This window comes from Hordeum vulgare, chromosome 6H (genome assembly GCF_904849725.1).
Source record: "Hordeum vulgare subsp. vulgare chromosome 6H, MorexV3_pseudomolecules_assembly, whole genome shotgun sequence".
Taxonomy (NCBI): Eukaryota; Viridiplantae; Streptophyta; class Magnoliopsida; order Poales; family Poaceae; genus Hordeum; species Hordeum vulgare.
In genome coordinates, this window is record NC_058523.1 from 444943856 (window position 1) to 445015944 (window position 72089).

Here is a 72089-nt window from a genome sequence, read left to right on the forward strand (position 1 = left end):
TTTAGGGTTTTGCGGAGCCCAAAATCCAACATTTGGCGCGCCAAGTAGGGGGCGTGTGACAAGGTATCTCCTAGGGCTCGACCCGCTGAAGCTCGTCAAAGTCATGTTAGGAAGGCGCCTAATCTGCATGGAGAGGCGAGCCGCTCGCGTGGCGCGGACGGTCTAGGCAGGCCGAGACACCGTGCGACGTTCCGCCACCCCGTCGGCACGCCTCCACATCGGACAGGCTTCCGACGAGCGCTGGGTGCTGCCACCTTCACCAACCACATGGAATCCCCCCGTCGCCCCACCCCTTCCACGCGTCCAAACTGTTCCCCCCATCGAGTATGTCAGCACCCGATGCACCGACATGTCGGGCTCCTCTTGGGCGCGACGTCGCCGGTGAGACCCAAGCGCGCCCCCGAGGGAGCCGCACTCATTGGCCCGCCTCGCCGGGGGCTACAATGGGGGAAGCACGCGGGCACGCCCCGGACACCCACTCAGGCCTGCCCTTACTGGGATTCTGTGGGAGCTGTAGGAGGCACGAGATGTGGCCGCACTGGGAAGGCTTCATCCAGCATCCCTCGGTGTGCTTCACGGAACAAGGAGGTCGTGCCGGAGGCCCGACTACATCAACCCCTGGAGTCGCGCACAGTCGGGCGACAACCACGTCGGCACACATCCAGGCTACAGAGGAAGCATCGCAGACTATCACTGTGATAGGAGGCAAGCATGTGACCCCGCGAGTAGCCCTCACACAAAGAGGTATGAACAACACCGTGGGGACGGACCGCGGGGGTGGCTTCGCAGGGACGCCCAGTGCGGGTGTCCTCGCGGTGCACACCTGCTGGTTGGGAGCTGCTTCGGGTAGACGCCTCGGTCTGGGGACGGGGACCTCTCGTCTTGGACAGGGTGGACACACCCTTGTGTCCAGGCCGAGAGGCCCCAACATGGGGACTGAGGGTGGAACAAACGCCCATGTTTGCGGGCCAGACGATCCCAACTTGGAGGCCGGGGGTGGTATATCCACCACTACTTCGAGGGCGCGCGACGCCCGCTCGGGGACTGAGGGTGGAACACACGTTCCATGTCGCCAGTGCGGGCTTTGTTCGATCGCCAGCAGGTGTTCGGGTACCCGCCGTTGCCCTTAGGTTGGGCTAGCCCGTCCTAGGGGCATGGCCCAGGGTACCAACAAGGGGACCTGGGGGGCCCCGGCGAGGAGCTTTGGGGCAGCGCCCCAAGGACTCAGGACTTACCGTTTGGTCGAGCTCTCCAGCCAACAAGCATTGGGGGCCCCTCCCACGCTCGAGGGCTCACTCAAGACGGACCACGCCATGTAGCCCGGGGACTACGAGCGGGGCCTGATACGTCTCCGTCGTATCTACTTTTCCGAACACTTTTGCCCTTGTTTTGGACTCTAATTTGCATGATTTGAATGGAACTAACCAGGACTGACGCTGTTTTCAGCAGAATTGCCATGGTGTTGTTTTTGTACAAAAATAAAAGTTCTCGGAATGTCCTGAAAATTTAAGGAGGTTTTTAATGGAATAAAAGAAAAATACCTGCGCAAAGTTCCACGTGAGGGGGCGTGCCAGTGGGCCACAAGCCCCTGGGCCGCGGCCTCCCCCTATGGCCGGGCCATGAGGGATCGTGGGGCCCACGTGGCACCACCGCCCCAAATCTCAGTTCTCTATCTTCCGTTTCACCTAGAAAAAAATCACAGAGAAGGTTTCATCGCGTTTTGCGATACGGAGGCGCCGCCACATCCCGTTCTTCATCTCGAGGGCAGATCTGGAGTCCGTTTCGGGCTCCGGAGAGGGGAAATCGTCGCCATCGTCATCATCAACCTTTCTGCATCGAAAATTCCATGATGCTCTTCATCGTACGTGAGATCTATCATGTAATCGTGTTAGTTCTTGACGGGGATTGATCCCTAGTATCCACTATGTTCTAGATTGACGTTGCTACTACTTGGCTATGCTTAATGCTTGTCACTAGGGCCCGAGTGCCATGATTTCAGATCTGAACCTATTATGTTGTCGCCAATATATGTGTGTTTTAGATCCTATCTTGCATGTTGTAGTCACCTACTATGTGTTATGACCCGGCAACCCCGGAGTGACAATAGCCGGAACCACTCCCGGAGATGACCATAGTATGAGGAGTTCATGTATTCACCGCGTGTTAGTGCGTTGGTCTGGTACTTTATTAAAAGGAGAACCTTACTATCCCGTAGTTTCCATTAGGACCCCGCTGCCACGGGAGGGATGGACAATAGATGTCATGCAAGTTCTTTTTCCTAAGCATGTATGACTACATACGGAATACATGCCTACATTAGATTGATGAACGGGAGCTAGCCACATATCTCTCTGTGTTATAGCTGTTACATGATGAATCACATCCGTCACATTCATCCATCACCGATCCACTGCCTACGAGTCCTTTACTACTGGTTCTCGCTACGTTACTTTGCCTAGGCTTGTCCCTTGCTACAAGAGGGATTGGGTCACTTTGCTGCTACTTTGCTGCTGCTGTCGCTTTGTTGCTGTCACTACTGTTGTTACTTGTTACTTTGCTGCTGCCGCTACTACTGTTCCTTGCTACTCTGCTGTTACTTGTTGCAAGACTTTGTTGGCGCTAACATCCCGTCAACACGGCCTTTTCTAGCACCGTCGCTGGGAATTGTCAAAGCTTTTTCTGGTATCGTTGCTATCATACTACCTTGCTACTGATACTTTACTTGCACACACTAATCTTTTAGGTGTGGTTGAATTGACAACACAGCTGCTAATACTTGAGAATATTCTTTAGCTTCCCCTTGTGAGCGAATCAATAAATTTGGGTTGAATACTCTACCCTCGAAAACTGTTGCGATCCCATACGCTTGTGGGACATCAAGGCTTTTTCTGGCGCCGCTCCGGGGAGGCACAGCTATATTCTATGAGTCACTTGTGATTGACGTCTGCTGATCACTATGAGGAATCCGAAATATCCAAGAACTAAAATCCTACCTTCCACTACGAGAAGAGGTAAGGAACTGCCATCTAGCTCAGCACTTGATCCACCTTTAGTTCTGAGTAAGTTTGTGACTTCGCCTCCTGCTAGAAATCTTGATATGTCACCTGTGCTTGATGATGCTACTTCCGCTTCCCATGATGCTTATGATGCTATGCTTGATACTATGCCTGACGATTCTATGCTTGATACTATTCCTGCTATGCCTGATACTGCTTTGCCACTAGGTGCCCTTGATGCACAAATTGCTAGAGTAGGTGCTAGATGTGATTATACTTCTGAAACTGCTGATACTATTGAAGTAAAAATTGCCACTATACCAGTTATGCCTGATACGCACTATGTTATGGAGGGAGAGATAGTTGAGGACTTTCTTGAGTGTACGGATAGCTATGATGTTGAGAAACTTCTGCGCAAGTGGAAAGAAAAATTCTGAACGCTAGGATGAAATACGACCCAAAGTTTGTCACTTCACCTATCTTTGTGACCGATAAGGATTATGAATTCTCTATCGACCCTGAGTTAATCACTCTTGTTGAATCTGACCCCTTTCACGGTTACGACTCTAAAACGGTTGTAGCCCATCTTACCAAACTGCACGATATAGCTACCCTATTCACTAGTGAGGAAAAGATCCGCCACTACGATATGCTCAAGCTGTTTCCTTTCTCCCTAAAGGATGATGCTAAGACCTGGTTCACTTCTCTTGCTCCTGGTTGTGTGCGTAGCCCCCAGGATATGGTCTACTACTTCTCTGAAAAATATTTCCCTGCCCATAAGAAGCAAGCTGCCTTGCAGGAAATATACAACTTTGCTCAAGCTGAAGAAGAGAGTCTCCCACAAGCTTGGGGGAGGCTCATCCAGCTACTGAATGCTTTGCCTGATCACCATCTTGAGAAGAATGAGATACTTGATATCTTCTATAATGGACTTACCGATGCTTCTAAAGACCACCTAAATAGTTGTTCCGGTAGTGTTTTTAGGGAACGAACTGTAGAACAAGTTGAGATTCTATTGAACAACATCTTGTGCAATGAGAATGCTTGGACTATTCCCGAACCACCTCCTAAGCCAACTCCAAAGAAAAGAGGTATTCTATTCCTCAGTCCTGAAGATATGAACGAAGCCAAGAAATCTATGCGAGAGAAAGGCATTAAATCTGAAGATGTAAAAAATCTACCACCTATGAAAGAGATCCATGGTCTCGATAACCCGATACACGTAGTAGAAGTAAATTCTCTTCGTATGTTTAATGAGAGTGATATTCCTTTTGATAAACATTCTAGCTTATGCATGGATGAATTTGATAACTTTGTTCCCAAACAACAGAGTTTCAATGATTATGTTAGCACACAACTGGAAAATAATGCTCGTATGCTTAAGTGCTTGTGTGGAAAAAAATGTCAATGATCTTAAGCTTCTGAGTAAACATGCCTCTATGGTTACTACTTAGGTAGAACAAGTACTTAAAGCTCAAAATGACTTGCTCAACGAGTCGAATGACAATGCCGTCAGAGTCGTTCCTAGAGGCGGTAGAATGACCCAAGAACCTCTGTATCCTGAGGGTCATCCGAAGAGAGTTGAACAAGAGTCTCAAGGAGTTAGCACTGATGCACCTAGTCATCCTCGAAAGAAGAAGAAACATGATAGGAACCTGCACGCTAGCAACCCTGTTGCTGCTACACCTGAGAGTCCAAACGATGCCTCTGTGTCTGATGCTGAAACACAATCTGGTGATGAACATGAGCCTAATGATAATATCAATAGAGATGTTCATGATGATGCTCAACCTAGCAATGAAAAGGATGTGGAGATTGAACCTGATCTTGATAACCCACAACCTAAGACTAAGAGATACGATAAGAACGACTTCACTACTAGGAAGAATGGTAAAGAAAGGGAACCATGGGTTCAAAAACCTATGCCCTTTCCTCCCAAACCATCCAAGAAAAAGGATGATGAGGATTTTGAGCGGTTCGTTGAGATGATCAGACCTGTCTTTCTCCAGATGCGTCTGACAGATATGCTCAAGATGTCTCTGTATGCCAAGTACATGAAAGATATTGTGACTAATAAGAGGAGGATACCTGATCTTGAGATCTCCACCATGCTCGCTAATTATACCTTCAAGGGTGGAACTCCTAAGAAACTAGGTGATCCCGGTGTGCCCACTATACCTTGCTCCATTAAAGGCAACTACGTTAGAACTACGTTTTGCGACCTGGGAGCCGGTGTTAGTGTTATGCCTCTCTCTCTTTATCGTAGACTTGAGTTGGATAAGTTGACACCCACTGAAATCTCTCTGCAAATGGCCGACAAATAAATTGCATTCCCTATCGGCATTTGTGAGGATGTGCCTGTTGTGATTGCTAACACCACTATCTTAATAGACTTTGTTATCTTGGATATTCCCGAGGACGATGCCATGGCTGTCATCCTCGGAAGACCCTTTTTGAACACTGCAGGCAATCTCACTTTCCATGTCACCGGTAATGAGCATACGGTGCACTTTCCGTAGAAACAATATCCAGTACATTGCATCAATGATATCGAAAAAACTTCATCGATTCTTATTGCGAGCTTTGAATGACCTATTCCTCGTGTCAGGATGAAGTATGATTGGCTTGTTGGGGAGATACACATCCCCATTGAGGTGACTTAGTGCCTATTCGAAAAATTCTTCATTCTCTTTTGTGATTCGAGAAAGTTTTGTCGAGGGGATTTGATCAACCCCATTGACGGATTTCTTTCGATGACCATGAGATGGATGAATCAGGGAGTCACAAACCTCTGTTCCAAGCTTTCACTTTAGGTTGCTAAGAAGATAAATGATAGATTTAGTTTAGTTTTCCCTTTTTTCTGTTTTAGCGTGCGGTAGAAAAATACCCTGAAAATAAAAGTTCTCCGAACGCTGTGAAAATCTAGTATGATTTTTTCTGGAATATTTGAAAAATACTGGGACAAAGAGTCTGTCTGGGGGCCACACCAGTGGGCCACAAGCCCTAGGGGCACGAGCACCCCCCTGGCCGCACCACCCAGGCTTGTGGGGACCATAGGCACCCCATCCACTCATTCTTGCTTCCATCCAGTTCTCCTACCTCCAGAAAAAATCGTTTCGCAGCTCAAACCCGTGTTCTTGCTCCTCTTGTTGGGATTTTCGATCTCTTTGCTCAAATCACCGTTCTCCGAACTGTTTTGGGGAAATTACTCCATGGTAAGTGACTCCTCCATTGGTCCAATTAGTTTTTTCTCTTGTGCCTTATACTCCGCGTATTTTTGCTGCCTTGGTGACCATGTTCTTGGGCTTTGCATGCTGATTCTAGCTGCTCCCAAGTAGTTTTGATGCGGAATATGGTCTCTAGGCACTTGTGGGAGTAGTTGCTACAAGTTTAGTTGAACCTTGTTCACCTTTCCTTTGGGCCACTGAAAATTTCAGAAAAAGAAGATGTTTAAGAGAAACTTTCATGGTGGTTCCTCAAGCAAGAGAGGTCCCCGTCTTGCGATTCGGGATCCTGATCCTTACCAACCTAGGGACGCTCAGGTACAACCATGTGAATGGCCTTCTGATGAATTTATGATTGAGGCAGGTTTCAAAGATGAGTTTGATGCATTTGTTACAAAGGTCGGACTTGAAGAATTCATCTCCGATAAATGTGAACAGTATGTTGCTCTCACTGCCTCTTTTGTCCGTAGATTCAAATTTTCAGCTGGCCGTGAGCCATCGGTACTGTTTGATCTCTATGATAAATCGTATGATATGGATTTAGAGGATTTCAGTAGAATTTGCAAAATACCTATTTGGGCTAACCTCAATGATCATCCTAAATCTTCGGTTAGAGATTTTTACGTTGGTATTACGGTTGGAGAAACTAGAGATAATACACAAGCTACCATGGGGAGTATTCATTTTCCTGCCTTGCATTACTTTGCCCTATTCATAGATAGATGCATTAATGGCAAGATTGAGCATTGTCACCTCTGCGCACCCGACCTTATTATCCTTAAGAGCGCAGTGACGGGTGAAAAAAGCTTCAACACGGGAGCTATTATAGCAAGGAGGCTGAATAAGAATGCAATTGATGGGGATTTCTTTGGCGGCATCTATGCCACTTGCATAGCAAATTTTCTTGGAGTACCCATCCGCGCAGGAGATCCCCCGCTCCACATAGCTTTCCTTGACCGCGTCGCTATGACACGCTACCAGTCCCTTGAGAGGGATGATGAATCCCTCCTATATCGATGGATATTTAACCGACAGCATGTTTTCCATATTACCCTTCCTGCTCCTTCTTTCTTTGACTTTCAGGTAAAACAACTATATTACATAACTAGAGGAGAGGCAGAGGAGTATGAGAGGGAGTCGACGGGTGCTCGTCTCCGTGAGGCAGCTATTCAGGTAGTGGTTGCAGCGCTCCCGTATAACCCCGATTATGATTTTCGGTTTCGCCAGGACTGTCCTTGGGAGTAGACCAAGCTAGGCCAAAAGCCTAAGCTTGGGGGAGTACGTGTTCTCACCGACTTTACATTCTTACTTATGCTTTCACTTTGTTAGCCGGTGTTCACACTTTGCCACTGTATCATCCATGCTAGTTTATTTTCTTTTTCTCGTTTTCTTTTCGTGTGTCTGTCTAGTTTGAGAAAACCCAAAAAGATTTTCTTTTTCTTCTTTTGTTTGTTGGGAGCTTTCTCGTGTAGATAGTTTTCTTTTTCTTTGGGTCAAGGTAGAAGATATTGGTTACAATGTTTAGTGGCTCTTGCATGCATACCTGTTTAGCTTTCAAAGAGCCATATTACTTTGTCTTCTCCTTTGTGTTTGCCTGCAGATTCCAGCTTATTATTGTTCACATCATTCGGTCGTGCAAGTGAAAGGCAAGAATGACGTTATATGATGAAGTGACTGAGACTGGAAAAGCTGCTATGAACTCGATCTATTTTGTTTTTGTAAATATGACTAGCTCATCATGCCTGATTCAGCTTTATTGTGAGAGAAACATGTTTGTAATGACAACTTAGAGATCATAGTTGCTTATGCCATGCTTACTTAGCTAGGAGCTTATAATGGTTTGTATTGATTGCCCACATGAATGTTGAGATGACTATGATGTAGTATGATAGGATGGTATCCTCCTTTGAATGTTTCAAGTGGCTTGACTTGGCGCATGTTCACGCATGTAGTTGAAACAATATCAACATAGCCTCTATGATGTTCATGTTCATGGTGATTTATGTCCTACTCATGCTTGCACTCAATGTTAGTTAATATCGATGCATTTTTATGACTGTTGTCGCTCTCTAGTTGGTCGCTTCCCAGTCTTTTGCTAGCCTTCACTTGTACTAAGCTGGAATACTGCTTGTGCATCCACTTCCATAAACCCAAAGTTGTGCCATATGAGTCCACCATACCTACCTATGTGCGGTATCTACCTGCCGTTCCAAGTAAATTTGCTTGTGCCACACTCTCTAAACCTTCAAGAAATAATCTGTTTGGCATGCCCAAACCACTCATGTGGTGACAGGGGGCTATTGGTATCTTCCATGCTAGGTGTGTTATCCTCGATATGTGTTTATTCACTATCATTCACGAGAAAGGGGCCGGTAATTGGAATTCCGAGTTCCATGCTCGAATCGAAAAGATAATTGCAAACGAAACTCCCCCAGGATTGATGTTGGTTTGGACGGTACCCGAGGATTCGGGTAGCCGTGGAGTGTGATTGATTGGTGGTGGGGGAGTCAAAACTTTACTTTTCTGTTTGGGAACCGCCTATAGCATGTGTTGTGGGGAAGATATTGAGAACTCTTAGTCATTGCGTTAACAATGAAAGCATGCCACCCAAAATTATCGTCTCTGTTTTCAATGCTTGAGCTCTAGCACCTCTGCAAATCAATGCTTCCCTCTACGAAGGGACTGTCTATTTATGTTCTTCTTGAGTCATCCTCCTCTTACAAAATCACCAATTAGAGAGAACCTCTGTCATTTTTATGCTTTGCTTTTAAATGTGTTGAGAGTGACTATGAGTGGATCTTCATTGCCTTGAATTACAACGTTTAGTCAGCCCTTGGTCTTTTAAGGTGCTCTGCATTTATGTTTTGCGGTCTCAGAAAGATCTAGCGAGATACCATCTATTCGTATTGCTTCATGTTGTTTTGATTGAAGTGTTTACATTTGAGGCTTCCTATTATTTGCTCGCTACTTGTTTATGCCATTGATATGAGTTTACCGTGAGACCAAGATGTCATTTGCTTATGTGGTTTGCTTGTGATGTTGGTGAAATTCTGGTTGTGAGATAGACATAGTTGCAACAACAATATCAAACAGAGTTCGTCAAAGTTTTTCTTTTGTCTCTCTCAGTTTGTCAACTGAGTTGCTTGAGGACAAGCAAGGCTTTAAGCTTGGGGGAGTAGATACATCTCCATCGTATCTACTTTTCTGAACTCTTTTGCCCTTGTTTTGGACTCTAATTTGCATGATTTGAATGGAACTAACCTCAACTGACGCTGTTTTCAGCAAAATTGCCATGGTGTTTTTTTTGCAGAAATGAAAGTTCTCAGAATGTCCTAAAAATTGACGGAGTTTTTTTTCCGGAATAAAAGAAAAATACGTGCGCAAAGATCCACCGGAGGGGGTGTGCCAGTGGGCCACAAGCCCACATGGCGCGGCCACCCCCTAGGGCGCGCCATGCAGGCTTGTGGGACCCACGTGGCACCACGGCCCCCAATCTCAGTCCTATATCTTCCATTTCGCCTAAAAAAAAGAGAAAGAAGGTTTCATCGCGTTTTGCTATACGGAGGCGCCGCCACATCCTTTTCTTCATCTAGAGGGGAGATCTGGAGTCCGTTTCGCGCTCCGGAGAGGGCAAATCATCGCCATCGTCATCATCAACCTTTCTCCATCGACAATTCCATGATGCTCTTCATCGTTTGTGAGTAATCTCATCGTAGGCTTGTTGGAAGGTGATGAGTTGGATGAGATCTATCATGTAATCGAGTTATTTTTTGACGGGGATTGATCCCTAGTATCCACTATGATCTAGATTGATGTTGCTACTACTTGGCTTTGCTTAATGCTTGTCACTAGGGCCCGAGTGCCATGATTTCAGATCTGAACCTATTATGTTGTCGCCAATATATGTGTGTTTTAGATCCTATCTTGCAAGTTATAGTGACCTACTATGTGTTATGACCCGGCAACCCCGGAGTGACAATAGCCGGAACCACTCCCGTAGATGACGATAGTATGAGGAGTTCATGTATTCACCACGTGTTAATGCATTGGTCCAGTTCTTTATTAAAAGGAGAACCTTAATATGCCATGTTCCATTAGGACCCCACTGCCACCGGAGGGATGGACAATAGATGTCATGCAAGTTCTTTTCCCTAAGCACGTATGACTACATACGGAATACATGCCTACATTAATTAGATCAATGAACGGGAGCTAGTCACATATCTCTCCATGTTATAGCTGTTACATGATGAATCACATCCGTCACACTCATCCATCACCGATCCACTGCCTACGAATCTTTTACTACTGGTCCCCGCAACGTTACTTTGCCTAGGCTTGTCCCTTTCTACAAGCGGGATTGGGCCACTTTGCTGCTGCCACTACTGCTGTTACTTTGCTGCTGCTGCTACTGCTGTTACTTGTCACTCTGCTGCTGCTACTACTATTGTTCTTTGCTACTCCGTTGTTACTTGTTGCAAGACTTTGTTGGCGCTAACATCCCGTCAACAAGGTTTTTTCTAGCACCGTTGCCGTGGATTGCCAACGCTTTTTATGGTGTCGTTGCTATCGTACTACCTTGCTACTCATACTTTGCTTGCAGACACTAATCTTTCAGGTGTGGTTGAATTGACAACTCAGCTGCTAATACTTGAGAATATCCTTTAGCTTCCCCTTGTGAGCGAATCAATAAATTTGGGTTGAATAATCTACCCTAGAAAACTGCTGCGATCCCATACGCTTGTGGGACATCAGGCCCACGTGGCACCACGGCCCCCAATCTCAGTACTATATCTTCTGTTTCACCTGGAAAAAAATCAGAGAGAAGGTTTCATCGCGTTTTGCGATACGGAGGCGCCGCCACATCCTTTTCTTCATCTGGAGGGGAGATCTGGAGTCCGTTTTTGGCTCCGGAGAGGGGAAATCGTCGCCATCGTCATCATCAACATTTCTCCATCGAAAATTCCATGACGCTCTTCATCGTTCGTGAGTAATTTCATCGTAGGCTTGGTGGACGGTGATGAGTGGGATGAGATCTATCATGTAATCGAGTTAGTTCTTGACGGGGATTGATCCCTCGTATCCACTATGTTCTAGATTGATGTTGCTACTACTTGGCTATGCTTAATGCTTGTCACTAGGGCCCGAGTGCCATGATTTCAGATCTGAACCTATTATGTTGTCGCCAATATATGTTTGTTTTAGATCCTATCTTGCAAGTAGTAGTCACCTACTATGTGTTATGACCCAGCAACCCCGGAGTGACAATAGCCGGAACCACTCCCGGAGATGACCATAGTATGAGGAGTTCATGTATTCACCGCGTGTTAATGCGTTGGTCCGGTTCTTTATTAAATGGAGAACCTTAATATCCCGTATTTTCCATTAGGACCCAGCTGCGACGGGAGGGATGGACAATAGATGTCATGCAAGTTCTTTTCCCTAAGCACGTACGACTACATACGGAATACATGCCTACATTAGATTGATGAACAGGAGCTAGCCACATATCTCTCCGTGTTATAGCTGTTATATGATGAATCACATACGTCACACTCATCCATCACCGATCCACTGCGTACGAGTCTTTTACTACTGGTTCTCGCTACGATACTTTGCCTAGGCTTGTCCCTTGCTACAAGAGGGATTGTGCCACTTTGCTGCTACTTTGCTGCTGCTGTCACTTTGCTGTTGTCACTATTGCTGTTACTTGTTACTTTTCGGCTGCCGCTACTACTGTTCCTTGCTACTCCACTGTTCCTTGTTGCAAGACTTTGTTGGCGCTAACATCCCGTCAACAGGGCCTTTTCTAGCGCCGTTGTTGGGAATTGTCAAAGCTTTTTCTGGTGTCGTTGCTATCATACTACCTTGCTACTCATACTTTTCTTGCAGACACTAATCTTTCAGGTGTGGTTGAATTTACAACTCAGCTGCTAATACTTGAGAATATTCTTTAGCTTCCCCTTATGAGCGAATCAATAAATTTGGGTTGAATACTCTACCCTCCAAAACTGTTGCAATCCCACATGCTTGTGGGACATCACGGCACGCGCCTATGAGGCATGGGGCTCCCGAAGCGTCCCCAGGACCTACATCAACCCGTAAGACCTCTGCACTGCCCCCGTGCCACTTCAGTGCCGCCTCCGCATCGACCCTGCATCGTCCTTCAATCCTTCTGGGACCTACTTCATCCCGTGACACTCTCACGTAATAACGAGTCAAGGCTGTATACGCCCAGGGCCCCCCGAGGATGCGGAAGTGGTCCATCCTATTCCTAGTAGAAGCCATACACTCCCTGCTGGGGAGAAGACGGAGGCAATCGGCACAGTCCACCAATGACTTCTGGAATCAGGCGCCTAATGCCTCGGGGGTAGGGACACTCGCAAGGGCAAAGCTTCCTTGCGACCTCCCAGATACACCCCTGATGGTTAATGTAGAATAAATTCAAAATTTTCCTACGCCATATTCAGATCTTCCTATGGAGAGACCAGCAAAGAGAGAGGGGTGAGTGCATCTTCATACCTTTGAAGATCGCTAAGCAGAAGCCTTTCTAGAACGCGGTTGATGGAGTCGTACTCGCGGCGATTCAGATCGCGGTGTGATTTCGATCTAGTGCCGAACCACGGCACCTCCGTATTCAACACACGTGCAGCCCGGTGACGTCTCCTGCACCTTGATCCAGCAAGGAGGAGGGAGAGCTTGAAGAAGATCTCCGGCAGCACGACGGTGTGGTGTCTATGGAGAGACGAGGTCTCCCGGCAGGGCTTTGCCAAGCACCGTGAGAGAGGAAGAAGGAGGAAAGCAGGGCTGCGTCGAGAGAGATGGAAAACCGTGTGTCAAACAGCCCCAAAACCCTCTGTGTATATAGGAGGAGGGGAGGGGGGTGCGCCACCCCTAGGGTTCCCACCCTAGGTGGTGCGGCAGCCCTCCTAGATGGGAGGTGCGGCGGCCAGGGTAGGGGAGAGGGGGGCCGACGCCCTAGGTGGGCCTTGGGCCTCTCCTGCGCCTAGGGTTTGGCCCCTCTCCTCTTAGGATGCGCCTTGGGCTGGGTGTGGAGGTGCACCAGCCCACCTAGGGGCTGGTTCCCTCCCACACTTGGCCCATGTAACCTCCCAGGGCTTGTGGCCCCTCCCGGTGGGCCTCCGGAACCCTTTCGGTGGTCCCGGCACTTTGCCGGTGGTGCTCGAAACATTTTCGGCGTCCAAACCCATCCATCCTATATATCGATCTTTACCTCCGGACCATTCTGGAGCTCCTCGTGACATCCAGGATCTTATCCAGGACTCCACACAACCTTCGGTAACCTCGTATAACAATTCCCTATAACCCTAGCATCATCGAACCTTAAGTGTGTAGACCCTACGGGTTCGGGAATCATGCAGACATGACCGAGACACTCTCCGGCCAATAACCATCAGCGCGATCTGGATACCCATGGTGGCTCCCACATGTCCCACGATGATCTCATCGGATGAACAATGATGTCAAGGATTCAATCAACCCCGTATACAATTCCCTTTGTCTGTCGGTATAGAACTTGCCCAAGATTCGATCGTCGGTATGCCTATACCTTGTTCAATCTTGTTACCGGTAAGTCTCTTTACTCGTTCCGTAGCACATCATTCTATGACGAACTCCTTAGTCAAATTGAGCTCATGATGATGTTCTATCGAGTGGGCCCAGAGATACCTCCCCGTCACATGGAGTGACAAATCCCGATGTCGATTCGGACCAACCCAACAGACACTTTCGAGGTACCCGTAGTGCACCTTTATAGTCACCCAGTTACGTTGTGACGTTTGATACACCCAAAGCACTCCTACGGTATCCGCGAGTTTCACAATCTCACGGTCGAAGGAAAAGACACTTGACATTAGAAAAGCTTTAGCATACGAACAATACGATCTGGTGTTATGCTTAGGATTGGGTCTTGTCCATCACATCATTCTCCCAATGATTTGATCCCGTTATCAATGACATCTAATGTCCATGATCAGGAAACCATGATCAACTATTGATTAACGAGCTAGCCAACTAGAGGCTTGCTAGGGACACATTGTGATCTATTTATTCACACATGTATTACTATTTCCTGTTAATACAATTATAGCATGAACAATAGACGATTATCATGAACAAGGAAATATGATAATAACCATTTTATTATTGCCTCTAGGGCATATTTCCAATAACCCCCACCATGACACTCTCACATAATAATGAGTGAGGCTGTATACGCCCAGGGACTCCCGAGGACGCGGAAGGGGTCCACGCCACGCCTAGTGGAAGCCCTATGCTCAACGCTGGGGGAGACGGAGGCGGTGAATAGCTAGGGTGCCGGACGCAGCCGTTTTCTCGTTCCTTGCTTGCGTTTCAAGTTGCGGCCCACCAGGGCCTCCCCTTTTTGTATTTTGAGCTACCGAAGGCTCGAAGGCTTCTTTGCTTAATGTTTTTAAAAGAAAAGAAGGGCCGGAATTTCTTCTCTATGTTCTCTCATTTTATCAAACTCGAATTCTCTTTCTCCCTTTGCTTTTACTGGTGTTTTGCGGGAACCTCGGGGGACCCCCGAGCCTCCCGAGGCAACCGCAAAAAGGGGCGGAGTGGGGACTCGCTTGAGCGTGAAAGGGCCCCCCTGAGTATCAAGCCTCAGGAGTCTTACCGGTCATAAGGCCACTTGCCACCCCTGGTGTCGTCCTGGGGGCTCAGGTCGGTGCCAGGAGCGGCGGAGCCCCGCCCCGTGAAGTGCGTCGAACCTAACGACGGTGGGGAAATGTGCGGGAGTGGGACCTATTGATGTAGAGCGGTTTGAGTGTCAAGGGGGACTCTTGAGCTACATGCCTCGGGAGCCTTACCGGTCGCAAGGCCACTCGGGCACCCAGGTGCTACCCATGTCGGCACCCACGGCGTCGGGGCCTTGCCCGTGGGGGACAACCTTGGTAACGGGTTGCAGCTCACAACGGCACGGGAATGTGTCGGATTTCAGGCTGCGCAAAACCCTAAGGATTCGAACACAGGGGCGTGTACGGCGATCTCTCTCAGCTCGACCTTACCTAGCCCGCTACTCGATGGAAACGGCGAAGAGCTCACTCGATGGGGAGGGGAACACAGAACACAATAGTTTACCCAGGTTCGGGCCGCTGCGAAGCGTAAAACCCTAATCCTGATTTTGGTGGATTGCCTCTTACGCAGGTTGGTGGATGAACTGGTATAGTGCTCTTGAGCCTCCGGAGGCCAAGTGGCTAGGCATGTTGCTCTAGGGTTTCAATGATCCGACCCCCTTGCCAAGTATCCTACCCCCTCTATTTATAGTGGAGGCCCGGATCCTCTTCCCTTATCGTAGGCGGGAAGGGATCCCACAACTGCCAGTTTTGGTGGGGAACAAGGGAACATGCTTCCCGTGTCTAAAGTGGTCTTCGGCTGCAAAGCATCTGCCAGCGCCACAGAGGTGAGCGCAGGGATGACGCCCATCCTGCTGGCGGCCGGCCGTGGTCTTGTTGTACCGGAAGGGAAACATTTAGAAGATGCCTTTGGAGCCCTGGTATGCTCCTGCCTTCTTTGCACCAAACGGGAAACTGCCCTATCCTGCCATCTGTTGCTCGTCTGCCCTTCCATGGCGTCATCCTTGACTCCTAAGGACCAACCTTGCCTTGAAATATCCGCCGCTCCGGAGGGGTCCGAGAATGTCGACACTAGCCCTCGGGCCGAAACGTCGCGGGCCCCATTTGCATGAGGGTCACGCGAACCACGTGTCTCGAAGATGCACGGGGACGCTCTCGTTCCTCGAGGGACCCGGGTGGTGCCACGCCATGATGATGCAATTCCCAAGAGTCGCGCACGCCATCATGTTGTTCAATGAGTGTGACAACACCCAACGGCCCTTGCGGATGTGACCGATCGGTCGACAGGTGAGGCGACATGGGCGGCAGCGCTTCCGTCGGCCCACCTCGCGACCCTTGTGGGTCGTGCAACGCCCACACTCCTGCGACGGTTGGTGGCAAGCGCTCGCCTATAAATTCGCCCATCCCCTTGCGGGGGGAGGACCGCAACCTCGAGCTCCTTCTCTCCATCATCCATCTGTCACGAGGAAACTTCTTCCCTTCCTTCGCTCGTCGTATTCATGGCGTCCCCCAAAGATGGCTCTGGCCGTGGAAAGCATGTGGCGCCTCCTGCGCCTTCGTCCGCCGCCGGAGGTATTGGCGGAGGGCCTTCAGGGCCTACGCATGTTCGCCACCGCTTGGTAATGGCTGACGAGTAAATACTTCGTTGCGTTTACTTTGCTTGTTGCTCCATCTATTGTCCTTGGGTTGATTTTCCATGTTCTTCAGCGCGCCTTCCTCTAAGAGGCCGAAGTTGGAAGGGCTTCAGGAGGAGGCGTAGGGGCTGCGAGCCCAGCTTGCGGATACCGAAGTCGCCCTCCGGACTGCCCGTGGGGACGAGGCAGAGGCAGTAGCGGAGTTGGCGTCGCTACGGAAGCCGGTCCAGGAGGCCACCGACGCCATCCTGGCTGCCATGGGCGAGGCATCGAACACCCGAACGATGGCACACCAGCACGCCAAGCGGTTCGCCGACATTGCTAACCGGGCAGTTGTAGTGACGCGCTGATTTGTGGGGGAGGCCCTAACGCTGCCCAATGTGACGAGCGACGGGGGCTACCTCACCTTCTTTGAGATGGTGGTGGAGGCACTGCCGACCGGCATCTCCCGCGTGGAGGAGAACAACGTGGCTGACGCACGCGAGCTTCTCGGCCTTGCCTTGACGATTGTCTTCTTCAACCTGTGTCGCCTTGCTCCGGAGCTCGACCTTCAGCGCGGCGTCGAGCCGGCGCCTGTAGAGTCCCATCATCTCCCGTGGGGCGAAGTCCGCCCTCACGTGGCCGCTCTGGTGGAGCGGTGCGCCCGGGTGCCCATCACCAACAAGAAGGAAGACTCCGACACCGAGCATGTGGTCCTCAAGGGCCCCGCCGATGGTTCCTCCTCCTAGGTGTCCCCCATCTTCTGCTTACCTATTCGTGTGATGCCACAAAAGACCCTGCCCAATCGGGCGTTAAGATTTTTCCGTTATTACCTTTGCTGCTCTCCTCTTTTATTTTGCTCCTGAGGTGTTGGCTTGCGTGTTGGTGGTCGTTGTAGCCGGGCTGCAGAGCTTACGGCCCACTGCTGCAGTTGTCGTGGCTTGGGATGACGAGGGAAGCACGATCTTCTGGAAGTTCTGCCCTCCCGAGGCACCTCTCGTGCCGCCGCGTGCTTGGGTGTTGGACTCACTCCTTGGTGCCGTCGAATCCTTAGGCCCTGCATCCTTCGTTAGTGCACATGTTTTAATTTACCATTATCTTGTGGTAAAGTGAGAGGGTCCATGTCAGGGCCTGTGAGGCACTTAGCTTGTGGATTTGTGTCGGTCCCTCGCGTAGCTCCTCCGGTGCAGCTCCTGTTTCGTAAGCGGGACAATGTGAAGACCTTTCGGCACTCTATGTTTGCAGGTCCCGGTCGTGCACATTTCCCTTCCGTCGTGAGGTTCAACCCGTTACCAAGGTTGTCCCTTACGGGGCAAAGCCCCGGCACCCTGGGGGTCGAGTGGCTTTGCGACCAGTAAGGCTCCTGAGGCGCGCTGCTCAGGAGCCCCCCTTGACATTCAAGATGCTCTGCATCATCAGACCCCGGCCTTAACGGACGGTAAGGCTCCTCAGGCGCGCCCAGGAACCCCCTTTCTGGAGCCCGAGCAATTCCGCACTTCGTCCTTTTGGTGATTGCCCGGGGGACCACTCAGGCGTCCCAAGACTCTTTGTGGTGGTATCAAGTTTTGTTCCGGACCCCCGAGCGGGGGTTGACTACTGAAAAACATTGCCCTCGAGGTGGCTAGTCCTTGCATTCATGCTCCTTGACTCCTTGGGGTGGCGCGGAGCGGTTGTCTCCAAAACGTCCTCCGGACGGGAGGTTTCAAAGCTAGTGAAATAAGAAACGACAGAGAAGGTTTCCCCCCTTTTTATTTTTCAAACTTCGGGCATTAATACTGGAAAAAACCAACTTAAGAAATCAACCAGTTCAAACTCAGTGGAAGATAGTTCGAATCCAAGAAAAAGCAAGGAAGTGTTGCGTCCGGCATTTAAAGCTCGCTTAGTCATTGGCACACTACATGAGTTTCCTTGCCAGCTGTGAGCATGTTCATTGGCAAGCCATGCTGATTGCCTTCGTCTTTGTGCCCAGCGCGAAGCTCAGGTCTTCCACTATTTGTGGGGTGGACCCCTTCCGCGTCCTTTGGGGGGCCCTGGGCGTATACAGCCTCGGCTCGTTATTACATGAGAGTGTCACGGCGGGAGTGTATATGGGAGGTCGCAAGGACGCTTTGGCCTCGCGAGTGTCCCTACCCCCGAGGCATTGGGACCTAAGCTTCTAGAGTCATTGGTAGACTCTGTTGTACCCTGCGCGGAGCATAGGTCTTCCACTAGGCGTGGGGTGGACCCCTTCCGCATCCTTGAGGGGCCCTGGGCGTATACAGCCTCGGCTTGTTATTACATGAGAGTGTCACGGGATGAAGTACGTTCCAGAAGGATTGAAGGACGATGCAGAGGTGCGACGGGTTGATGCAGGTCTTGCGTGCTCCTTACCGGGAGGCCTATTAAGGGCTTTTTATGACTCTATGTTGACAGATCCTAGTCCTGTACATTTCCCGACCACCATTGCGTGGGACCGAGTGAATGGATGTAGCTACGGGGTCGGGCCGTGCCGCCCCTGACACTGACCGGATCACCAAGGACGCTGTCAAGGGCGGCAGGTGGCCCTATGACCGGTAATGCTCTTAAGGCACGATGCTCAGGAGCCTCCTTCTAATGTTCGAGCGGCTCGACGTCTCTCGGATCCAGTCCCGCACATTTCCCGACCACCGTTGCGTGTGACCGAGTGAACGGATGTAGCCACGGGGTCAGGCCCTGCGTCCCTTGACAACGGCTTGATCAAGGATGCTGTCAAGGGTGGTAGGTGGCCTTGCGATCGGTAAGGCCCCTGAAGTACCATGCTCTAGAGCCCCCTTTTTGACGTTCAAGCGGATCTGCTTCGCTTGGACCCGGTCCCGCCCGTTTCCCGACCGCCGTTGCTTGCGACCGAATGAATGATCTCATCCACGGGGTCAGGCCCTGCCACCCCTGATAACGATCGGATCACCAAGGATGATATCAAGGGCGTCAAGTGGCCTTGTGACCTGTAAGGTGATACGTCTCCGTCGTATCTACTTTTCCGAACTCTTTTGCCCTTGTTTTGCACTCTAATTTGCATGATTTGAATGGAACTAACCCGGACTGACGCTGTTTTCAGCAGAATTGCCATGGTGTTGTTTTTGTGGAGAAATAAAAGTTCTCGGAATGTCATGAAAATTTACGAAGATTTTTTTCTGGAATAAAAGAAAAATACCTGCGCAAAGATCCACCGGAGGGGGCGTGCGAGTGGGCCACAAGCCCACAGGCCGCGACCACCCCCTAGGTCGCGCCGTGAGGGCTTGTGGGGCCCACGTGGCACCACCGCCCCAAACTCAGCTCTATATCTTCTGTCTTGCCCGGAAAGAAATCAGAGGGAAGGTTTCATCGCGTTTTAAGATACGGAGGCGCCGCCACCTCCTGTTCTTCATCTGGAGGGCAGATCTGGAGTCCGTTCGGGGCTCCGGAGAGGGGAAATCGTCACCATCGTCATCATCAACCTTCCTCCATCAACAATAACATGATGCTCTTCATCGTTCGTGAGTAATATCATCGTAGGCTTGCTGGACGGTGATGAGTTGGATGAGATCTATCATGTAATCGAGTTAGTTTTGACGGGGATTGATCCCTAGTATCCACTATGTTCAAGATTAATGTTGCTACTACTTGGCTCTGCTTAATGCTTGTCACTAGGGCCCGAGTGCCATGATTTCAGATCTGAACCTATTATGTTGTCGCCAATATATGTGTGTTTTAGAACCTATCTTGCAGGTTGTAGTCACCTACTATGTGTTATGACCCGGCAACCCCGGAGTGACAATAGCCGGAACCACTCCCGGACATGACCATAGTATGAGGAGTTCATATATTCACCAAGTGTTAATGAGTTGGTCCGGTTCTTTATTAAAAGGAGAACCTTAATATCCCGTAGTTTCCATTAGGACCCCGCTGCCAGGGGAGGCATGGACAATAGATGTCATGCAAGTTCTTTTCCCTAAGCACGTATGACTACATACGAAATACATGCCTACATTAGATTGACGAACGGGAGCTAGTTACTTATCTCTTCGTGTTATAGCTGTTACATGATAAATCACATCCGTAGTACTCATCCATCACCAATCCACTTCCTATGAGTCTTTTACTACTGGTCCTTGCTACGTTACTTTGTATAGGCTTGTCCCTTGCTACAAAAGGGATTGGGGCACTTTGCTACTACTGTTGCTACTGCTGTTACTTTGCTGCTGCTGCTACTGCTGTTACTTTGCTGCTGCTGCTACTGCTGTTCCTTGCTTCTTCACTGTTACTTGTTACAAGATCCTTTTCCGACACTATTGTCGGGGAACAATAGTTACTCGCCCACGTGCAACTTACTAGCGCCATTGATACAACAGTTAGGAATAGTCTGCCGCCAACAGATCGGTTCTGGCACCGTTGTTATCATACTACTTTGCTACTGATACTTTGCTTGCAGACACTAATCTTTCAGGTGTGATTGAATCTGACAAACTCAGCTGCTAATACTTGAGAATATTCTTTCGCTTCCCCTTTGGCGAACCAACAAATTTGGGTTGAGTACTCTACCCTCGAAAATTGTTGCGATCCCCTACACTTGTGGGTTATCTTAAGGCTCCTGGAGTGCCATGCTCTGGAGCCACCTTGGACGCTTAAGCGACTCTGATTTTATCCCATCGACCGTGGTCCTGAGGGGCCATGGGGCTCCCCAATTCCCGCGTTGGGGCGATGCATTGCGGCCGGTGGCCCATAGCGAGGAAGGTGGATCTCCGAAGGACGCAAGCAAGGTAGCGGGTCAGGTCGCCAAGTGGATGCAATGGAAATTGTAAAAGATATGACTTGCAGGAGTATCTCCTGAGGATTTGAAGTCCTTGCAGTCAGCAAACACTCCTTAAGGCAGTAAATCCAAAAAATTACCTTGCCGAATGGTTGAAGCCCCCTTGCGCCTGAGGAGCGCCTCGCGAGGACAGGCCCCCGGCGCCCACGCCCGTGGTCATCGCGGGTGGTCCGTGCCTCTTGCGCCTCATCGCGGCGTTCGACTCGTCCTTCTGAGGCCCGTGGGTTTGGCCTTATGTAGTCCTTCCACGGGGAAGGCGGCCAGCGCCACGCCCCGCGGCTTGAGGGTGCCTCCCAGCCCGCGCCTTTTGGGCCCGGCTCAAGGAGGAGCCCCAAACGTTCCCCACTCCTGAGGTGGGTAGATGCCCCGGGGGGACGCCTGAAGCTCTTCCTCGCCGGGAGGATCAGGTAGTGTCGCATACTCTAGCACGTACAACTCCATGTTGGTCCTTGCCCGTTCCCCGTGGCCGGCCATCAGTGCAACGGTAGCGGCCCCCCTTGGTGGTGGAGGTGGGTCTCCCCGGCCGTACTGCTCGAAGTTCTTCCTGCGGAAGGCCTCCGTGCAAAGTCACTTGTTCCTCCTGCCGTCATGGCTGGTCCCGGCGCCACGCGATGCTGACTCCCGCCTTGATGTCCTATCATGCCTCCACTATCGTAGTTCATCCGCGCCATCGTATCTGCCCTCTGCTGGCTGCGCCGGATGGAGCGCTCATGTCTAGCTGCCCCGAGCTGTCGAGGGCCGGCCTGGTCTCGATGATGCGTGCTAGCGTGTGCGTCGGTCGTCCCGCCGTTCTCCTCGCATCCCTGGTGGTTGTCGGCATGGTGCACTTCAGGGCCGGTCGATGGGGTCTCGATAAGGTGGAGGATCGGGGACCGGCACGGGTGCGAACCCTCGGCGCCCGACGTGTGTGGCCTTGAGGATGCATCAGGATGGATGATCTTCTGGGCGATGGCGATCAGCTCCATGATGTGGTCCGCCCAGGCGTCGAAGCCCCTGGTGTCGGTCATTGGCGGAGCATCTCTCATGCCATCCACAACGCGTCGTGTGTGCCGAGGTCTCCCAAGTTGATGCGGCGAACTGTGGATGCCTGGCCGCCGCCCAGCCACCCTGCGCCTGGGTGGCACAGGTGGCCGTCACGGTGGAGACGATGTTGACGGCCTGGTACGAGCCGCCTAGTCCCGCAACGCCGGCATGCGAGCTTCCAGCCACTGAGATGTGGCGGTCGGAGACTGCTACTTCAACAAAAGACTTTCCAACGGCGCTAGAAACAAGAGTGCTGTCTTGATACTCCTCAGAAACGGCACCAGGAATCCTTCTGCTACGGCTACGCCTTTAGGGACTTCCTTGGCAAATATGCAAAGGATTCCCCCGTGGCCTTGGAGCCTTGTGTTGGTGTTCCCTCGAAGCGGAAAGGGTGATGTAGCATAGCAGCGGTAAGTATTTCCCATAGTTTTGAGAACCAAGGTATCGATCCAGTGAAGGAATATCACAAGTACCTGCACAAACACAAAAATCTTGCACCCAACGCTATGAAGGGGTTGTCAATCCGTTATATATTGTTTGCCAAGTGAGAACTGAAAGCAAAAAGAAACAAAGCAAAGTAAAAGCAAAAGTGGAAACGATAGGTGTGAATAGACCCGGGGGCCGTAGTGTTCACTAGTGGCTTCTCTCATGAAAGCAAGTAGAAGGTGGGTGAACGAATTACTGTCGAGCAATTGATAGAACCGCACAAAGTCGTGACGTTATCAATGGCAATGATTCCATATATAGGCATCACGTCCAAAACAAGTAGACCGATACTTTCTGCATCTACTACTATTACTCCACACGTCGACCGCTATCCAACATGCATCTAGTGTATTAAGTTCATGAGAACAGAGTAACGCCTTAAGCAAGATGACATGATGTAGACGGACAATCTCATATGTACGATAAAAGCCCATCTTGTTACCCTTGATGGCAACAACATGATGCGTGCCTTGCTGCCCCTTCTGTTACTGGGAAAGGTCACCACACGGTATGAACCCAAAACCAAGCACTTCTCCCATTGCAAGAATCATAGATCTAGTTGGCCAAACAAAACCCAAGACTCAGAGAGACTTACAAGGATTTCAAATCATGCAAATAAGAAATCAGCAAAGACTCAAATATAATTCATAGATAATCTGTTCACAAATCCACAATTCATCGGATCTCGACAAACACACCGCCAAAGAGGATTACATCGGATAGATCTCCATGAAGATCACGGAGAACTTTGTATTGAGGATCCAAGAGAGAGAAGAAGCCATCTAGCTACTAACTACGGACCCATAGGTCTGAAGTGAACTACTGACGAGTCATTGGAGGGTCGATTATGTTGATGAAGAAGCCCTCCAACTCCAAAGTCCCCTCCGGCAGGGCACCGGGATGGGTCTCTAGACGAGATCTCGCGGAAACGGAAGCTTGCGGCGGCGGAAAAGTCTTTTCGTGGATCCCCTGATTTTTTCTGGATTTTTAGGGAATATATAGGCCAAAGACCTAGGGCAGGGGAGCGCCAGGGGGGCCACAAGCTTGGTTGCCGCGGCCTCCCCCCTGGCCGCGGCAACAGGGCTTATGGGACCCCTGTGGGCCCACTTGCTTGGCCCTCAAGCATCCCGATCTTCTTCCGTTATGGAAAAATTCATTTCGGGGATTTTATTCCGTTTGGACTCCGTTCCAAAATCAGATCTGAAAAGAGTCAAACACACAGAAAAAACAGGAACTGGCACTTGGCACTGAGTTAATAAGTTAGTCCCAAAAAAGATATAAAAGGTAAACAAAACATCCAAAGTTGACAAGATAACAACGTCAAACCATCAAAAATTATAGATACGTTTGAGACGTATCAAGCATCCCCAAGCTTAACTCCTGCTCGTCCTCAAGTAGGGAAGTGATAAAGAATGAATTTTTGATGCTTTCATGCTACCTAGCATAGATGTCCCTTGTAACTCCTCTTATGTGACGTGAATGTTCAGATCCATTAGATTCAAAACAATAGTTTGCTATTGACGCGGAGACAATAATAATTCAAGCAAACTAGCAAGATAATCATGAACTTTCAAAATAACAAGGCCAAAAGAAAGTTATCCCTACAAAATCATATAATCTGGCTATGCTCTATCATCATTGCACAACGAATTTAACTCCCACGCAATACATGAGCGTGAGCCATGGTTTTAGCACTATAAGTGGTGTGGAGTGTGGTGGAGGTTGCAAGACAAAACAAGGAGAAGATGTTCACATTGACTAGGCATATCAATGAGCTATGGAGATGCTCATCAATAGATATCAACGTGAATGAGTAGGGATTGCATTGCAAATGATGCACTAGAGCTAAGAGTATGTGAAAGCTCTTAAAGAAAACTAGTGGGTGTGCATCCAACTTGCTTGCTCACGAAGACCTAAGGAAAATTTGAGAAAGTCTATCATTGGAATATACAAGCCAAGTTATATAATAAAATTTTCCCACGAGCTATATGGTGGTGACAAAACGAGAGACTCTCAATCATGAAAATCATGGTGCATAATATGCACAAGTGTGGATAGGTGGTAGCATTGTCCCTTCTCTCTTTTTCTCTCATTTTTTTTGGATGGGCTCTTTGGCCTCTTTTTTTTATTTTTATTTTTTATTTTGGTGGGCATGTTTGGCCTCTTTTTGTATATGGGCTTCGCTGGCCTCTTTTATTTTCTCACATGGGACAATGCTCCATCAATGATGATCATCACACTTACAACTCAAAACTTAGAGCAACGATGACTCTATATGGAATGCCTTCGGTAGTGTACCGTGACATTGATCTAGCATGGCATAGACATTAATGGAAACATCATGCTAGCTATCTTACGGTCATGCAATGTCAATGTAGACGTGGTGGCACATGTCATAGTGGGAGTTGCATGGCAATATATCTCGGAATGACTTTGAAAAAGCCATAGTAGGTAGGTATGGTGGCTGTTTTGAGGGAGGCTAATGGTGGGTTTTGTGCACCGGCGGAAGTTACACGGCACTAAAGAAGATAGTGATGGTGGAAGGTGAAAGTGCCTCTAAACCATGGACTCATCATTAGTCATGAAGAACTCATATACTTGTTGCAAAAGTTTTATTAGTAATCGAAACAAAGCATTCAACGCATACTCCTAGGGGAAGGGTTGGTAGGTATAAACCATCGCGCGATCCCGACCGCCACACAAAGGATGACAATCAATAGACTAATCATGCTCAGACTTCATCACATAGCGGTTCACCATACGTGCATGCTACCGGAAAGACTAACTTCAGCACAAGTATTTCTAGATCCACAACACCTTACTAATACAACTTCAATATTACCATAACCACAACTCAAAACTAGTTGAGATGAATCAAACTTCTCTAACTAGTCAATGCACATGTAGGTGGAAGTTTTCATATCCCTTTGGATAACTACCCCTTTTGAGACTACTTTCATAGCATAGATCAACTACCAATCCACGCACCATCGTGCTCTAAAAGATATAAGTGAAGCACATAGAGCAAAATCAACTAGCTCAAAAGATATAAGTGAAGCACATGTGAGCTGAATTGTCTACCAAAGGATATAAGTGAAGCTCGACAAAATAATGGTGAGTGCATGTATCTCTCTCTAGGTGTGCAGCAAGGATGATTGTGACACAACAAAAATAAAATACTCCTACGACACAACACGCTCTAAGCAAAACACATAACATGTGGTGAATAAAAATATAGCCCCAAGTAACCTTACCGATGGATTGAAGACGAAAGAGGGGATGCCTTCCCGGGGCATCCCCAAGCTTAGGCTTTTACGGCATCCTTGAATAATCTTGGGGTGCCTTGGGCATCCCGAAGCTTGAGCTCTTGCCACTATTTATCTTTTTGTCCATAAGAACTTCACCCAAAACCTGAAAACTTCACAACACAAAACTTAAACAGAAACTCGTGATAACATTAGTATAAGAAAGCAAACCACCACTTCCTTATGTACTGTAGCAAACTTAAATTCTACTTATTTTGATGTTGGGTTACTGTATTTTCAATCTTCCATGGCTAATACCCCCCCATACTATCCATAGTTTCATCAAAATAAGCAACCAACACAACAAAAACAAAATCTGTTAACAGCAGACCAGTCTGTAGCAATTTGTATACTTCGTATACTTCTGGTACTTCAAAAATTCTGAAAAACTACAACAGTCTGAAGAATTTGCATAGAAATCAGCAGCAAAAATAATCAACTCGGAAGCTCTTACAGAAAAAATGAAAATCTTTTCGTGAGCAGAAAGTTTCTGTCGTTTCCAGCATGACCAAACGATTATCCCCAAGACTAATCATAACGGTTTTGATTGGCACAAACACAAAAGGAAACACAAAAAACACAATCATAACAGAATTATGAAAGTGTGTAAAACACAAAATATAAAGAAAAAGGATAGATTCGTTGGGTTGCCTCCCAACAAGCGCTATTGTTTAACGCCCTTAGCTAGGCAAAAGGTGATGGAATCACGTATAGTCATCTTTGGTTCTCAAACCATAAGTAGCCCTCATCATAGATTCATAAGGCAATCTTATTTTCTTTCTAGGAAAGTGCTCCATGCCCTTTTTAGGGGAAATTGAAATCTAACATTCCCTTCCTTCATATCGATGATAGCACCAATAGTCCTTAGGAAAGGTCTACCAAGAATAATGGGACATGAAGGATTGCAATCTATGTCAAGTATAATGAAATCCACGGGTACATAGTTCTTATTTGCAACAATAAGAACATCATCGATCCTTCCCATGGGTTTCTTGACAGTAGAATCCGCAAGATGCAAATTAAGAGAACACTCTTCAATCTCATGAAAACAAAGAATATCACATAAAGACTTTGGAATTGCGGAAACACTAGCACCCAAATCACACAAATCATTGCACTTATAGTTTTGTATTTTGATTTTGATAGTAGGTTCCCACTCATCATGAAGTTTTCTAGGTATAGAGACTTCTAGTTTGAGCTTCTCTTCAAGAGATATCATCATAGCATCTACGATATGCACGGTAAAGGCTTTGCTTTGGCTATAAGCATGTGGAGAGTTTGCAATGGATTGCATCAAACAAATGCATTCATACAAGGAGCAACTATCATAATTGAATTCCTTGAAATCCAAAGTGGGAGTTTCATTACCACCCAAAATTTTGATTTCTTCTACTCCAGTCTCCACACCTTTATCATCAAGATAGGTGGACTCCGAATCATTGGGGCGTTTTTCAAACAAAGTGGATTCATATCCAGCCCCTTCATCAATAGGTCTGACACGCAAAAACAAAGATTCAAGAGGAGTCACACCAAGCACTTTAAGATCTTCGTGATTTGCATCACAAATTTCAGGTTTAGCTGCCATCTTATTGACTAAGGTAGCCTGCTTGTCAGAAATTTGGCCCGCCAATTTTTCAAGGTGAGCAAGCTGAGAATTTAGTGCAAGGAATTCTTTGGCCATATCATCAACTTGTTTATTCAAACAGGCCATAAAAGAATTTTTCTCCTTTAGTTCCCTATGAAAGTAACTATTTTGGTCAAACTGAGAAGACATGAAACCTTTAACACTAGTTTCAATCTCTTCCAACCTTCTGAAATAGCTTGGTTTGGCCATGAGGAAAGATCTCTGACGAACAATCCTAAGAGCAAGCAAGGAAAACGGGCAAAGGAAAACAAAGAAAAGGCAAAAGGGAAAAGAAAATGGCAAAGGAGAAAGGCAAATGATAACGGCAAATGTGAAGTGGGGGAGAGGAAAACGAGAGGCAACTGGCAAAAAAAGTAAATGGAAGAGATGAGTTTGTGAGACCTGCTTGGAAAGATCTCCCCTTCCCCGGCAACGGCACCAGAAATACTTCTTGCTACTGCAACAAAAGACATTCCAACGGCGCCAGAAACAACCGTGCTGACGGGAGACTATTCTTGTCTTGATACTCCTCGGCAACGGCACCAGGAATCCTTCTACTACGACTACGCATTTAGGGACTTCCTTGGCAAATATGCAAAGGATTCCCCCGTTGCATTGGATCTTTGCGTTGGTGTTCCCTCGAAGCGGAAAGGGTGATGTAGCATAGCGGCGGTAAGTATTTCCCTCAGTTTTGAGAACCAAGTTATCAATCCAGTGAAGGAATATCACAAGTACCTGCACAAACACAAAAAGCTTGCACCCAACGCTATGAAGGGATCCTCAATCCCTTATAGATTGTTTGCCAAGTGAGAACTGAAAGAAAAAAGAAACTAAGCAAAGTAAAAGTGATAGTGGAAACGATAGGTGTGAATAGACCCCGGGGCCGTAGTGTTCACTAGTGGCTTCTCTCATGAAAGCAAGTAGACGATGGGTGAACGAATTACTGTCGAGCAATTGATAGAACCGCACAAAGTCGTGACGTTATCTATGGCAATGAGTATATCTATAGGCATCACGTCCAAAACAAGTAGACCGATACTTTCTGCATCTACTACTATTACTCCACACGTGGACCGCTATCCAGCATGCATCTAGTGTATTAAGTTCATGAGAACAGAGTAACGCCTTAAGCAAGATGACATGATGTAGATGGACAATCATATATCTACGATAAAAGCCCATCTTGGTACCCTTGATGGCAACAACACGATGCGTGCCTTGCTTCCCCTTCTGTTACTGGGAAAGGTCATCACACGGTATGAACCCAAAACCAAGCACTTCTCCCATTGCAAGAATCATAGATCTAGTTGGCCAAACAAAACCCAAGACTCGGAGAGACTTACAAGGATATCAAATCCTGCAAATAAGAAATCAGCAAAGACTCAAATATAATTCATAGATAATCTGGTCACAAATCCACAATTCATCGGATCTCGAAAAACACACCGCCAAAGAGGATTACATCGGATAGATCTCCATGAAGATCATGGAGAACTTTGTATTGAAGATCCAAGAGAAAGAACAAGCCATCTAGCTACTAACTACGGACCCGTAGGTCTGAAGTGAACTACTCACGAGTCATTGGAGGGACGATGATGTTGATGAATAAGCCCTCCAACTCCAAAGTCCCCTCCGGCAGGGCACCAGGAAGGATCTCCAGATGAGATCTCGGGGAAACGGAAGCTTGCGGCGGCGGAAAAGTATTTTCGTGGATCCCCTGATTTTTTCTGGATTTTTATGGAATATATAGGCCAAAGTCCTAGGGCAGGGGAGCGCCAGGGGGCCACAAGCTTGGTTATCGCGGCCTCCCCCCTGGCCGCGGCAACAGGGTTTGTGGGCCCCCTGTGGGCCCACTTGCTTGGCCCTCAAGCCTCCCGATCTTCTTCCGTTCTAGAAAAATTAATTTCGGGGATTTTATTCCGTTTGGACTCCGTTCCAAAATCAGATATGAAAAGAGTCAAAAACACAGAAAAAACAGGAACTGACAGTGGGCACTGAGTTAATAAGTTAGTCCCAAAAAAGATATAAAAGGTAAACAAAACATCCAAAGTTGACAAGATAACAGCGTGAAACCATCAAAAATTATAGATACGTTTGAGACGTATCAGAGACCAGCTCGATGAGGCTCGGAGAGGCTGGTTGGTCGCCGGCCATCGGTCCTGTGGCCTAGGAAGGAGGAAGCTAGGATTCGAACACAGGGGCGTGTACGACGATCTCTCTCGGCTCGACCTTACCTAGCCCGCTACTCGATGGAAACAGTGAAGAGCTCACTCGATGGTGAGAGTAACACAAAATACAACAGTTTACCCAGGTTCGGGCTGTTGCGAAGCGTAAAACCCTACTCCTGCTTTTGGTAGATTGCCTCTCACGGAGGTTGGTGGATGAACTGGTACAGTCCTGTTGAGCCTCCGGAGGACAAGTGGCTAGGCGTGTTGCTCCAGGGTTTCAATGATCCGACCCCCTTGCCAAGTATCCTACCCTCTCTATTTATAGTGGAGGCCCGGGTCCTCTTTCCTTATCGTAGGCAGGTGGGGAACAAGGGAATATGCTTCCCCTGTCAAAAGTGGTCTTCGCCTGCAAAGCACCTGCCAGCACTGGAGAGGTGAGCGCAGGGATGACTCCCGTCATTGCTGGCGGGCGGCCGTGGTCTTGTTGCACCGGAAGGGAAATGTCAGATTTCGGGCTCCGCAAAACCCTAGGGATTTGAACTCACGGGCGTGCACAGAGGCCACTCAACAGATTTGGTTTTCGGTACTCACTAGACGTTGGTCAAGGCTAAGAAGTCACACGATGGTGAGGAGAACTCAGAACACAATAGTTTACCCAGTTTCGGGCCACTGCGAAGTTTAAAAACCTACTCCTGCTTTTGGTGGATTGCCTCTCACGGAGGCTGATGAACGAGATAGTACATTGCTCTTGAGCCTCCGGAGGCCATTTGGCTTGGTGTATTGCTCTAGGGTTACGATGATCCCATCTCCCCCCTCTCAGGTATCCTACCTTCTCTATTTATACTGGAGGCTAGGGTCCTCTTCCCTTATCGTTAACAGGAAGGGATCCCACAACGGTCAGTTTCGGTGGGAGACAAGGGAACATGCCTCCCCTGTTAAGTGGTCTTCACGTGCAAAGTAACTGTCCGCGCGGCAAAGAAGGGCTTGTGGTGAGGTCGGCCCTACTGACGGGCGGCAGCGGCTTCGTTGCACCAGAAGGGAAACCTTTGGGAGATGCCTTTAGGACCAATGTATGATCCTGCCCTCATCGCACCAAAGGGGGAACTGAACGGCTGTGCCATGTGTGGGTCGCCTGTCCACCTTCTGTGTCATCCTTGACTCCTGAGGCTGGACCTTGCCTCGGAATGTCCGCCGCTCCGGAGAGGTCCTGAGGAGGCCCCTACGGGTCTTGATTCCATTCCTCCTTGTGAGGCTTGGCCCCTCACGATGGCCTTGTCAAGCCTGCTGGTGTTTTATCGATCAAGTGGGCCATCCCCGGGCCGCAGACAGGCAAGTCTGGGTACCCCCATTCCCAGGACACCGACAGTAGGCCCGGGCCCAAGGCGTGCCCGAATTGGCTTCCTGGCGAATCCTTGGAGGGAGCCTGAAGCGTCGCTGGCCCTAAATGTCTGCGAGCCAGGATTCACACGCGCCGTGCAGCCCAGTGGCAACACTCTAGTTCTCGAAGTGCCCGGAGGCGCGCCTAGTCAAATTGATGTGACGCCTAGATGCTGCGCTAGCCATCATTTCTCCCTGGGGACGGCGCCTATACACACGCCACACGGTTGCATCCCCTCACGAATTTCTTGGGACCGGGGATGCAAAGGGACGCCTCCCTACTCTAGGCTACCTATTTAGCCCGGTGAGGGTGATAAGGCTTGCGTCGCCTCTGTCTTTTTTGCCTTCCACCTTCAGCCCTCCACTCTCTCAGGATGGCACCGATGAGGAGATTCTCTTCTGCTGACAAGGGGAAGGCCCCTGGCGAAGGTCTTGCTGCTCCAACTACCAAGAGGGGACGAGGCCGCCCTTGGAAGTATGAAGCGACACCGATAGCGTCCTCAGGCGGAAGCGGCCGTGGTTTTGCCTACCCGGGAATCACCATTGGCAGCCATGGCAGGGCGTCGGCTGGTGCGGGTGCTCGTGGCGGTCGGAATGGGTGTCGGTGATGGCCACCCGGCCGCCTCGCCCACGGTTCCACTCGGGTGATATGGTGATGGAGATCAGGACATGGGTGCACATGTAGGAGATCGCCTAGGTCCAGCGCCCAAGCTTCTTCGCGAAGGTGGTGCCGGCCGGCGGGCTCTCAGGCCTCTGGCTGCAGGTCGACGGCTGCTGCGGCGGGGCGTCCTGGGTTGAGGTTGCAGTCACCCCTGCGACTACGTGTATCTGAACCGCAGGTGGCAGGCATTCGCCCACGCCCGAGGCTTGAAGGGGAGGCGCTACCACCACTTCAAGTTTGATGGGGAGGCGACACTCTTTCTCAACATCTTCGGTGTCGAGGGCGATTGTCTGGGTTGCTGCCCGGAGGACACCGGCCGTGGCCGTCCCGTGGGTGAGCCCATCTCTGGCGATGGGCACCACGCATCCAGCAACAGCGACACCCCCTCCGGGAGGAGCCCGAGCAACAACAGCGACATCAGCAACGACGAGCCGCCTCGCCGCCATGCCCGAGCCTCGGGAGGGAGAGCCCAAGCACGGCGCCACCCGTCTTCTCCTGCGGCGCATGTGAAGGAGGAGGAGGACACAAACTGAGTGTCGGTGTGCAGGTGTCGGGCGTCAGCGGCGGCGACCCTCCTTCGGGATCTCCATCGTTAGCTGTCTTCGCCTTGCTCTCGACCCAGCATCCACAGGAACAGGGGTAGAGCCTTCGGGCATGTATCGGATTTTGGCGGCCGCCCCCTTTTGTTAGTGATGTTGTTTCACTGGTGGTTTAGATACTTTGCTTGGTATGTTTACGGGGAACTTCTTTGTTGCGATGCATGATTCTGGCGTTCGGGGGGGGGGCTCGTTTGTTGGTTGGTCTTTCCCTTGCTGTAGGTGAAGTGGGTCGATGCTCTATGTCAGCTGGCCCTAGTCCCGCACATTTCCCTGACGTCATGGAGTACGACCCATTACCAAGGTCGCTCCTCACAAGGCAAAGCCCTGACACCAGGGTGTCAGGTAGCTTTGTGACCGGTAAGGCTCCTGAGGCGCTGTGCACAGGAGCCCCCTTATACATTCGAGCGGCTCTATGTCGACAGGTCCCAGTCCCGCACATTTCCCTATCGTGAGGCGTGACTTGAAGGTCGCCCCTCGTGGAACAAGGCCCTGGCACCCGAGTAACAGGTGGCTTTGCGACTGGTAAAGTTCCTGAGGCACGATGCTCAGGACCCCCCTTAGACATTAGAGAGGCCCTCACAAGTTCTGTTTTTGGAGGTACCTAATATGCATTCAGGAAGCTCTGCGTCGGTAGGTCCCAGTCCCACACATTTCCCCACCGTCGTGAGGCGCAACCCGTTACCAAGGTGGTTCCTGACGGGGCCAGGCCCCGGCACCGGGGTGCCAGGTGGCTTTGTGACCGGTAAGGCCCTTGAGGCGTTATGTTCACGAGCCCCCTTAGGCGCTCAAATTGTCCCAAGATAAACAACTGTTGTGAGGAAAAACCAATTGGTGTTCCCTCTCCAGGGTGGTGTGCCGAGCCGCGATTAGGCCTCGTGAGTGAGTGCTAGTTGGAATGAGTCTGCCGACTCATCAGTGAGTACCACACATGTATTCGGGCGCCTAGGCCTTGGTGAGGTGCCGGCACCGTGCCCCTAGCCCCTGCTCGCGGGGTACGAGTGGGTGAGGGCAGACGAATGCACGACTTAGAGGAATAGAGCGCACTTCAAAGAATGTGGGGAAAATAAGTTTTTGCGGAAAGGTTCATTTGGAAAGACCCCGAGTTCTGACTTCATAAATACCATTAAATCCAAGCCAGAAGGTCTTCCACTAGGCGTGGGGTGGACCCCTTCCGCGTCCTCGGGGGTTGATACGTCTCCAACGTATCTATAATTTTTGATGGTTCCATGCTATTATCATGTCAACTTTGGATGTTTTGTATGCATGAATATGCCATTTTATATCTTTTTTGGGACTAACCTATTAACTCGGTGCCAAGTGACAGTTCCTGTTTTTCCTTGTTTTTGACCTTTTTTAGAGGAGAATATTAAACAGCGTCCAAACGGAATAAAACCTACGGAATGATTTTTTTCCATAACAGAAGATACGCAGGAGACTTGAGAACCAAGGCAGGGGACCTCGGAGGAGGTCACAAGCCACCCAGGGCCAGCCTAGGGGGGCAGGCCTTGCATGCTTGTGGGACCCCTGTGGCTCCCCTGCCCTACTTCTTCCGCCTATAAATTCTCCAAAAATCTAAAAACACAACAGAGAGAGCCACGAAAATACTTTTCCGCCGCTGCAAGCTTTTGTCTCCGCAAGATCCCATCTGGGCACGTTCTAGTGCCCTGTCGGAGGGGGGATTCGGACACGGAGCGCTTGTTCATCAACACAATTGCCTCTCCGATGATGCGTTATTAGTTCACCACAGACCTTCGGGTCCATAGCTAGTAGGTACATGGCTTCTTCTCTCTCTTGGATCTTCAATACAAAGTTCTGCACGATCTTCATGGAGAGCTATCCGATGTAATCTTCTTTTACGGTGTGTTTGTCGAGATCTGATGAATTGTGGATTTATGATCAGATTATCTATGAATGTTATTTTATTCTCCTCTGATCTCTTATATGCATGATTTCGTATCCTTGTAATTCTCTTTGAGTTGTGGGTTTCGTTTGCCAACTTGATCTATAATTCTTGCACTGGGAGAAGTGCTTGGTTTTGGGTTCATACCGTGCGGTGTCCTCACCCAGTGACAGAAGGGGTAGCGAGGCAAGAATCATGTTGTCGCCATCAATGGTAAAAAGATGGGGTTTATATCTATTGCATGATTTATCCCTCTACTTCATGTAATCTTGCTTAAGGCGTTACTCCATTTGTTATCAACTTAATACACTAGATGCATGCTGGATAGCGATCGATGTGTGGAGTAATAGTAGTAGATGCAGACACTATCGTTCTACTTGTCTCGGACGTGATGCCTATATGTATGATCATTGCCTTAGTTATCATCATGACTTTGCGCGGTTCAATCAATTGCTCGATAGTGATTCGTTCACCCACCGTAATACTTGCTATCATGAGAGAAGCCTCTTGTGAACACTATGGCCCCTAGGTCTACTTCACATCATATTTTCAGCTCTACACTTTTACTTTGTTGCACTTCCCACCTTCAGATCTCACCTTGCAATTAATCGTGAAGGGATTGACAACCCCTTTATAGCGTTGGGTGCAAGTTTGTTTGTTTTTGCGCAGGTACATTGGTGACTTGTCTTGATACTCCTACTGGATTGATACCTTGGTTCTCAAACTGAGGGAAGTACTTACTGCTATTGTGCTACATCACCCTTTCCTCTTCAAGGGAAAAACCAACGCAAGCTCAAGAGGTAGCAAGAAGAATTTCTGGCGCCGTTGCCAGGGAGTATCAAGTCAAGAATAGTCTTCCTTCAACGTGTCAATTTCTAGCACCGGGGACTATTCTAAGTGAAGATTGAAAGTGTTAGTTTCTAACGGAGCAGCCAACCAACTAATGGTTGTGGGGGCGGCTATTTATAGCCTGGGAGTATCCCAACATGATTTGACATTAATGCCCTTAAATAATATGACTGTTGCTGTGGATAAGACCAATGATGTGGCGCGACTATCGGTAACGGTCGGACCCTCAACTGTGAGAGTCCTCATGTCACTCATATTCCTCACTTGAGGCTTTTGGTAGGATTTGGCTTGGGTTGAGCATCATGAGGAAATTCATTCCAAAGTATTACCTCGACCCCCTTTAACAGTACGGTGTTCCTATTACTCAAGTGTGAAGAAAATAAAACAAAAAGGGTAAATCTTCATGCTTCAAAGTCTTCAGATTGATTTTCTTCAGGACACACCGAATTCCTCAATTTCAATATTTTCATGAGGAATATCAATTTCATCGGAAATTCTTGGTGATTTAATTCTTCAGCTTCAGACCAATTTCTTCAGCCGAAGATATACATTTTTAGGGGTCCATATTCATCAAATATTTCAAACTCCTCAGCGACTTATAGATCCTGTGTACACTCACGAACACATTAGATACTTAACTTATAAGTCTTCAAACCACCAAAATCACTAAGGGGCACTAGATGCACGTACAATCTCCCCCTTTTTGGTGGTTGATGACAATTAGGTTAAGTCTTCAACGGGAATAAACATATGAAGTGTAAATACTCATTTTAGGAATTTGAAATGAAGATTCAGAGAGACTCCCCCTGAAGATGTGCATATCTTGAGGATTTTTCTTTTCACAGCAAATGCACATTGATGATTTATATCATGGAGATCTCCCCGTGAGTCTTGTAAATCATGCATACATGCGACATATAGTATGAAGAAATTGAGGATGCATGATGACATGATGACAAATGGTATCTGACGAATTCCAGCATGCGTGCATTAAAATTTTGAGAAATAAGCATGCGAAGAAAAACGTTCAAAAGCGTCAGAGTACCATCGGGCTTAAGTTACAACTCATTACATAAAACACTTCAGAAGAGCCAAGAGTTTATAACTTAAATAAAGTTTATAAGCGCCCAAAATATCCCGCGTGAAGACTAACTCTCAAGTTTCTCCCCCTTTGTCATCAAGTGACAAAATGGGACAAACTGAGGACTAACGCCCATGAAGACTTTCACTTCTTGGCAATTCAGGAAGACGCGTGAGGATTCTTGGGAGCAGACTTCCTCCTTGGACCGCTGGCAGTGTCTTGTTGATCTTCATCTGATTCAGCAGTGCGGAATGAAGAAAACAAACTGTCCTCAAGGTCTGGAACTGGAATTGGCCTGAATTTCTTCTTTGGTGGCCACGACCAGTCGAAGTCCTGCACAAACTCCAATTCTGCAAGTTCTGCTGGACTCTTCAAATGAGCCAGTGTGGCCCAGGTTCGATCAAAAACCTCACGAAGATAATGATGGTTAAGCTTCACAGCATTCTGCGTTTCATTGAGGGTTTTCACAATGACGCCGAACTTGCGTTTGACCTATTTGTGATTCTGATCAACCTTCTGGTGAAGACTTAGAAGAAGCTCTCTGGTATTCATCACCCTTGGAGGAACATGACTTGGAGGATGGGTTTCAGTGTGATCCCATGAGGAATATGCATCTCGCTCTCTGAACTAGCCATCAAGGGGCCGACTGCCTTCATCAATGATAGACTTGCCTTTTCCTTCAACAGGCTTGAAAGTATTCTTGTTGACCCTTAGAGGAGGCATATAACCGATATGATTGTTGAAATCAGTGTGATAGTTGATGCCTGACCTGCGTCTGATGAATCTCATGATCCATGGAGCGTAAGTCTTCAGGTCAAAAGGGGCCATAGCATTTTCTGCCAGAGTCCTCAAGAAGAAATCATGGATGTTGATGGGAATGCCATGTGTGATGTTGAAGAGGATATTCTTCATGATGCCGACTATGTGTTCTTCATCATCATGACCCTTGATTGGCGCAAGAACGCTGCAGAGGATTCTGTAAACCGTCCTGGGTTCATATTTCAGCTCATGAACCAGGAAGGTTGTTCTTGGTGGTTTCCCCTTAGCCAAAGGCTTCATGCGGACATCCATCATCTTGTTCGCCAGCTCACGTTCATCATATAGCTTTACTGCCTGCTCTGAGGGAATTGACACTGGTAGTTCATGCAGCAACTCATTGGCAGGAGCCTTGAAGTGTGTGTTCTGCGTCATCCAATCCAGCACCCATGTGTTGATGTCTATTGGATCTCCAGAGATGTGCAGAGTTGCATAGAATTGAATAATCATTTCACTATTCCAATCGCAGATATCTGAACACATAGGGAGGAGGCCAACTTCATAAAGGACATTGAGGACTGGGGCGAAGCAAGGAATTTCTTCAAGCTCAACGTGAGGAATGTGCGTGTGCTGGAAAATCTTGTTTCTTTCACACAACACAGAGGCGTAGTAGTTGAGTTGTGTCCTGGTCCAAAACTTTAGATGCCTGATGCAAGGCTTGTCATAGGGATTTTCTCCTATGAAGAACATGCGTTCTTCAAAGAAGGATTCCTTTTGAAACTTTGGCCGCTTGGAGAACGGCTGACGCTGCATTGGCTGAAGATTTTGCGGCTTCCCTTGAGGAGAGACAATTATCGCAGTTTCTGGGTTGAGGACGACAAGAGCATTCTCTGGATCTGGTGCACTGTCCTCAGCATGTTCCTCAGGTTGAGGAATTTCATCTGCTTGTCCTTCAGGCTCAGGAGCATGCTCTGGTTGAGGAATGTCATCAACCGGAGCTTCTTGTTGAGGGTTTTGCTCTGGAGGATGGATTGGTTCATCCTGAGCCTCAGCTTGAGGATTTTTCTCACGAGGAGGAATGGGGTCAGCCTGAGCCTCAGGCTGAGGATTTTGCTCAGGATTTTGAATTTCATCAGGCTGAGGATTTTCACTTTGTTTTTCCTCAGCTTGAGGAGCTTGCTTGCTGGAGGAGCCAGATTCATTAGCTGGTGCAGCTGATCCTTGTGCGGTTTCTTCGGGAGGAATGAAGGTCTGAGGACTGTCATCAATGCGAATTTCCTCATCAGTGTCTTCCTCAGACTCAACATTCTTCATTTCCTCATCAGCCACATGCTCCTTGTCTTTGCTTTCGAAGGGAGTCATCTCATATGATGGAGCAACGTAGAGAGCCACAGGATCCAGAGGTGCATTTTCTTCAAGAGCTTTGAGGCGCTTGGCCTCAGTTGATTCTTCTGTTGATGAAGCTTTTCTCTTCTTGGCTTCCTTTTCAGATGCCTTGGTCTTCTTCACGTCTGATGCAGACGGAGTCATTTTCTTCACCTTTGAAGCTTTTGGTGAAGGCGTTTTATCAGCTGAAGGAGTTTCCTCAACTGGAGGAGAGTCATCAGCTGGCTTAGAAGGACGAGCTGGAGCAGAGTCACCAGCTGTAGCAGAATCATCTGCTGGATTTTCCTTGGCAATTTCCTCAATAGCCGGTTCATCAGCACGACTTTCTTGAGATATTGCCTCAGCATGAGCAGTTTCATCAGCTGGTTACTCAATCAGAGGCTGAGGTGTTGGTGCTGGAGGGGCAGCCTTCTTGTTGTACTTGTCAACTGCTTCAGAGGCAAATTTGATGAAATTTCTTTTGAAACTTTGACGGTCAGAGAGCTTAGAGTACTTGTCTGTCAAAGTCTTCAATTCAACCTGTGTTGACACAAGTGCATCAGGAGTCTGGTTGAGGAGATTCTTCCTGAGGAATTTCTCCTTTTTAAGCTTTGCAACCTTAGCCTGTTTGGCTTGCTGCTCCTTCCACTTGTCCTCGTTGATAAATGTGGCCACCATGTGGCTGATGCCTGGGGGAAGCTTCAAATCATCGATTGGAGTGTTGGGGTCCTCATACCAGATGTAGATGTAATCCAGGAGTACTTTTGGGTCCATGGCCGGAGGAATGGAGCTGCCAGAAGCTTGAGCTACCCTCTCTTGCTTATTTCTGATGATGGCTTGGAGATTATCATCATCAAATTCATCACTACCTTCTGATGCAGAATGAACTTTGATGATTTTGCTTGGGCTTGGTCTTGTTCCTCTCCCAGCAGTCACCTTAGTTTTCGGAAGAGTCGGTGAAGACTTTGTCTCGGAGCTTGTTGCATATGGGACTGAGGAGCTGGAGACAGTGGGCAGTTGCTTCACTATCTGCTTCTGTTCAGGCTTTGAAGCCTTTGGAGGTGCTAAGGGTTTTGGAGCTGAAGCTGGTGCAACTTTCTGAGGCATTTTCTCTTGAGGCTTTGAAGCCTTTGGTTTTGGTTGCACAGACTTCATTTGAGGAATGGTCGTACCAGAAGTCTCGGCTGGAGAGGAAGTGGCGGCAGTTGCAGCAGCAACAGATTCTTCATTGAATTTCCTCAAAGCAGCTTCTGCTTGCTTCTGAAGCTTTGACAAGTGTGTTGACTTTTCCTCAGGATAGTCATCAATTGTCTTGAGGCTTGAGGGGTGTGCATCCTGATTGTCCTCAAGTGGAGGTCGTTTGCCAGGAGGCTTCAGAGTGAATTTCTTCGCATATTTGGGAGTGATGAATCTGTACTCTTTCCACTCCTTAGCCCATCGATGTTCTATCTTTTGAAGCATGATCTTCCTCTTGGGCATAGTTTCTTGCTCATCAGGAGTGCAGTATTCCAAGTATATATCCTCAGGGATATCTATGGCAGTATTCTGCTCGAGCTTCTTGCCACCCTTTCGCTTCCTTTCATCTTCCATTTTCTTCAGCTGAGGAAATTGAACTCTTGAGGATTCTGATGAAACTTGCAGATTTTCTTCAAGAAATGCTGCAAATGAGTTATGTTGATGAGAACCTAGAGATTCTTCAGCTGACATGTTTGTACCTGTGAACATAGTATAGTTGCGAGGAATTTGGAGAGGTCATATGCGTTCTCAGATTTGATGAAATGAAATTTTTTGAAAGTTGAGGAATTTGACCAGTGGTTGAGGATTTCGTCTAAGCACACTGTTCTTGGGTTCCAGAGTTGTACAGATTCAAAAATTTGCACAATTGAGGAATCTCGTGAAAATCTTAGATGCTTAGTGAAGTTCATCAACAGTTGAGGAATAAGCACTGTTTGAGGAAAAAGAAACTGATGGATACTTGAGGAAAAACATATTTCACATCTCTAAGGTAAAGTAGTAGATCGAAAGAGCTGAAAAAATAGGATATTTGTTTACCCTAGATAACGCGCATGAAGAACAGAGAAGGAAGTAGCAGTAGATGCTCTTGTGTGTGAGTCCAATGCGCCCTAACTCGGCAACAGAGGACAACTACAGCGACGGCGGACGAAGATGGTCCGGTTCCGGCGACGGAGAGATCGTGGCAGTCAAGCTCTTCTTCGCCGGCGTCGAGACTTCTAGCGGTGGCGCTAGGGCTTTTGAGCTTTGTTGTAGCAGGAGGGCGATGGGACGAAGAAGATTTTACCGAAGGGAGATGGGGACATATTTATAGCCAGGTGGTAACTGTTGGCACGAAAGTATCGGACCAAATAGCCCCTGTCTCTACGTCTCCGCAGGACACATGTAGCCCACAACCGAAGCGGTGGAGATCATGGAGGTCATGCTTATCCGAAGAGGAAAGTGGGGTTCAGTTACTGTGTAACAAAAAAATATTTTTGAAGATTTGAGGATTTTGTTACAAAATCATCAGCTGACAAGGACGCAGTGAGGATTTCGGACAAAGTTTCAAGTAGAACGCATATGAAGAATTGAATAGACTGGGTGAGAGTAGCATAGAGGGAATGTAGGGTCCGATCACATTCACTTAGATGAAATATCAAATTAAAGAAATAGCTATAAGTGAATGCTGTTGAGGACTTGAAATCACAGTCTATCTAGGTAAACGAAAATCATCAAGTGTTTTTGAAGAATTTTGATTAACTTGAGGATTTTGTGACAAAGCATCATGATGATGAATTTTGGTTTTGAAGAAAAACAAGTTTGAAGAACAACTATTTTGAAGAGAATCGACTTTTGAAGAAATTCAGCTTTGAAGAAATTCAACTTGAGGAATTTCAAGTTGGGTGGTGGCGTGACCCACTATATAAGAATGTTGATTACAGACGTCGCGTACAATTGTCCTAGGGCCGTGAAAATCATTTTCTTCGTTGATTTCCTCACACTAAGAGTGATATTCTTTATTGGTTCAAGAAAACTGATTCATCGTGTGTTGCACATCTAATTCATCAATTTTGCATAAGTGTTAGGATGTGTGCATGTTTTTACAAAACATTTGAAGATTCTAAGATATTTAGCTCACACCGCAACTTGCTAAACCTTTTCTCATCCAAGGGCTTAGTGAAGATATCTGCTAGTTGATCGCCAGTCTTCACATGGTCGATGAGGATATTGCCCTTGAGGACATGGTCCCGAAGAAAATGATGACGAATCTGGATGTGCTTAGTCTTCGAGTGTTGTACTGGGTTGTATGCCATCTTGATTGCACTCTCATTGTCACAGTAGAGAGGCACATTCTTCATGTTGATGTCATAGTCCTTGAGGGTTTGCCTCATCCATAGCAATTGAGTACAGCATGAACCAGCAGCAATGTACTCACCTTCGGCAGTGGAGAGTGAAACGTAGTTCTGCTTCTTTGAGGATCAGCAAACTAGTGATCTTCCGAGGAAATGAGATGTGCCAGAGGTTGACCTGCGATCCACACGGTCACCAGCATAGTCAGAATCGGAATATCCCACAAGATGAAGATTTGAGCCCTTGGGGTACCATAATCCTAGTGTTGGTGTGTGAGCTAAGTATCGAAGAATATGCTTCACAGCCTTATGGTGTGATTCCTTCGGTTTTTCTTGAAAACATGCACACATGCAAACACTAAGCATTATATCTGGCCTAGATGCACATAAATATTGTAAAGAGCCAATCATAGAGAGATATACCTGCTGATCGAATTCTTTACCATTTTTGTCAATGCAGAGGTGGCCATTGGTAGGCATTGGAGTCTTGGCACCTTTGCATTCATGCATGTCGAATTTCCTCAGAACATCCTTGAGGTATTTCTCCTGTGATATGAAGATTCCATTGCGTTGTTGACGAATTTGAAGACCTAAGAAGAATTTCAGCTCCCCCATCATAGACATCTGATATTCTTCACTCATCATGTAAGCGAAATCATCACTGTAACATTTTTCAGTACAACCAAATATGATGTCATCGATATATATATGGCACACAAATAGTTCATTATCATTAGATTTAGTGAAAAGAGTTGGATCGAGTGAACCAGGTTTGAAGCCTTTCTTCATGAGGAATTCCTTCAATGTATCATACCATGCTCGAGGGGTTTGCTTGAGACCATAGAGTGCCTTTTTAAGTGTGAAGACTTTGTCTGGATTCTTTGGATCCTCAAAACCTAGGGGCCGAGCAACATATACTTCTTCCTCAAGCTTACCATTGAGGAATGCACTTTTCACATCCATTTGATATAAGATGATGTTATGATGATTAGCATAAGCAAGTAGTATTCGAATAGCTTCAAGTCTAGCAACAGGTGCAAAAGTTTTATCGAAATCTATTCCTTCAACCTGTGTGTAGCCTTGGGCTACAAGTCGTGCCTTATTCCTCACCACTTGACCATCCTCGTCTTGCTTGTTTCGGAAAATGCACTTGGTGCCGATGATATTGTGCTTGTGAGGATCTAGTCGTTTGACGAGCTCCCATACGTCATTCAGCTTGAATTGAAGAAGTTCGTCTTGCATGGCTTGGATCCACTCCGGTTCCCTTAAAGCCTCAACAACTTTTGAAGGTTCTGTGATAGACACAAAGGAGAAATGCCCACAAAAGTTAACTAAGTGTGAAGCTTTTGAGCGAGTGAGAGGACCTGGCGCGTTGATGTCATTGAGGATTTTGTCAAGTTCTACTTCATTTGCAATCCTCAGATGAGCTGGTTGAGGATTTCGTATGGGCTGAGGAATTGGTCCTGGAGCAATTTCCTGAGGACCATCTTCTTGATTTTCATCAGTGCTGGGAATGATTTCTTCATTAATTTCCTTAGTGGGAACAATGTCTTCAGTAGCTTTGAGCTTTATTGCTTCCTCAGGAGACAGCTTATTTGGATCAGGAGGCAATTGCTCTCTTTGCGAGCCATTAGTTTCATCGAACCGCACATCTACAGTCTCAACAACCTTGTTGTGATAGTTGTTGAAGAATCTGTAGGTGTGCGAGCTATGGTGAGGATCTCTAATCCAACATTTTGCATCGTAGACTTTGAAATAACTTATATTGGGTTTCTTGTCAGTGAGGAGTTCATATGAGGTTTTCTTGAGGAATTTGTGAAGATATACCCTGTTGATGATATGGCATGCAGTGTTGATTGCTTCTGGCCAAAAGCGATGAGGAGTCTGGTATTCTTCAAGTATGGTTCTTCCATCTCAACCAAAGTCCTGTTCTTCCTTTCGACGACACCATTCTGTTGAGGATTATAAGGAGCAGACAACTCGTGAGTAATACCAAGTTCATCAAGATAATTATCAAGACCAGTGTTTTTCAACTCTGTTCCATTATCACTCCTGATGTGTTATTTTGACGCCAAAGTTCATCGAGGCCCTTGAGGAAAATCGTTTGAAGACTTCCTGCACTTCAGTTTTATATAAAATGATATGCACCCATGTGTATCTTGAATAATCATCAACTATGACAAAACCATATAAAGATGCTGCATTTATTAGTGTGGCATAATGAGTAGGTCCAAATAGATCCATGTGAAGCAATTAAAATGGACGAGTAGTGGTCATGATAGTATTCGAGGGGTGCTTGGATCTGGTGATTTTCCCACACTCACAAGCACCGCAGAGGTGATCCTTGAGGAATTTGACTGATTCGATGCCGATGACATGCTTCTTCTTCGCGAGCGTGTGCAAATTCCTCATGCCTGCATGACCGAGTCTTTGATGCCACAGCCACCCTTCTGAAGTTTTTGCTAGTAAGAAAGTGGCTAGTTGAGGACGTGTAGAGAAATCAACAATGTACAAATCCCCTCTTCTAACACCTTCGAAGACTTTGGATCTGTCAGATTCCATGATAACAACACATCTATATCTTCCAAAGATAACAATCATATCAAGATCACAAAGCATTGAGACTGACATGAGGTTAAATCCAAGGGATTCAACAAGCATCACTTTGTCCATGTGCCTATCCTTGGAAATAGCCACTTTGCCAAGTCCCAATACCTTGCTTTTACCTTTGTTAGCATATGTCATTTGCTTCAGGGGTGATGGAGTTAGTGGCATATTCATCAACAAGCCTTTATCACCAGTCATGTGATGTGTGCAGCCACTATCAAGAACCCACTCAGTACTCTTGGGTTTGTCATCCTGCAGATGAATTAGTACAACTTACCATCTCATATGCTTCAGACTTGAAGAAATATGTTATCAATTTCATCAGATAGGAATTTCATCATAAACAGAATTATAAGGACCTATGAAATATTTCTATTTCATCAATATTAGCTTGCATCCTATCAAGCATTTTACTCAGGTCTCCAGCAAATTCTTCAGATGATAATTTTCATATTCCTCAGTACTCAGTACTCAAATGAATATGCAGAGAATTTATTTAAGGATTTATGAATATAATGATTTGAAGAATAACGCTTATATTCATATTCCTTGTAATTTCCTTGCATGTTAGAAGCATTAGCATGGGTACGAGCATAGTTTTGACCAGTTGAGGATTTTGATCCTCTTGAAGACTTTCGTCCTCCTGAGGAATTTGATCTGGGTTCAAATTCTTCCTAGGTGGTGTCATGAGGACATTCACCTTAAGATTTTCAAGACAACTTTTGGGAACCTAGATTTTCCTCAGGGGAGGGCCATTCCTGCAGTTAGTTCCAACATATCGAGCAAATACTTCACTAGAATGATTTTTGAACAGTTTATAGTTGGAGTCAAATGACTCATTTGAGGAATAGGATAATTCACATGAAAAGCATGTTAGATTGGATGGATCAAAAGGAGGCCCAGTAGCAGCAACCCATGAGGTTTTGGGATACTGCTCAGGTCTCCAATAAGATCCATCAGCATTCAATTTCCTCTCAAAGGCAATTCCTTCTTTCCTCGGGTCCCTGTTCAAGATCTGCTTTTTGAGCACATCACAAAGGGTTTGATGTCCTTTGAGACATTTGTATATGTCTATCACATATAATTCCTTCAGCCCTGCATTTTCATCAGTGACATTTGTGTTTTCCTCAAGTGAGGAATTTGACACTACACGAGCAGTTGAAGAATTTGTAGTAACTGAAGCATTTGATGATTCTGGTGAAGAATTAGCAGTTTCACGTTCGATGCATTTAAGACATGGAGGAATGAACTCAGCTTGAGAAGCATTGATCTGTTGAGCTAGTAATGAGTCATTTTCCATACGAAGATCATCATGAGAAATCCTCAGCTTCTCTAGATCAAGCTTCCTTTGAAGAAATTCATAGGAAAGTTTCTCATGATTAGTGAGGAGTGTAACATGACGATCTTGAAGATTTTAAAATTTGGACTGAAGTCTTTTCATATCTTCAGTGAGGATTTGGGTAAGATTCATTTCATCATTCAACAGATCATCGCTTCTATCTAGCAGCTTCTAAACCTTTTCTAGGGCAGTTTGTTGTTTAGTGGCAATGATAGCAAGTTTACTGTAACTGGGTTTTTTATAATCATCAGGTTCACAGTCACTTGAATCACATGAGGAAGCATCATTTGGTACCTTTGAACCTTTTGCCATGAAGCAATAGGTTGGAGTGAAGTCATCAGCATAGTCATCAGTGTGGATGGTGTTATCATTTTCTTCAAGGTTGAAGATTGACTTGCTGACGAATGTGGTTGCAAGTGCAAGACTAGCCTGTCCGGATTCTGAGTCTTCATGAGAACCCTCCTCTTCATCACATTCCTCAGATTCTGCCTCGGAATCCATTTCCTTGCCAATAAGTGCCCGAGCCTTTCTGAAACTAGTCTTCTTGTGCGATGAGGACTTTGAAGATGAGGATTTTGAAGATTTCTTCTTTTTCTTTGAGTCATCAAAACTTTCATCCTTGTATTTCTTATTCTTTGATTCCTTTCCCCAACGAGGACAATCAGCAATGTAGTGACCTGATTTCTTGCATTTGTGGCAGGTTCTTTTCTTGTAGTCCTCAGATGAAGATTCTGATTTCCTCATATCTCATCTTGAAGATTTACCGAACTATCCACGTCGTGTAAACCTCTGGAATTTCCTCACGAGCATTATAAGCTCCTGTCAAAATTCTTCAGGATCACCAATGCTACCATCCGAGTCTTCTTCTTCAGATGAGAAAATTGCTTTGGCCTTCAGTGCACGTGGTCTAGAATAGCTTGGTCCATATAGATCTCTATTTTCTTCTTGTTGGAATTCATGAGTATTGAGTCTTTCGAGTATATCAGCTGGATCAAGCATCTTGTAGTCTGGTCTTTCTTGAATCATCAGAACTAAAGTATCAAATGAAGAATCCAAAGATCTTAGCAGTTTCTTCACAACTTCGTGATCAGTAATGTCTCGAGCTCCCAGTGCTTGCAGTTCATTTGATATGTCAGTGAGGCGATCAAAGGTATCTTGGTAGCTTTCATTGTCAAAACTCTTGAAGCGATTGAAGAGATTGCGAAGAACATCAACACAAGAATCACGCTGGGTTGATACTCCTTCATTCACTTTGGACAGCCTTTCCCAGATAAGTTTTGTTGAGCCCAAAACACTTACTCTGCCATACTGGCCCTTGCTTGGATGGCCACAGATGATATTCTTCGCTTGAGAATCAAGTTTCTTGAATTTCTTCACATCAGCAGCAGAGATAGTAGCAGTGACGATAGGGACGTCATGTTCCACAATGTACCATAGATCGTTGTCAATAGCTTGTAGATGCATCTGCATCTTGGTCTTCGAGAAGGGAAAGTCCTTTCCTTCAAAAGAAGGACATGCTGCGGTAACCTTAATCATGCGTGCAGTCGACATAACTAAAACTCCAGGTGGTTAAACAAAAATCACACGGAACAAGGGAGTACCTTGCTCTGATACCAATTGAAAGTGCGTTATATCGACTAGAAGGGGGTGAATAGGAGATTTTTATAATTTCACCACCGAGGAAATTCCTTTTGAGGAAATTCCTCACTGATGACTAACTTACAGCGGAAACAGCAAAGGATCAGGAGTGCAAAGTATCACTACAGCAGTTTTTCAGGATGAAGAATACAAAAATAGGTTGCATAGTATGCAAGCACGCAGAAAACAGATGAGGATTAACTCGCGTGAAGAATTTGGGGTTGAGGAACTTCAGAAAAAGTCTTCAGCAAATTCTTCAAACAGTGACAGTTAAAATAATCAACACACAATATCAGGAATATAAAGAGTTGAGGAAATAGAACCCGTTTCACAGTGAAGACAGTGGTTGATGACCCAGTTCCAACTGCTGTGACAGTTGTACATCTGGTTTGGAGCAGCTTGGTATTCAAACCAAAGGACACACAGTCCCGGGACACACAGTCCCTACTGTATTCTCCTTGGGCTAAGAACACACAGTCCTCGCCCAAAACTCGTTGTAAGTGGCAGACTTCCAAACCCTCACAAACTTGGTCACCTCGCGATCCACAATTGACTGCTGGATTGCTCTAGACCATGATTGCACAGTCCTCAAAGGTAAAAGGCTTCAGTCCTTCACAGGAACAACTTCTTCAGTGATGCTCAATCACTTGGTTTTTGGTTTTTGGTTTGGTGTTTGTGGTATTTCCTCACTGATGAATTACTCTCGAACACTCTGAGGAATTTGGGTTGCTCTTATGACAAGTGTCAGTTTCTAACGGAGCAGCCAACCAGCTAATGGTTGTGGGGGCGGCTATTTATAGCCTCGGAGCATCCCAACATGATTTGACATTAATGCCCTTAAATAATATGACCGTTGGTGTGCATAAGACCAATGATGTGGCGCGACTATCGGTAACGGTCAGGACCCTCAACTGTGAGAGTCCTCATGTCAGTCATATTCCTCACTTAAGGCTTTTGGTAGGATTAGGCTTGGATTGAGCATCATGAGGAAATTCATTCCAAAGTATTACCTCGACCCCCTTTAACAGTACGGTGTTCTTATTACTCAAGTATGAAGAAAATAAAACAAAAAGGGTAAATCTTCATGCTTCAAAGTCTTCAGATTGATTTTCTTCAGGACACACTGAATTCCTCAATTTCAATATCTTCATGAGGAATATCAATTTCATCGCAAATTCTTCGCGATTAAATTCTTCAGCTTGAGACCAATTTCTTCAGCCGAAGATATACATTTTTAGGGGTCGATATTCATCAAATATTTCAAACTCCTCACCGACTTATAGATCCTGTGTACACTCACGAACACATTAGATACTTAACCTATAAGTCTTCAAACCACCAAAATCACTAAGGGGCACTAGATGCACTTACAAAGCTTATCCAAGTAACTGTCGCAAACTCATCTCTTGCATTGACTTTTATTTGCCTTTGCCTCTCGTTTTCCTCTCCCCCGCTTCTGAAAAGAAAATTTACAAAAATATTTGCCTTTTTCGTTTGCCTTTCCTTTTCTTGTGTGCTATGTGCTTTCAATATGCTTGCATCTTGGCTTGCTGAAAATCTATTGATATGGATCCTCATCCACTTGCTAATCTCTTTAAGAGATCCAAATATGTTGAACCAATTGCTAGTGAGTTGAGTGCACTTGACTATCTTTATGAAGTTTTGCTTGAGATGCGTGAATCTGAAAATTTTGATGAAGAAATTTATGAAGTGATTCACGAGGGCTCCTTGGATGAAAAGCATGATTGCAATGGTTTCACTATGAATTCTATTAATGTCAATCATGCTAAAAACATGCAAAACCCTAAGCTTGGGGATACTAGTTTTTCTATGTCCACTACTTGTTGCAATGATCGAGATTGGGGTGATAATTATTCTTATGATCTTGAAAATTTGTTTAAGCCTCATGATGAATATGATATTTGCAATAATATTGAAAGTCAGTTTGGAGAAGTCATGACTTCAGTTGATGATAATCCCACTCTTTTTAAGAGCGTTAACTCTGCATGCATGTGGATCATGAAAAGAATATCCTGTGTGATAGCTATATTGTTGGATTTGAATATGATCCCACATGTAATTGTTATGAGAGAGGAAAATATTGTGGTAGAAACTTTCATGTCACTAAATTACCTCTCGTTATGTTGAGATCGATATTGTCTCTTTCTTCTTCCTTGCATATGGTAGTTATTGCTTGTCTTGATAATTTGTTTTCTTCTAAAATGCCCATGCCTATCTTACACTTAGATGTGATTTTGTGCTTCAGTTCTTGTTTTTGTGTCAGCATCATTGAATAATCAATGCCTAGCTAAGGGTGTTAAACAATAGCACTTGTTGGGAGGCAACCCAATGAATTTATCTTTGCTTTTTGCTTTCTGTTTTTTTGTTTCCCCACCATCATAATTCTGTTATGATTGTGTTTTCTTTGTGTTTCTCTTTGTGCTTGTGCCAAGTAAAACCTTTATGATTAGTTTTGGTGATGGTTGTTTGATCTTGCTAAAAAGACAGAAACTTTGTGCTTACGAAATTATTTTTAATTCCTATCCAGAAAGAGCTTTTGAGTTGATTCTTTTTTCTGCTGGTTGATATGCCAATTGCCCTAATGTTCATAATTGTTCAGAATTTTTGAGATACCAGAAGTATACGAAGTATACAGATTTCTACAGACTGGTTTGTTTTTGACAGATTATGTTTTCGTTGTGTTGATTGCTTATTTTTGTGGAACTATGGATAGTATCGGGCGGTACTAGCCATGTAAAGTGAGAATACAGTAATATAACATCAATATAAATAGAAATCAATATTACCACAGTACCTAATGAGTTGGTAGTTTGTTTTCTTATGCTAATGATATCCCGAGTTTCTGTTTAAGTTTTGTGTTGTGAAGTTTTCAAGTTTTGGGTGATGTTCTCATGGACAATGGGATAAAGAGTGGAAAGAGCTTAAGCTTGGGGATGCCCAAGGCATCCCAAGCCAAATTCAAGGACACCAAAAAGCCTAAGCTTGGGGATGCCCCGGGAAGGCATTGATACGTCTCCAACGTATCTATAATTTTTGATGGTTCCATGCTATTATCTTGTCAAACTTTGGATGTTCTATTGGCCTTTTATATCTTTTTGGGGACTAACTTATTAACTCAGTGCCAAGTGCCAGTTCCTATTTTTTCCATGTTTTTGACCCTTTTCAGAGGAGGATTTTAAACGGTGTCCAAACGGAATAAACTTCCGAAAAGAATTTTTCCGGAACAGAAGATACGCACGAGACTTGAGAACCAAGGCAGGGGCCACCAGGGGACCCCACAAGCCCCCTAGGCACGGCCAGGGGGGCCCGCGCCTAGCAGGCTTGTGGCCCCCCTGTGGCTCGTCTGCCCTACCTCTTCCGCCTATAAATTCAGAAAAAATCCAAAACTGCGAGAGAAATCCACGAAAATACTTTTCTACCGCCGAAAGCTTGTGTCTCCGCAAGATCCCATCTGGGGCACGTTCTGGTGCCCTGCCGGAGGGGGGATTCAGATACAGAGAGCTTCTTCATCAACACCATGACCTCTCCGATGATGCGTGAGTAGTTCACCATAGACCTTTGGGTCCATAGCTAGTAGCTAGATGGCTTCTTCTCTCTCTTGGATCTTCAATACAAAGTTCTCCATGATCTTCATTGAGATCTATCCGATGTAATCTTCTTTGCGGTGTGTTTGTCAAGACCCGATGAATTGTGGATTTATGATCAGATTATCTATGAATCTTATTTGAGTTTCTTCTGATCTATTATATGCATGATTTCATATCCTTGTAATTCTCTTCGAGTTGTGGGTTTTGTTTGGCCAACTTGATCTATGATTCTTGCAATGCGAGAAGTGCTTGGTTTTGGGTTCATACCGTTCGGTGACCTCGCCCAGTGACAGAAGGGGCAGCGAGGCACGCATCGTGTTGTTGCCATCAAGGGTAAAAAGATGGGGTCTTCATCATTGGTTTGAGTTTATCCCTCTACATCATGACATCTTTCTTAAGGCGTTACTCTGTTCGTCATGAACTCAATACACTAGATGCATGTTGGATAGCGGTCGATGTGTGGAGTAACAGTAGTAGATGCAGAAAGTATCGGTCTACTTGTCTCGCACGTGATGCCTATATGTATGATCATTGCCTTAGATATCGTCATGACTTTGTGCGTTATATCAATTGCTCGACAGTAATTTGTTCACCCACCGTATTATTTGCTATTTTGAGAGAAGCCTCTAGTGAACACTATGGCCCCCGGGTCTACTTCACACCATATTTTCAGCCTGACAATTTTACTTCATTGCACTTTCCGCCTCCAGATCTCACTTTGCAATCAATCTTGAAGGGAATTACAACCCCTTTATAGCGTTGGGTGTAAGCTCTTGTGTGTTTGCGCGGGTACTCTGGACTTGGCGTGATTCTCCTACTGGATTGATACCTTGGTTCTCAAACTAAGGGAACTACTTACTTCTCCTGTGCTGCATCACCCTTTCCTCTTCAATGGAAAAACCAACGCAAGCTCAAGAGGCAGGAGAAGGATTTTTGGCACCGTTGCCGGGGAGGATCAAGTCAAGAATAGTTTCCTGTCAACGTGCCAATTTCTGCCGCCGTTGCCGGGGAGGATCAAGTCAAGAACTCATCCAAGTAAGTGTCGCAAACTGATCTCTTGGATTAACTTTTTTGCCTCTCCTTTTCCTTTCCCCCACCTCTGAAAAAAACAAAAATTTACATAATTTTTTGCCTTTTTCGTTCGCCCTTTGTCCTCGCTTGCTTTCTGTTCTCTTGTGTGCTATGTGCCTTCAATATGCTTGCATCTTTACTTGCTTAAAATCTATTGATATGGATCCTCATCCACTTGCTAATCTCTTTAAGAGATCCAATTATGTTGAACCAATTGCTAGTGAGTTGAGTGCACTTGACTTTCTCTATGGAGTTTTGCTTGAGATGCGTGAATCTGAAAATCATGATGAATAAATTCATGAAGTGATTCATGAAGGCTCTTTGAATGAAAAGCATGATTGCAATGGTTTCACTTTAAATTCTATTAATGTCAATCATGCTAAAAAATGCAAAACCCTAAGCTTGGGGATGCTAGTTTTGGTGTGTCCACTACTTGTTGCAATGATCATGATTGGGGTAATGATTTTTCTTATGATCTTGAAAATTTGTTTAAGCATCATGACGAATATGATATTTGCAATAATATTGAAAGTGGGTTTGGAGAAGTCATGACTTTAGTTGATGATAATCCCACTATTTTTTAAGAGCGTCAATTTTGCATGCATGTGGATCATGAAAAGAATATCCTATGTGATAGCTATATTGTTGAATTTGAATATCATCCCACATGTAATTTTTATGCGAGAGGAAAATATTGTGGTAGAAACTTTCATATCACAAAATTACCTCTGGTTATGTTGAGATTGATATTGTCTCTTTCTTCTTCCTTGCATATGGTAACTATTGGTTGTCTTGACAATCTTTTTTCCTATAAAATGCCTATGCATAGGAAGTATGTTAGACTTAGATGTGATTTTCACATGCTTCATGATGCTCTCGTTGTGCTTCAATTCTTGTCTTTTGTGAGAGCATCATTGAATTATCAATGCGTAGCTAAGGGCGTTAAACAATAGCGCTTGTTGGGAGGCAACCCAATGAATTTATCTTTGCTTTTTTACTTTCTGTTTGGTTGCGTCCACACCATCATAATTCTGTTATGATTGTCTCTTTTGTGTTTCTTTTTGTGTTTGAGCCAAGCAAAACCTTTATGACTAGTTTGGTGTTGGTTGTTTGATCCTGCTGGAAAAAGACAGAAACTTTTAGCTCACGAAATTATTTTTAATTTTTATTTAGAAAGACCTTTTGAGTTGATTCTTTTTTATGCTGGTTGATATGCCTTTCGCCCAGGCTGTCGTAAGTTTTCAGAATTTTTGAGGTACCAGAAGTATACGAAGTATACAGATTGCTACAGACTGGTCCGTTTTTGACTGATTCTGTTTTTGTTGAGTTGGTTGCTTGTTTTGATGAAACTATGGATAGTATCAGGGGGTACTAGCCATGGAAAAGTGAGAATACAGTAATCTAACACCAATATAAATAGAAATCAAGATTTCTACAGTACATAAAGAGGTGGTAGTTTGTTTTCTTGTGCTAATGATATCACGAGTTTCTGTTTAAGTTTTGTGTTGTGAAGTTTTCAAGTTTTGGGTGATGTTCTCATGGACAAAGGGATAAATATTGGAAAGAGCTCAAGCTTGGGGATGCCCAAGGCATCCCAAGCCAAATTCAAGGACACCAAAAAGCCTAAGCTTGGGGATGCCCCGGGAAGGCATCTCCTCTTTCATCTTCAATCCATCGGTAAAATTACTTGGAGCTATATTTTTATTCACCACATGATATGTGTTTTGCTTGGAGCGTCTTGTATCGTAGGAGTCTTTTTTTCTATTGTGTCACAATCATCCTTGCTGCACACCTTTTGAGATATACATGCACTCATTGTGTATATGCTAGAATGCTCATCGTGCTTCACTTATATCTTTTGAGCTAGATAATTTTTCTCTATGTGCTTCATTTAGATCTTTTAGAGCACGGCGGTGCGTGACTTGGTAGTTGGTTTGTGCTATGAAAATAGTCCCAAAGGTGATAGGTACCCAAAGAGGATACAAAAACTTCCATCTTCATGAGCAATGAGTAGAAAGAGAAGTTTGATTCCTCTCGATTAGTTTTGAGACGTGGATTTGGTAATATTAAGAGTTATGTTAGTAGGGTGTTGTGAATCTAGGAATACTTGTGTTGAAGTTAGTGATTCCCGTAACATGCACGTATGGTGAACCGCTGTGTTAGGAAGTCGGAGCATAATTTATCTATTGATTGTCATCCTTTGTGTTGCGGTCGGGATCGCGCGATGGTTAACACCTACCAACCCTTCCCCTAGGAGTATGCGTTTAGCACTTTGTTTCGATTACTAATAAAACTTCCGCAACAAGTATGTGAGTTCTTAATGACTAATGTGAGTCCATGGTATAGATCCACTTTCACCTTCCACCATTTCTAACCTCTCTAGTACCGCGCAATATTCGCCGGTGCACAAACCCACCATATGCCTTCCTCAAAACAGCCACCATACCTACCTACATGGCATTTTCATAGCCATTCCGAGATATATTGCCATGCAACTCCCACCGTTCTGTCTCATGACTTGTGCCGTCACTCAAATATTGACATTGCATGATCGTAAGATAGCTAGCGAGATGTTTCAACGTCATACGCCAAGCTAGATCGTTGCACATCCCGGTACACTACCGGAGGCATTTCCTATAGATTCCTCATCGTTCTAAGCTTTGAGCTGTGAGTAAATAAAAGTGCGATGATCATCATTATTAAAGCATTGTCCCATGTGAGGAAATAAAAGAGGCCTAAGATCCCAAATAGAAAAAAGAGAAAAAGAGAGAACGGACAATGCTACTATCTTTTTCCACACTTGTGCTTCATAATAGCACCATGTTCTTCATGATTGAGAGCCTCTCGTTTTGTCACCACAATATACTAGTGGGAATCTTTATTATATAACTTGTCTTGTATATTCCAATGATGGGCTTCCTCAAAATTTCCCTAGGTCTTCGTGAGCAAGCAAGTTGAATGCACACGCACTAGTTATCCTTTTGAGCTTTCACATACCTATAGCTCTAGTGCATCCTTTGTATGGCAATCCCAACTCATTCACAATGATATCTATTAATGGGCATCTCCATAGCCCTTTAATACGCCGAGTCAATATGGCCATCTCCTCCTTTTTGTCTCACAACCACCACCACACTCTATTCCACCTATTGTGCTATATCCAGGGCTCAGACTCATGTATTGCGTGATAGTTGAAAAAGGTTTGAGAAAGTAAGAGTGCGAAAACAATTACTTGGCCAATACCGGGGTTTTGCATGATTTAAATTAGTTGTCTGAGGATGATGGACCATAGCGAGACTATACGATTTTGTAGGGATAACTTTCTTTGGACTTGTTATTTCGAAAGCTCATCATTACCTTGCTAGTTTGCTTGAAGTATTATTGTTTTCATGCCAGTAGCAAACTATTGTTTTGAATCTTACGGATCTGAACATTCATGTCACATGAAAGAAGTTACAAAGGAAAACTATGCTAGGTAGCATTCCACATCAAAAATTTAGTTTTTATCACTTCCCTACTCGAGGGCGAGCAGGAGTTAAGCTTGGGGATGCTTGATACGTCTCCAACGTATCTATAATTTTGATGGTTCCATGCTATTATCTTGTCAAACTTTGGATGTTTTGTATGCCTTTTATATCTTTTTTGGGACTAACTTATTTACTCAGTGCCAAGTGCCAGTTCCTGTTTTTTTCGTGTTTTTGACCCTTTTCAGAGGAGGATTTTAAACGGTGTCCAAACGAAATAAAACTTCCGAAAAGATTTTTTCCGGAACAGAAGATACGCACGAGACTTGAGAACCAAGGCAGGGGCAACCAAGGGACCCCACAAGCCGCCTAGGCGCGGCCAGGGGGGCCCGCGCCTAGCAGGCTTGTGGACCCCTTGTGGCTCGTCTGCACTACCTTTTCCGCCTATAAATTCAGAAAAATTCCGAAATTGAGAGAGAGATCCACGAAAATACTTTGCCGCCGCCACAAGCATCTGTCTTCGCAAGATCCCATCTGGGGTACGTTCTGGTGCCCTGCCGGAGGGGGGATTCGGATACAGAGGGCTTCTTCATCAACACCATGACATCTCCGATGATATGTGAGTACTTCACCATACACCTTCGGGTCCATAGCTAGTAGCTAGATGGCTTCTTCTCTCTCTTGGATCTTCAATACGAAGTTCTCCATGATCTTCATGGATATCTATCCGATGTAATCTTCTGTGCGGTGTGTTTGTCGAGATCCGATGAATTGTGGATTTATGATCAGATTATCTATGAATCTTATTTGAGTACTTCTGATCTCTTATAAGCATGCTTTCGTATCCTTGTAATTCCCTTCGAGTTGTGGGTTTTGTTTGGCCAACTTGACCTATGATTCTTGCAATGGGAGAAGTGCTTGGTTTTGGGTTCATACTTTGCGGTGACCTCTCCCAGTGACAGAAGGGGCAGCGAGGCACGCATCGTGTTCTTGCCATCAAGGGTAAAAAGATAGGGTTTTAATCATTGGTTTGAGTTTATCTCTCTACATCATGTCATCTTGCTTAAGGCGTTACTCTGGTCATCATGAACTCAATATACAAGATGCATGCTGGATAGCGTTCGATGTGTGGAGTAATAGTAGTAGATGCAGAAAGTGTCAGTCTACTTGTCTCGGACGTGATGCATATATGTATGATCATTGCCTTAGATATCGTCATGACATTGCGCAGTTCTATCAATTTCTCGACAGTAATTTGTTCACCCACCGTATTATTTGCTATTTTGAGAGAAGCCTCTAGTGAACACTATGGCCACCGGATCTACTTCACACCATATTTTCAGCCTTACACTTTTACTTCGTTGCACTTTCCGCCTTCAGATCTCACTTTGCAATCAATCTTGAAGGGATTGACAACACCTTTATAGCGTTGGGTGCAAGCTCTTTTGTGTTTGAGCAGGTACTCCGGACTTGGCGTGATTCTCCTACTGGATCAATACCTTTGTTCCCAAACTGAGGGAAATACTTACTGCTGCTGTGTTGCATCATCCTTTCCTCTTCAAGGGAAAAACCTACGCAAGCTCAAGAGGCAGCAGGCATCCCCTCTTTCGTCTTCAATCCATCGGTAATGTTACTTGGAGCTATATTTTTATTCACCACATGATATGTGTTTTGCTTGGAGCGTAGTGTATTATAGGAGTATTTTCTTTTTGTTGTGTCACAATCATCCTTGCTTCACACCTTTTTGAGAGGGACACGCACTCATCATGAATTTGCTAGAATACTCATTGAGCTTCACTTATATCTTTTGAGTTAGGCAATTTTGCTCTAGTGGTTCACTTAAATCTTTTTAGAGCACGGCGGTGTCATATGTTGAAGAAATAGAAACTCTTGATCTTCACTTATATCTTTTTGAGAGTGCTCTCTCTGAGTAACTTTGTAATTGGCTTGTGCTATGAAAGTAGTCCTAAAGATGATACGCATCCAAAGAGGATATAATAAAAACTTCCATATTCAAGTGCATTGATTAGTAAGAGAAGTTTGATTCCTAACAATTAACTTTTGAGACATGGATTTGCTAATATTAGAGTTATGTTAGTTGGGTGTTGTGAATCTAGAAATACTTCTATTGAAGTTAGTGATTCCCGTAGCATGGACGTATGGTGAACCGCTATGTTAGGAAGTCGAGGCATAATTGATTTATTGATTGTCATCCTTTGTGTGGCGGTCGGGATCACGCGATGGTTAACACCTACCAACCCTTCCCCTAGGAGTATGCGTTTAGGACTTTTTTTGGTTACTAATTAAACTTTCGCAATAAGTATATGAGTTCTTCATGACTAATGTGAGTCCATGGTATAGATGAACTTTCACCTTCCACCATTGCTATCCTCTCTAGTGCCGCGCAACTTTTGTCGGTGCACAAACCCACCATATACCTTCCTCAAAACAGCCACCATACCTACCTATTATGGCATTTTCATAGCCATTCCGAGATATATTGCCATGCAACTCCCACCGTTCCGTCTCATGACTTGTGTCGTCACTTTCATATTGTCTTTGCATGATAGTAAGATAGCTAGCGAGATGTTTCAACGTCATACGCTAAGCTAGATCGTTGCACATCCCGGTACACTGCCGGTGGCATTTCCTATAGAGTCATCATTGCTCTAAGTATTGAGTTGTGAGTAAATAAAAGTGTGATGATCATCATTATTAGAGCATTGTCCCATGTGAGGAAAAAAAGAGGCCAAATATGCCCACCAAAAAAAATGAAAAGAGGCCAAAGAGCCCAAACAAAAAAAAGAGAGAGAAAAAGATAGAAGGGACAATGCTACTATCGTTTTCCACACTTGTGCTTCAAAATAGCACAATGTTCTTCATGATAGAGAGTCTCTTGGTTTGACACTTCCATATACTAGTGGGAATTTTCATTATATAACTTGGCTTGTATATTCCAATGATGGGCTTCCTCAAAATTGTCCTAGGTCTTCGTGAGTAAGCAAGTTGGGTGCACACCCAATAGTTCTCCTTTTGAGCTTTCACACATTTATAGCTCTCGTGCATCCATTGCATGGTAATCCCTACTCATTCAATTGATATCTATTGATGGGCATCTCCATAGCCCAGTAATACGCCAAGTCAACATGACCATCTCCTCCTTTTTTCCTCACAACCTCCACCACACTCAATTCCACCTATAGTGCTATATCCATGGCTGAAGCTCATGTATTGCGTGAGAGTTGAAAAAGTTTGAGAAAGTAAGAGTGCGAAAACAATTAATTGGCTAATACCGGGGCTGTGCATGATTTAAATTCGTTGTGTGGGGATGATGGAGCATATCCAAACTATATAATTTTGTAGGGATCAATTTCTTTGGCCTTGTTATTTCAAAAGTTCATGATCACTTTGTTAGTTTGCTTGAAGTATTATTGTTTTCATGTCAATAGTAAACTATTGTTCTGAACATTCATGCCACAAGAAAGAAGTTACAAAGGACAAATATGTTAGGTAGCATTCCATATCAAAAATTCAGTCTTTATCACTTCCCTACTCGAGGACGAGTAGGAGTTAAACTTGGGGATGCTTGATACGTCTCCAACGTATCTATAATTTTTTATGGTTCCATGCTATTATCATGTCAACTTTGGATGTTTTGTATGCATGAATATGCTATTTTATATCTTTTTTGGGACTAACCTATTAACTCAGTGCCAAGTGCCAGTTCCTGTTTTCCGTGTTTTTGACCTTTTTAGAGGAGAATATTAAACGGAGTCCAAACGGAATAAAACCAGCGGAATGATTTTTTCCATAACAGAAGATACGCAGGAGACTTGAGAACCAAGGCAGGGGACCTCGGAGGAGGTCACAAGCCACCCAGGCCCGGCCTAGGGGGGCGGGCCTAGCAGGCTTGTGGGCCCCCTGTGGTTCCCCTGCCCTACTTCTTCCACCTATAAATTCTCCAAAAATATAAAAACACCAGAGACAGACACGAACATACTTTTCCGCCGCCACAAGATCCGATCTGGGGCACGTTCTGGTGCCCTGTCGGAGGGGGGATTCGGACACAGAAGGCTTGTTCATCAACACCATTTCCTCTCCGATGATGCGTGAGTAGTTCACCATAGACCTTCGGGTCCATAGTTAGTAGCTAGATGGCTTCTTCTCTCTCTTGGATCTTCATGATCTTCATGGAGATCTATCAGATGTAGTATTCTTTTGCGGTATGTTTGTCGAGATCCGATGAATTGTGGATTTATGATCAGATTATCTATCAATGTTATTTGAGTCTCCTCTAATCTCTTATATGCATGATTTCGTATCCTTGTAATTCTCTTCGAGTTGTGGGTTTCTTTTGGCCAACTTGATCTATAATTCTTGCCATGGGAGGAGTGCTTGGTTTTGGGTTCATATCATGCGGTGTCAACACCCAGTGACAGAAGGGGTATTGAGGCACGCATCCTGTTGTTGCCATCAAGGGTAAAAATATGGGGTTTATATCTATTGCATGAATTTATTCCTGTACATCATGTCATCTTGCGTAAGGCGTTACTCCGTTTGTTATGAACTTAATACACTAGATGCATGCTGGATAGCGGTTGATGTGTGGTGTAATAGTAGTAGATGCAGACAGTATTGGTCTACTTGTCTCGAACGTGATGCCTATATGTATGATCATTGCCTTAGATATCATCATGACTTTGTGCGGTTCTATCAATTGCTCGATAGTAATTCGTTCACCCACCGCAATACTTGCTATCATGAGAGAAGCCTCTAGTGAACACTATGGCCCCAGGGTCTACTTCACATCATATTTTCACCTGTACACTTTTACTTTGTTGTATTTCCCACCTTCAGATGGCACCTTGCAATTAATCGTGAAGGGATTGACAACCCCTTTATAGCGTTGGGTGCAAGTTTGTTTGTTTTTGCGCGGGTACATTGGTGACTTGTCTTGATACTCCTACTGGATTGATACCTTGGTTCTCAAACTGAGGGAAGTACTTATTGCGACTGTGTTGCATCACCCTTTCCTCTTCAAGGGAAAAACCAACACAAGCTCAAGAGGTAGCAGGGGTCGCTTGCCTATACAGCATCGGCTCGTTATTACGTGAGAGTGTCACGGTGGGGGTGTACCTGGGAGGTCGCGAGGACGCTTTGGCCTCACGAGTGTCCCTACCCCCGAGGCATTAGGCGCCTGATTCCGGAAGCCAATGGTGCACTGTGTTGATTTCCTTCGTCTTCCCCACTAGGCGTGGGATGTGCCCCTTCCGTGTCGTCGGGGGGTCCTAGGCGTATACAACCTCGGCTAGTTATTACATGAGAGTGTCCCGGGATGAAGTAGGTTCCGGAAGAATTGAAGGATGATGCAGGGTCGATGCAGAGGCGGAGCGGAGGCACTGCACGGGCAGTGCAGGGTCGTCATGGGTAGAACTTGCGGAGGTGCTAGATATTCCAGGCATTCTGGATGTGGACTCCATCTTGAGTCTAAAGACGGATGGAGCCAGGCCTTGAGAAGTGGACGACCTTAAAAGGGCCTTCCCACATGGGCGAAAGCTTATGCAAACCTTCCCTGGATTAAACCCGCCTCAGGACGAGGTCACCGACTTCGAGGGTCCTAGAGCAAATGTTGCAGCAGTGGTAGCACCACAAGGCCTGCTGGTACCTCACGGCTCAGAGAGAGGCCCGACAACGCACCTCCTCTCCGAGTACGAGGTCCATCCCCCGCGCAGCCTCCTGATGTTCCTCATCGAACGCCAGGACCCGCGGGGAGCGGTGCTTGATTTCGTGGGGAAGAACCGCCTCTTCTCCGTAGACAAGGAAGAACAAGATCTCGCTGGTGGGGTTGGTTGCAGTGGTGCGAATGGACTACAGTATCGACGGGAGCTCATCGACCCAACCTCGGCCGCAAGCTGGAGCTTCTTCTTGAAACTCCTCACTTTGAGACCACGCAGGACCTCCGCGTTGGCGTGCTCTGCCTGCCCATTGATCCGCTGATGGGCCACCTATGCATAGCATATCTGCTCCGGCGGCAAGGGATTGGTTCCCTTCCAACCCCTGGTCAGGCACATCCGTCCATTTCGCCACGAAGTCATCCAAGACGGCTCCTTTGATGACCATGGTCGTGCTGAATTTGATGTTGAAGGCCTGAAGCTCGATGTTCCACTCAGCAACTCTTCCTGTCGCCTTTGGGTTGCCCAAGATCTTCTCCAAGGGGTAAGCGGAGATGACCTTGATCGGGTGTTCTTGGAAGTAGTGACGCAGCTTGCATGAGGCGATGAGGAGCGCCAGAATGGGTTTCTTCTGCATGCGGTAGCACGAGCGGGCATCCCACAGTACCGTGCTCACGAAGTACACTGGGTGTGATACGTCTCCATCGTATCTATAATTTTTGATTGTTTCATGCCAATATTCTACAACTTTCGTATACTTTTGGCAACTTTTTATACTATTTTTGGGACTAACATATTCATCCAGTGCCCAGTGCGAGTTCCTGTTTGTTGCATGTTTTTTGTTTCATAGAATATCCATACCAAACGAAGTCCAAACGTCATAAAAATGTACGGGGATTTTTTTTGGAATATTTATGATTTTTGGGAAGAAGAATCAACGCGAGGCGATGCATGGAGTGTCCACAAGCCCTGTCGACGCGGCGAGGGAGTGGGCCTGCGGCTGGCAGGCTTGTGGCCAATCCTTATGGCGGTTGGAGCCCTTCTTTCTCCGCAAGAAAACTAATATCCGGAAGAAAATCGTGTTAAAATTTCAGCCCAATCAGAGTTACGGATCTGCGGGAATTTAAGAAACGGTGAAACACAAAATCTGGGAGCGCAGAAAGAGAAGGAGACAAAGAGAGAAATCCAATCTCGGAGGGGCTCTCGCCTCTCCGCCGCCATGCAGACCATGGACCAGAGGGGAAACCCTTCTCCCATCTAGGGAGGAGGTCAAGGAAGAAGAAGAAGGAGGGGGGCTTTCTCCCCCTCTCTCCCGGCGACGCCGGAACGCCGCCCGGGACATCATCGTGTGACGGAGATCTACACCAACACTTCCGTCATCTTCACCAACATCTCCATCACGTTCCCCCATCTATATTCAGTGGTCCACTCTCCCGCAACCCTCTGTACCCTCTACTTCGACATGGTGCTTTATGCTACATATTATTATCCAATGATGTGTTGCTATCCTATGATGTCTGAGTAGATTATCGTTGTCCTATCGGTGATTGATGAATTGCTATGGTTGGTTTAATTTGCTTGTGGTTATGTTGTTATCTTTGGTGGCCATCATATGATCGCGCGTGTGGATCACACCATAGGGTTAGTTGTATGTTGATAGGACTATGTATTGGCAGGCTATAGTGACAGAAGCTTCAAACCTAGCATAGAAATTGATGAATATGGGATTGAAGGGGGACCAATATATCTTATTGCTATGGTTGGGTTTTACCTTAATGAACATTAGTAGTAGCAGATGCTTGCTAATAGTTCCAATCATAAGTGCATAGAATTCCATTTAAGCGATGACATGCTAGCAGAGGCCACTCCCACATGATACTTTCTATCGATCTAGTAACGCAGTCAATTGCTTAGGGACAATTCCGCAACTCCTACCACCACTTTTCCAGACTCGTTAGACACTCGTAGTTGTTTCTTTATCTAACCAGCCCCTAGTTTTATTTATGTGTTCTTTAATTTCTTGCAAGCCTATCCTATCACTCCTACAAAGTACTTCTAGTTTCATACTTGTTCTAGGTAAAGCGAACGTAAAGTGTGCGTAGAGTTGTATCGGTGGTCGATAGAACTTGAGGGAATATTTGTCCTGCCTTTAGCTCCTTGTTGGGTTCGACACTCTTACTTATCGAGAAATGCTACAATTGATCCCCTATAATTGTGGGTTATCAAGACCTTTTTCTAGCGCCATTGCCGGGGAGCAATAGTGTGGGGTGAATATCCTCGTGTGTGCTTGTTTGCTTTATCACTAAGTAGATTTATTTGCTATTCTAAGTTGTTCTCTATCTTTAGTTATGGATATGGAACACGAAATACCAAAAAAATTAGGTGTACTTGCTACTCATGGAGATGGGGAATCTCCTAAAACCCTCGAGGCTCGTTATGTGCAAAATATTATATAGTTCTTTAATAATCCTGAGAAATCCCCATTCAATTATATAATGGGATACACGTTGGATCAACGTAAATACTTTAGGGATTATCGCTTGACTCAAAAAGGGAAACTTTTATGGGATCAAATCCATTTGTTGAAATGGTATGCTTGCGAACTATGCAAGAGATATGGTGTTACTTGTTGCTCTAGGATGAAGGCTCCACACCTTCCCTTTTCTTGTGAATTTAATGATCATAGAATCTTGGCTTCTTATGCTAATAGTATATATGATTACTATGATGTGGATCAAATAGAAGATTTTGTTGCTTTTATGGGTGCTTATGAAATTGAGGCTCTGTTTAAAAGGTGTGATGATAATGATGATGCTCCTTACCGATTTGAAAATTTGGCTATGCTTCGTTATTGTTATACTAATTATGAATATAATGCCCATATTGAACGATTTAAGGAGAAAACCTATGCTGCCCAAGAAGAAACTATTATTTTGCAGGAAACTATGGAAGAAGAAAATGCTGAAATTGTGAGCTCATTAGATGAAAAAGATGACGAGGAGAGCGAAGAACAAAAGGAGGAAGAATGGACTAGCTACCTATGTCCACCTTCTAATGAGAGTAACTCTTCTACTCATACATTATTTAATTTCCCTTCGTTCTTACCGAAGGATGAATGCTATGATCCCTTGGATTCTTTTAAAATATCCCTTTTTGATGAACTTGATGCTTGCTATGCTTGTGGCCGTGATGCCAATATGAATGATGCTTATGAAGATGAGCTAGCTATAGTTCCTTATGTTACACATGATGATTTTGATGAATATAATATGCATGTGCTTGCTGCTCCTACTTGCAATTATTATGAGAGAGGAACTACATCTCCACCTCTCTATGTTTCCAATACGATAAAATTGCAAGGAACTGCTTATGCTATGTATTGGCCTTTACTTGATGTGCATGAATTGTTCTTTTATGACATGCCAATGCATAGGAAGAGAGTTAGACTTCGTCATTTCTTGATATATGTTACCTTGTGCTCACTACTAAATTTCAAATCATTGCTAATTAAAATTGGCTTTGATATACCTTGGGATCCGGGTGGATCCATTACTTGAGCACTTTATGCCTAGCTTAATGGCTTTAAATAAAGCGCTGCCTGGGAGACAACCCGGAAGTTTTAGAGAGTCATTTATTTCTGTTGAGTGCTTTTATTTAGTTTAAAAACAAAAAATATATAGGGGGGACTTAAAACTTTTTCAAAAAGAGAAGCGACTGAAAGGTGATGCATTGCGGAAGTGAGGGTCGACCTTGAACAGTTGTGTTCATGCTCATGGAAACAATGTAGAATTTTTCATGGAAGTTTCTCACAAAAATAATTATCCCCTTGTACAATTCCTTTGTGTTTTTAAAAATAATGTGCCAAGCAAAGCCTTTACGATTAGTTTGGGTGATAGTTGTTTGATCACGCTGAGAAAAGACAGAAACTTTCTTCTCACGAAATTAATTTTCATTTTTATTCTGGAAGAGCTTTTGAGTTGATTCTTTTTTTTCTGATTGATATGCAAATTTTCCAGATGTTCATAATTTTTCAGATTTTTTGAGATACCAGAAGTATACGGAATATACAGATTGCTACAGACTGTTCTGTTTTGACAGATTCTGTTTTCTATGCATTGTTCTCTTATTTTGATGAATCTATGGGTAGTATCGGGGGGTATGAACCATGGTGAAGTTGTATTATAGTATATATAATGCTAATATGAATTTAGAATGAGTTCACAACAGTACTTGAAGTGGTTATTTATTTTATTATACTAACGGATCTCACGAAGTTTTCTTGAGTTTTGTGTGATTGAAGTTTTCAAGTTTTGGGTGAGAGCACGATGGATGAAGGAATAAGGAGAGGCATGAGCCTAAGCTTGGGGATGCCCGAGGCACCCCAAGGTAGTACTCAAGCAACACTCAAGCGTCTAAGCTTGGGGATGCCTCGGAAGGCATCCCCTCTTTCGTCTACAATCTGTCGGTAATTTTACTCGGAGCTATATTTTTATTCGTCACATGGTATGTGCAAATGCTTGGAGCGTCTTTTGTGTTTATTTTTCCTTTTTGTTTTATGCACCATGCTAGTATGAGATAGTCCTTGGTTGGCTTTATAGAATGCTTCATGTGCTTCAGTTATATCATTTGAAGTTTGGATTGCTTGTTTCCCTACACATAGAAAACCGCCATTTGTAGAATGCTCTTTTGCTTCACTTACATTTGTTAGAGCGGGGCATATCTTTTGTAGAAAGGATTAAACTCTCATGCTTCACTTATACCTATTTAGAGAGTTAACAGGAGTTGGCCATTCACATGGTTAGTCATAAAATCCTACATAAAACTTGTAGATCACTGAATATCATATGTTTGATTCCTTGCAATAGTTTTGCGACATGAATACGTGATATTAGAGTTATGCTAGTGAGTAATTGTGTATTCGTAGAAATACTTGTGTTAAGGTTTGTGGTTCTCGTAGCATGCACGTATGGTGAACCGTTATGTGATGAAGTCGGAGCATGATTTATTTATTGATTGTCATCCTTTGTGTGGAGGTTGGGATCGCGCGATGGTTAACTCCTACCAACCTTTCCTCTATGAGCATGTGTGTAGTACCTTGTTTCGATTACTAATAGACTTTTGCAATAAGTATGTGAGTTCATTATGACTAATGTTGAGTCCATGCATTATACGAACTCTCACCCTTCCACCATTGCTAGCCTCTCTAGTACCGCGCAACTTTCGCGGGTGCATTACACCGACCATATAGCCTTCCTCAAAACAGCCACCATACCTACCTATTATGGCATTTTCATAGCCATTCCGAGATATATTACCATTCAAGTACCACCGTTCCATCTCATGACATGTGCCACCACTTCCATATTGCGATTGCATGATCGTAAGATAGCTAGCATGATGTTTCCATGGCTTGTCCATTTTTTGATGTCATTGCTATGCTAGATCATTGTCACGGTACACTACCGAAGGAATTTCATATAGAGTTATCATTCCTCTAAGTATTGAGTTGTAAGGTGATGATCATCATTAATAGAGCATTGTCCCATGTGAGGAAATAAAAGAGGCCAGCGAAGCCCATTTATAAAAAAGAGGCCAAAGATGCCCACCAAAATAAAAACAGAAATAAAAAAAGAGGCCAAAGAGCCCACAAAAAAATGAGAGAAAATAGAGAAGGGACAATTGCTACTATCCTCTTTCCACACTTGTGCTTCAAATAGCACTATGATCTTCATGACAGATAGTCTCCTATGTTGTCACTTCCATATACTAGTGGGAAATTTTCATTATATAACTTGGCTTGTATATTCCAATGATGGGCTTCCTCAAAATTGCCCTAGGTCTTCGTGAGCAAGCAAGTTGGGTGCACTCCCACTAGTTTCTTTTGTGAGCTTTCATACACTTATAAGCTCTAGTGCATCCATTGTGTGGCAATCCCTACTCACTCACATTGATATCTATTGATGGCCATCTCCATAGCCCGTTGATACGTCTAGTTGATGTGAGACTATCTCCTGCTTTTTTGTCTTCTCCACAACCACCATATTCTATTCCACCTATAGTGCTATGTCCATGGCTCATGTATTGCGTGAAAGTTGAAAGAGAACACTAAAGTATAAAACAATTGCTTGGCTAAAACCGGGGTTCTGCATGATTTAAATACGTCGTGTGGGGAAGATGGAGCATAGCCAGACTATATGATTTTGTAGGGATAACTTTCTTTGGCCATGATATTTTGAGAAGACATGATTGCTTTGTTAGTATGCTTGAAATATTATTGTCTTTATGTCAAATGATAGACTATTGCTTCGAATCACTCGTGTTTTAGTATTCATGTTGTGATTAGATTATATGATCAAGATTATGCTAGGTAGCATTCCACATCAAAAATTATCTTTTTTATCATTTACCTACTCGAGGACGAGCAGGAATTAAGCTTGGGGATGCTAAAACATCTTCGACGTATCTATAATTTTTGATTGTTTCATGCCAATATTCTACAACTTTCATATACTTTTGGCAACCTTTTATACTATTTTTTGGACTAACATATTGATCCAGTGCCCAGTGCCCAGTGCTAGTTCTTGTTTCTTGCATGTTTTTTGTTTCACAAAATATCCATACCAAACGAAGTCCAAACGTAATAAAAACTTACGGGGATTTTTTTGGAATATTTATGATTTTTGGGAAGAAGAATCAACGTGAGGCGATGCACGGGGTGCCCACAAGCCCTGTCGCCGCGGCCAGGGAGTGGTCCCGTGGCAGGCAGGCTTGTGGCCACTCCTTAAGGTGGTTGGAGCCCTTCTTTCGGTGCAAGAAAGATAATATCCTGAAGAAAATCGTGTTAAACTTTCAGCCCAATCAGAGTTACGGATCTCCGGGAATTTAAGAAACGGTGAAACAGAGAATCTGGGAGGGTAGAAACACAAGGACATAGAGAGAGATCCAATCTCGGAGGGGCTCTCGCCCCTGCGCCACCATGGACACTATGGACCAGAGGGGAAACCCTTCTCCCATCTAGGGAGAAGGTCAAGGAAGAATTAGAAGGAGCGGCGCTCTCTCCCCCTCTCTCCCGACGGCGCCGGAACGCCGCTCGGGACATCATCGTGTGACGGCGATCTACACCAACACCTCCGTCATGTTCACGAACAACTCCATCACCTTCCCTCATCTATATTCAGCGGTCCACTCTCCCGCAACCCGCTGTACCCTCTACTGTAACATGGTGCTTTATGCTACATATTATTATCCAATGATGTGTTGCTATCCTATGATGTCTGAGTAGATTATCGTTGTCCTATCGGTGATTGATGAATTGCTATGGTTGGTTTCATTTGCTTGTGGTTATGTTGCTGTTCTTTCGCACCCATCATATGATCACGCGCGTGCATCACATCATAGGGTTAGTTGTATATTGATAGGACTATGTATTGGCAGGCTAGAGTGACAGAAGCTTCAAACCTAGCATAGAAATTGATGCATATGGGATTGAAGGGGGACCAATATATCTTATAGCTATGGTTGGGTTTTACCTTAATGAACGTTAGTAGTTGCGAACGCTTGCTAATAGTTCCAATCATAAGTGCATAGAATTCCAAGTAAGGGATGACATGCTAGCAGAGGCCTCTCCCACATGATACTTGCTATCGATCTAGTAACGTAGTCAATTGCTTAGGGCCAATTCCGCAACTCCTACCACCACTTTTCCACACTCGTTAGACACTCGTAGTTGTTTCTTTATCTGACCAGCTCCTTGTTTTAGTTACGTGTTCTTTACTTTCTTGCAAGCCTATCCAATCACTCCTACAAAGTACTTCTAGTGTCATACTTGATCTATAATTCTTGCAATGGGAGAAGTGCTTGGTTTTGGGTTCATACCGTGCGGTGTCAACACCCAGTGACAGAAGGGGTAGTGAGGCACGCATCATGTTGTTGCCATCAAGGGTAAAATGATGGGGTTTATATCTATTGCATGCATTTATCCCTCTACATCATGTCATCTTGCGTAAGGCATTACTTCATTTGTTATGAACTTAATACACTAGATGCATGCTGGATAGCGGTTGATGTGTGGAGTAATAGTACTAGATGAAGACAGTATCGGTCTACTTGTCTCGGACGTGATGCCTATATGTATGATCATTTCCTTAGATATCATCATGACTTTGCGCGGTTCTATGAATTGCTCGACAGTAATTCGTTCACCCACTGCAATACTTGCTATCATGAGAGAAGCCTCTAGTGAACAATATGGCCCCGGGGTCTACTTGACATCATATATTGAGCTCTACACTTTTACTTTGTTGCACTTCCCACCTTCACATCTCACCTTGCAATTAATCATGAAGGGATTGACAACCCCTTTATAGCGTTGGGTGCAAGTTTGTTTGTTTTTGCACAGGTACATTGGTGACTTGTCTTGATACTCCTACTGGATTGATACCTTGGTTCTCAAATTGAGGGAAATACTTACTCCTACTGTGTTGCATCACCCTTTCCTCTTCAAGGGAAAAACCAACGCAAGCTCAAGAGGTAGCAGGGGTTCCTGGGCGTATATAGCCTCGGCTCGTTATTACGTGAGAGTGTCACGGTGGGGGTGTACCTAGGAGGTCGCGAGGACGCTTTGGCCTCGCGAGTGTCCCTACCACCGAGGCATTAGGCGCCTCATTCCGGAAGCCATTGGTGGACTGTGTTGATATCCTTCATCTTCCCCACTAGGAGTGGGATGTGCCCCTTCCATGTCGTCAGGGGGCCCTAGGCGTATACAGCCTCGGCTTGTTATTACGTGAGAATGTCACAGGATGAATTAGGTTCCGGAAGAATTAAAGGATGATGCAGGGTCGATGCACAGGCGGAGCGGAGGCACTACAGGGGCGGTGCAGGGTCGTCATCGGTAAACTTGCGGAGGTGCTAGAAGTTCCAGGCATTCTGGATGTGGACTCCATCTTGATTCTAAAGACGGACGGAGTCAGGCCTCGAGACGTGGACGACATTAAAAGGGCCTTCCCACATGGGCGAAAGCTTATGCAAACCTTCCCTGGATTAAACCCGCCTCAAGACGAGGTCGCCGACTTCGAGGGTCCTAGAGCAAATGTTGCGGCAGTGGTAGCGCCACAAGGCCTGCTGGTACCTCGCGGCTCAGAGAGAGGCCCGACAGCGCACCTCATCTCCGAGTACGAGGTCCGTCCCCCGCGCAGCCTCCTGACGTTCCTCATCGAACGCCAGGACCCGCGGGGAGCGGTCCTTGATTTCGTGGGGAAGAACCGCATCTTCTCTGTAGACAAGGAAGAACAGGGTCTCGCTGGTGGGCTTGGTTGCAGTGGTGTAGAAGGACTACAGTACCGACGGGAGCTCATCGACCAAACCTCGGCCGCAAGCCTCGAGCTTCTTCTTGAAACTCCTCACTTTGAGACCATGCAGGACCTCCCCGTTGGCGCGCTCTACCTGGCCATTGATCCGCGAATGGGCCACCTATGCGTAGCATATCTGCTCCGGCGGCAAGGGATTGGTTCCCTTCCAACCCCCGGTCACGCGCATCCATCCATTCCGCCACGAAGTCATCCAAGTCGGCTCCTTTGATGACCATGATTGTGCTGAATTCGATGTTGAAGTCCTGAAGCTCTATGTTCCACTCAGCAACTCTTCATGCCGCCTTTGGGTTGCCCACGATGTTTTCCCAGGGGTAAGCGGAGATGACCTTGATCGGGTGTCCCTCGAAGTAGTGACGCAGCTTGCATGAGGCGACGAGGAGCGCCAGAATGGGTTTCTTCTGCATGGGGTAGCGCGAGCGGGCGTCCCGTAGTACCGTGCTCACGAAGTACACTGGGTGTGATACGTCTCCGTCGTATCTATAATTTTTTATAGTTTCATGCCAATATTCTACAACTTTCATATACTTTTGGCAACTTTTTATACTATTTTTGGGACTAACATATTGATCTAGTGCCAAGTGCCAGTTCCTGTTTGTTGCATGTTTTTTGTTTCGCAGAATATCCATACCAAACGAATTCCAAACGTAATAAAAACTTACGGGGATTTTTTTCGAATATTTATGATTTTTGGAAAGAATAATCAACGTGAGGCGATGCACGGAGTGCCCACAAGCCCTGTCGCCGCGGCCAGGGAGTGGGCCCGCAGCAGGCAGTCTTGTTGCCACTCCTTAAGGCGGTTGGAGCCCTTCTTTCGCCGCAAGAAAGATAATATCTGGAAGAAAATCGTGTTAATATTTCAGCCCAATCGAAGTTACGGATCTCCGATAATTTAAGAAATGGTGAAACACACAATCTGGGAGCATAGAAACAGAAGGACACAGAGAGAGAGATCCAATCTCGGAGGGGCTCTCACCCCTCCGCCGCCATGGAGACCATGGACCAGAGGGGAAACCCTTCTCCCATCTAGGGAGGAGGTCAAGCAAGAAGAAGAAGGAGGGGGGATCTCTCCCCGTCTCTCCCAGCGGCGCCGGAATGCCGCCCGGGACATCATCGTGTGACGGCGATCTACACCAACACTTGTGTCATCTTCACCAACATCTCCATCACCTTCCCCATCTATATTCAGCGGTCCACTCTCCCGCAACCCGCTGTACCCTCTACTTTACCATGGTTCTTTATGCTACATATTATTATCAAATGATGTGTTGCTATCCTATGATGTCTGAGTAGATTATCGTTGTCCTATCGGTGGTTGATGAATTGCTATGGTTGGTTTAATTTGCTTGTGGCTATGTTGTTTTCCTTTGGTGCGCATCATATGATTACGCACGTGCATCACACCATAGGGTTAGTTTTATGTTGATAGGACTATGTATTGGTAGGCTAGAGTGACAGAAGCTTCAAACCTAGCAAAGAAATTGAGGCATATGGGATTGAAGGGGGACCAATATATCTTATTGCTATGCTTG